Genomic DNA, 72089 nt, shown 5'->3' with positions numbered 1-72089 from the left:
AAGAACAGAAGCTGTTTCGATGATTACAGCTGTGGCAGGTACTACGAAATTGATCCGCACAGACATTGTAACCATCAACGACGTATCCGTGCCTCGGCGGGCTACAATGACGATTGAATATTTCTCCCTACCCGCGCGGGAATCATGAAATGTGCGGGAGTTCATGACACGTGGAATTTTAGGTCAGTCCCGAGGGCATGCTCGGGTAGCCGAAGTGCTTAAGGCGACCACTCGCGATAAGCAGGAAATCCGAGTTCGAGCCCCGTTCGGCACAGATTTTCATTTTACTCAAACAGCTGACGTCAAAGCGTATTCGCGAAATCCAAGTCAATTTCGTTGTTTCAGGGAATAACTTTCCTGGTACAATTAGGAACTGTGGAGGGTAAAAAGTGAGGGCAGAGATTGGAATACATCCAACAAATGTAGGTTGCAAGTGCTACTCTGAGACGAAGAGGTTGGTACAGGAGAGGAATTCGTTGTAGGACGCATCAAACCAGTCAGAAGACAGAAGGCTCGAAAGAAAAGAAAAGTTAAAATAATGGGTAAAAAATTTCAAGACACCGAAATTGGTTAGTGACGGAGTGTTAAAATCAGTTCTATGAGCGAGTTTAGCTTCGAAACTGCCTGATAGATTGAAAATGGGTACCGGACGGAGGCTCTAACTTGGGCCCAGAGGAGAGATCCTGGTGATAGTAAAACTGTGAGGGTGAACCGTGACTCCTGCCTAGATAGTGTAGCACCTATATCGATTGGAAGTAGGTTTATTCTGTGTAACTGAGTGTCTGTGTTTAAAAAGTGTTTGATCTTTGTTAGTTAAGGTCATAGGTTTGTGACAGGAAATTAAATTTGTAAAGTATGTATTGAAAAAGTTCAATGATATTTAAAAAATAACATTTAAAAATATTTATGTTTATAAAGAAAACATTGTATATTTGAAGCTGGTTCATGCTTAGGACACTTGTATAACATGAAAGATATAGGGAAATCCCTCGGCAGCGGAAGTGGCTTGGAGCGATGTAAAAGGTGGCTTTGGTGGTCAAACTGGGCTCCTCCTTGGTGGGAACGGGACGCAGTCTGTGGCTAGCCGCATCACACAACACATCGAGGGTGCCAAGGGAGGCATCTGGAAGCCGTTTTGCAAGGAATATTGCTTCGGATGTGGAACTGACTGTTGCATGGTACTCTCGGCAATAAAGAATAGCTCTAACACGTTAACAATCCGTCGCCAAGAAAAAACTGTAAGGAGTAATCAGACATCAAGAGCCGTGATTACCGTTAGCCGCCACGGCGCTTGTCACCACTACTTCGCCACTGCTCCATCAACTTCATGCATACGGATATGTATCAGGGCATGGACCAGTTAATTTGTGTTATAAACCTGTGTTTAGAACCATAACTTTTATCCTAATCATCAACCTATGCAGAATCCCCTCCTAAGTGTTCAGAAAACCAAGTATCCTGTTTCTAACAAATTAGTGATTCACTTCTGTGTATTAAATGTGTTAGAATTCAGTGCCAGACTGTGTAAATGTTACTGTCTAGAATACCTACTTCACAGGTGATGAAAAAGGCACACAAGTTAAACTTGTTTGAAACATAATTTAGCCTTGATTGCTATCATGAACGATTTTTTTGAAGTTAATCGACTTCAGTGTTGACTAATTTGCTTTGAAGTATGAAAACATAAACGATTCCAAGTGGGACTAAGAATTAAATTTAGTTGAATTGAATCTTACTACTGTAATAACCATATAGTTTCACTAGTGATACAGTATCAGTTTATGGGTCCCCACCCTATTATTTTCATATTAGAAAGATAATTGGAATATTATAGCAACTAAATAAATCTGATGTTGTTGTTGTGGTCTTCAGTCCTGAGACCGGTTTGATGCAGCTCTCCATGCTACTGTGTCCTGTGCAAGCTTCTTCATCTCCCAGTACCTACTGCAACCTACATCCTTTTGAATCTGCTTAGTGTATTGATCTCTTGGTCTCCCTCTACGATTTTTACCCTCCACGCCTCCCTCAAATACTAAATTCGTGTCTACCGCTGGGGCCGAGCGGTTCTAGGCGCTTCAGTCCGGAACCACGCTGCTGCTATGGTCGCAGGTTCGAATCCGGCCTCGGGCATGGATATGTGTGACGGTTATGTTTAAGTAGTTCTAAGTCTAGGAGACTGATGACCTCAGATTTTGAGTCCCATAGCGCTTAGAGCCATTTGAACCATTTGAACTAAATTGGTGATCCCTTGGTGCCCCAGAACATGTCCCACCAATCGATCCCTTCTTCCAGTCAAGTTGTGCCACAAATTTCACTTCAATCTAATCCCATTCAATAACTTCTCATTAGTTAAAGCTTCTATTCTCTTCTTGTCTAAACTACTTATTTTCCACGTTTCACTTCCATACATGGCTACACTCCATACAAACACTTTCAGAAACGACTTCCTGACACTTAAATCTATACTCGATGTTAACAAATTTATCTCCTTTAGAAACGCTTTCGTTGCCATTGCCAGTCTAAGAAATCTGATACATTTCCAAAAATGGGAGTATAAACAGTGTAATTATAGCATTATTTAATTTTATTTGTCATATTTATATGTCAGTTAAGTCAGACACTTTCCATGTCCAACTTTACTTCAGCGCTTCCTGCAGTACTATCTCAGTACTGAGTCACGTAATGATCGTGATTGTAATTGTTATTATTATGAGTGGAGTACAAATTTGCTTTGTATGTTTATGGTTTGTGCATTAATGGTAACTACTGCTACGCAAAACTTAGACTGCCCTGTATTCGTGTGTATGTAGTGCGCTATTCAAAGTGAGTCTTAATGAAAGTCACAACAACAACTAATATTCAATTTTCTTGAGCATAATTTTTCAAATTAATGAGCCTAATCCGGTTGGCGACCATTCGATTTTTCATTTGTATATTAGCTTTACTACTTTCATTATCCCCAAAGTAAAAGCTTGTTTAATTTTTCTATTAATTACAATGTATTCAAAATTACTGTCCGATACCCTCATTTATTACACACACGCACGGTCAAAGAATCAAAATCCTCCCAGAGGGTAACACTAGTCTGTATCACGACAGCCGAGTATTATAATAGCTCAGTCCTCGTCTCGTCCGTGAAAGGCAAAGCTTACATGTTTGGTTCACTGTCGACCACAGAGTTTTAATTTTCCAGGAAGTTCCAAATCAGGGCACGCTTCACCTCTGAGTGACAATTCAGCCAAAAGACAGTACATCACCCAGAGGCCTGATTAGAGCACTACTTGTGTTTTTGTGCTGTTGTGCAGCACTGCTTAACTCCTGCATCCCGTTTGTAGGTGCTGTAACTTAAGAAGGGTATATGGCGCTGTAACTGAAGAAGGGTGTATGGCGCTATAACTGAAGAAGGGTATATGGGAAGAGTTGGTCTTTGTGCTCAGTACTTGCACAGGCTGACCCTGCTTGGACATACACTAGCATATAACAGAAGGTAGAATGAGAAGCCATGAAAACAGTATCAGTTTATACGTGGTGTCTTGAGGACTCTCATTCTTATCCAGCAGTAAACAGAAATTGGCTGGGGTCATCTAAAGAACCTGAAGTGCCTATTAACGTCGTCCTTGTACAACGCCAGAGTGTGGTGGGGCCCGGGTTATCTTGGTTCTTAAATCGAGAAACACCTTACTTCAATGATAGTTCAGGATGACTGCCTGATTCAACAATGAGTGCGTCACCGTTCTGGATGTGGCTGTACTGCAAACTTTTATATGAAAGAAACATTCAGTAAGGGATTTTTTTGAAATTCAAAAGACAAGCGGTATCATTTAGAGATACGTCCTTTGACACCAGCAGTGGGTGCTCTAGGTACATCTCCCAAACTGTATACAGTACTTCGCAATACTCTGTTTTAGATTTCGAGCAGGAAAGAAGAATAAGAGCAATCCGGAAGGAATAAAGGTGTCCCCCCAGCAAGAGGTATGAGAATGTCGGTGTTAATGTTTACACGAACTGTCTAATGTCGACAACAGCGAGGCTACGGCGCTGCTCCTTATTCAGAGGCTGTTCAGCTGTGCTGTACAAACGAGTTTGGAGGAGTGTACATTTTAGGTTTTACTTCAGAGAAACGTTTGCGCATCTGCTTTCACAGTTCACATTGCTTACTTCACCCACTAAAATTGATAAAGAAGGGGAACGTTTTGTGTGTGGATAAGTTGCTCACATACATGGGGGTCTTATTCTGTAACCAACGACGTGTTTATCACATTTAAGGAGCTCAAAAAACAAAGTCTCTAAACCACTGAGTATCCTGAAGTGCCTTAGACAGCCATCGGAAGCTATAAGTTTAATCCTCCCGGTGGCCATTTACGGTTGATGCCATGTGGTCTGCCACGCATCAGACTACAGAGTTGGAGAAAAATATGAAAACACGGCTTGTAAGGCGTACTTGATCATAGAGACAGATGCTAACCAAGCCTGCAGGTTGCCCTGTTGTTTTGAGCACAAACGACACATTAGCAATGCTGTCAACACTTTCTAATTGCCTGTGTTGGTTAGCGTAGTTGTTAGTGCCTTACGTCGAGGCTAAGTGAATTCGAAAGTGGACAAATTGTTGCTACTCCTATGAAGGCTGCAACTGTAACTGAGGTAGCCGAAGAGGCATCATATCGCAGATGTACACTGCAGACAGGGAAAGCAGGAGTGATGAAAAATAAGAAAGGTGATATTATCACTGTAGAACTGAATGTCGCACTTGCGAACACTCTCAGCGCCAAAGCAACGAAGGTTGAATTCCAAAGCCACGCATCAGTGATGTAAATGATTGTGACGAGAAAACGTGGTGGCGAATCCATCTAACTTACACAGTGGAGCAATGGAAGAAAGGCGATTGGTTGGATGAGTCTTGTTTCACACGGTTTTCAACTTCTGGACGAGTTTATGTCCCAAGGTAGGGGCTCGGTGATGATTGGGACAGTCATATCGAGCTGTTCCATGAGCCTCATGGTTATTCAGCAAGGATTATGTGGCTAATTAGGTCCATTCCATGATACACTGTTTGTTCCCCAGTGGTGATGCTGTGTTTAAGACGACAGGGCTCCTACTCATACAGCTCGCAACGCCCATGACTGGTTTTGCAACCTGGAGGGTGAATTATTGCGTATCCACTGTCCACAACATTTGCCAGATTATTATTGAGCCTTTATGATCTACGAGGTGCATTCAAGTTCTAAGGCCTCCGATTTTTTTTCTCCGGACTGGAAAGAGATAGAAACATGCGCATTGTTTTAAAATGAGGCCGCGTTCATTGTCAATACGTCCCAGAGATGGCAGCACCGTACGGCAGATGGAATTTTACCGCCAGCTGCGAGAATGAGAACTGTTTTAAATACTTAAAATGGCGACGTTTACCTTACTTGAACAGCGTGCAATCATTCGTTTTCTGAATTTGCGTGGAGTGAAACCTATTGAAATTCATCGACAGTTGAAGGAGACATGTGATGATGGAGTTACAGATGTGTCGAAAGTGCGTTCGTGGGTGTGACAGTTTAATAAAGGCAGAACATCGATGACAACAAACCGAAACAACCTCGGGCTCGCACAAGCCAGTCTGACGACATGATCGAGAAAGTGGAGAGAATTGTTTTGGGGGATCGCCGAATGACTGTTGAAAAGATCGCCTCCAGAGTTGGCATTTCTGTGGGTTCTGTGCACACAATCCTGCATGATGACCTGAAAATGCGAAAAGTGTCATCCAGGTGGGTGCCACGAATGCTGACGGACGACCACACGGCTGCCCGTGTGGCATGTTGCCAAGCAATGTTGACACGCAACGACAGCATGAATGGGACTATCTTTTCGTCGGTTGTGACAATGGATGAGACGTGGATGCCATTTTTCAATCCAGAAACAAAGCGCCATTCAGCTCAATGGAAGCACACAGATTCACCGCCACCAAAAAAATTTCGGGTAACCGCCAGTGCTGAAGAAATGATGGTGTCCATGTTCTGGGACAGCGAGGGCGTAATCCTTACCCATTGCGTTCCAAAGGGCACTACGTTAACAGGTGCATCCTACGAAAATGTTTTGAAGAACAAATTCCTTCTTGCACTGCAACAAAAACGTCCGGGAAGGGCTGCGCATGTGCTGTTTCACCAAGACAACGCATCAGCACATCGAGCGAACGTTACGCAACGGTTTCTTCGTGATAACAACTTTGAAGTGATTCCTCATGCTCCCTACTCACCTGACCTGGCTCCTAGTGACTTTTGGCTTTTTCCAACAATGAAAGACACTCTCTGTGGCCGCACATTCACCAGCCATGCTACTATTGCCTCAGCGATTTTCCAGTGGTCAAAACAGACTCCTAAAGAAGCCATCGCCGCTGCCATGGAATCATGGTGTCAGCATTGTGAAAAATGTGTACGTCTACAGGGCGATTACGTCGAGAAGTAACGCCAGTTTCATCGATTTCGGGTGAGTAGTTAATTAGAAAAAAAATCGGAGGCCTTATAACTTGAATGCACCTCGTACTTTGGAGAGAAGGGTGCGTGATCAGTATCCACCTCCCTCATTGCTACCTCAATTTGCTACTATTTTGCAGGGGAAATGGTATGAAAGCACTCCGTCTTCAGGCTACAAGTGGCCCATCGGGACCATCCGACCGCCGTGTCATCCTCAGTTGAGAATACGGATAGGAGGGGCGCGTGGCCAGCACACCGCTCTCCTGGTCGTTATGATCGTTTCCTGTGACCGGAGCCGCTACTATTCGGCCGAGTAGCTCCTCAATCGGCATCACGAGGCTGAGTGCACCCCGAAAAATGGCAACAGCGCATGGCGGCTGGATGGTCACCCATGCAAGTGCCGACCACGCCCGACAGCGCTTAACTTCGGTGATTTCACGGGAACCGATGTATCCACTGCGGCAAGGCCGTTGCCACAGAAATGGTATAAGGTTCCCTTTAAAACCGTACTGGACCTGTGTTTATCCTATCTGATACTAATGGAAGCTGTTTTGAATGTCATTGGTTCTCCTGCACCGTATTAGACGTGATAATGTGTTGTGTTTTTGGTATTTCTATATTTTTTCCACCCCCTGTAAATGTCTGTTTATCATCTGAAATTTTTATTTTATTTCAATTCAAGCTTGCTTCGCTCTTAATGGGGTACTTTGTTTTGTAGGACACAATATTTCTACGTTGGAGAAATTGTTTCTTGCAACAGGCAGACATCAGAGAGGAAAGCTTGCATCGACACGTGTCCGCACGTCCTAGCACTGGACACTGGAGCCCCCACACAATGGCGACGGGACACAGCCAGCCCCGGAGGGTGACTCGGGCCTCGTTTCCCAGGACAACAATGCACTCTGGTCTCTCCTGCGCTGCGCAGCATAGCCTTTGTCCCTAGGAGAACAATGGCGCAGCTGTGCCGGCTTGTCTTTCTCGTTCCGCAATTTCTTCTGCTGCGCAGACCAAGCTGAAAACTGGTGCACTCTAGAGCTATCTCGGGTCCAACGACGTTAAACAACAATCTTTTGGATTTCTTCGAAACTATCAGCAAGAACTGTCAAAATTGTTCTATTTGTCACTTGCTATAAAACTATAAGTCATACTCTGTAGGTTTTCGAATAGCCAATATACAGCGTATCAGGCTAAAAGTGCAGGTATCATGATCGTCGGTACCTTTATATGTATCCACTTCACTGTTTTAGTTGTTTTTTCTCTGCTTATAACAGTCTACCCACAAACACATCACATAATTTTGTACCTAATGATTTCTGCAGGGTCGTAAATTTATCGCTCAGATGGATTACTGCTGTCAGTAAAGACGGACCGTTTTGCGTCCATGTGTCCACACTTCGACATCTGTACTACTGCCCAGGGGACAATAGGCATTAATAGTTTTTTCTTGCTACACGTAGTTGGAGGTACTACTCAAACTAAAAACATACTAGTCATAATAGTAGTCTGCAAATGAGGTAAATGGTGTAATGTTACTCAGCACACTGTCCTAAGTCACCAATAAAAATATCTGCACTTATACCACACTGATTTTTCGCTTCAACTTTGGTTGCCTAGCCGTCCTCAGTTGAGTAAAATATTATGTTGATGATTTTTAAGTTACGTCTGTCTATGTACAACGGATTAAAACCAGATTCATAACACCATACATGCTACAACTCTATGTTTTGAAAGGCCTCATCAATAGCAAGTGTTGAAGATGCTGTTTTCCATGTGTGTTTAGTTTGCTGGATATCAAGCTGATCTTCCGGTTCCAGTCTTTCTAATATTCTCTAACACAGCATTGGAAATAGAAACACATATTTTATTAGAGTTCCGGTTTGTTTTCAGTGATCCTGGTGGTCTTTTGGCTAGAGCACAGACTGCATCCTTGGACGTTCTGGGTTCAGTACCAGATAGGGATGCGGCTATATTTCATCGTCCCAGTCTTTCCAGGACAGCCTAAAGTCGTCTCAGATTGCTAAAAAATGAGTACTGGGGACCTTTCATAGCGTAAAAGCCTTACCATGCGCCCCTGCTAGTCTCACAGTGAAGAAATTCTGTACTGCAGCTACTGTCACGCCAATATCTCGGTCACCAGATTTTACCACAGACTTTGCATCTGACCTGTTCTATTCTCAAAACAGACATCTAGGCAGCCGAACATGTTTTTCGAGATGGAAACCAGTGAGAGAGACAAACCTTTTAGCAAAATCAATGCGTCATCATCTGCGCATGTATATAGAGGCTATAGACATAGTTAAAGGTGTTAAGTTAGATAAAATATGGATGTCGAGTTCGCCAACTATGAGAATCGAGAACTGTAAGGCAAGCCAGTGACAGTCACGCGATCAGCATCACAACTGACGAAAGTTGGTGCCCTCTTTGCAGCTCTGTAAATGCGAGTGCCGCTCGAGCCCTTGATCCAGTCGCCGAAGATGTCTCGCACAGCCAGAGTCGAATCGTTCTATACATTTCAACCAAGGCCGCCCCTCAGTTAGGACGTATTAACTCAAGTATACACCGGTGTTGAATTTATACACTGTATAAGTGCAGCAAGTTTTCAATTTTTTATCTCTGGATGTATCCATCGATGGCATATTTTGAAGAAGTTTGTACCTATAGTGCGTTTAAAATTAGTTGCGACATTTCAAAGTCCAGTGACAATATTGTCAGGTCCACCTGACATGCCAGCTTGACTGCGCTAAATGCAAGATCTGCAATCTTCCCCAAACGATTTTAAAGAAACTATTCACTAATACTCTGATTCCCGCATATATCATACCTTAATTCGTGAGCTTAATGATCTGCCTGTCATTTCGTTAATGATCGTAGCTATTGTGATATTACGATATTTAGAAGGCTACTGCTAGAAATTCTTAAAGTTTGCAGTGAAAAGTAGGGGTCGCTATGATTTTGCTTTTGGTGTGTGTTAGAACATATGTTGCTGCGCATAAAATGTAGTCTAGAGAAAATGGAATGTATGTAAACCGTTCCATCACAAATTCACGCGCCATCGAAAAATCTAGAATGAAATATTCATAAATTCCTCGAATCTAATAAACGGTTTGACATATCGAAACAAAATTTTGGCAAATGATAGCACACAAAGGGTAGGGTATTCTGCCATATGATTAATAAGCACTACTTCCATACCTACGAGCAACTACAGATTATTTTTCAGTGAAATAATGTATCTATTGTTGGTGAAACTAGAATTGCTGTGGATTTTGAAACAATATAACTGAAGTTACACATTTATTTTTATTCTCATAATGGTATTTTTTCATGAACTATTGACCTTTCTTGTCTTCAGTTGCTAATATAATACTATATTGTTTCAGTACTTTGTCTCAATTTTAACTGCATTAGAATGCTAGTGAGATGAATATTTGTAAACTCTGCTATGTTCTGGTGAAAGAAGCACCTTTTAATATGGCAACATGAGGAGTTATGTATTACTCAAATCTCATCAGAGTCCTTCATGAATACGTGCCTCTCCAATTACCTTCTTGGTATGGCTGGCAACTCGAGACCTTTGGTTTAATATTTCCAGTGGCTTCTATTGTCAGCATTTCAGCCTCAGTGAGCGAACACTTCTTCTTGTTTTTAGCCTTACTACTTTTCACCTAGGTCCCTATAATTCTCGGTCGGATTTAAATGAGCGTAATTCGGAGGAAGCCCGATTTAAACCATGTCCTTTAGCTCAGTCAGTTTGTCCACCTGGTAGCGTGGAGTTTTTGGCTTGTACAGCACTACAACTTCGATTAACTTCACCTCATTTATACCTGTGAGCTTCAGCCTTATAAATGCAACATTTCTTTGTACCCAGAGCAAAATATCTTGTTTCCTCCACTGCACTGTTATAGTTTGATACATGACAGCAGAGAAATATGGCGCATTGTCAATTAACGTTATCGAATGTGGAGCAGAACATTATCTTCACAGCCGGCGAACGCGTTCCTGGATTACTTTTATCGTGACTCTTGTGTTCACAAGATCTGCACTGTTAGTATTAATGCAGCGCCAGAAATAAACTGTTCTTCACACTACCTGATGACTGCAGACCAATTCACCGCCAGTATATACAACTTTACGACGAGAACTGAACGTGGACGCGTCTAATACACGACACCACATGGTACTGTTTATCTCCGGCGTGGCAACAGGGGCGCTTGATTAACCGAACTGCTGGTGGCGTGGTAGGGAAAGCCTGCTGGCCACTTGTGTTACCTTGGCAAAGGTGTCGCATCCTCTCCGGTGAGCCAAACGTGGGAAGTAGCAACTAATTTTAAGCGCGCTATGAACTGACTATAAAACCACTCAGCGTTAATTGTTAGCAAAAGTAAGTATTTGCAATGGAGCCTCTTAAATACTACAGCGAAAAAGTGTTGGATGCTCTTTATTAAGTTAGCGAAGATTCTGAATTAGAGGCGTTTAAAGAAACAAGGTTTCAGATTTCCTTGTTTTACAGATTCCTGGTATGAAATAATGTTTAGGATCAACCAGATCAGCAAAGACCTAAGAGTTACTGTAAACCTATAGAGTACTGTGGAACTAGCTGTAAATGCTGGCAGTTTCTAGAAGAAGATGAGATCAGGTAAGGGCTTCAATAGCGTTATAACGGATGTATATGTACTTGCTGACAAACTTGCACCTCATCCAGACTTCGAAAAAGAAAAGAAAAATCATCTAAGGAAAGTTACGAAGCAATTGAGTCTAACCATGAATTTATTGAGCACTCTTTTAAGACAAATCTTTTCTATATTATCGTTGATACATCTACATGCTCTCCAAAAAACAGATTTGGTCTTGTGCACCAACATTACAAGAGCTTCAGCTATCTGTGATAAGTATCTGTACTCTAACTGAATGCGAAATGTTAGCATGATAAATCTCAATCATAGAAAGAAAGTTCTGACTCTGCAGTCAGCGTCTCCAACTGAAATTGCTGGCATCTGTTACGTCTTCTCTAAACCAGATGAAAGCTGTATTACGTGAAGAACTTCTGTCTCCGGACTGTGATTGCGTGGAATATCTGTTACGGCAAGTGTTTCACCCATATAAAATTGTAGAATAAGAGACAGTGGGAAGGCAACAAACTCGTAACAAGAAATGGTAAATCAGTGCAATAGTTATACATTGTGTTACGGGTATAAGTGAAGATATTTTTATTGGTAACTTATGACAGTGTGCTGAACAAGATTACATCAGTATTTACTTCATTTACAGACCCCCATTGCGAGTAGTAAGTTTTAAGTTTGATTAGTACCTCCAAGTACATGTGGAAGAGCAAGCCATTAATGTTTATTTTCCCTTCGGCAACAGGACGGGTGTTGAAGCGTGGACACATGGACTGACAGTCGTAATCAACTTGGAAGATACAGTTATGGCAACGCAGAAATCATTAGGTAATAGATTATGTGCTGTGTTTGTGGGAAGACTGTTATAAGCAGAGAAAAAGCAACTGACAGTCCATGTGTATATTGGGTATTTAAAAACCCACAGAGTGTGACTTAGAGTTTTATGACAAGGGAAAACGCCTATAGAGAATCTTGGGTTACTTGTCGTATATGGGGATTAGAAGTTACTAGGAACAATCAGTCTAGAAGAAATTTTCTGTCAGATCGTGGGTGGTCCTAACTAGTAAAATGTGAGAAACCATTCTAAGAAAATGATGAGGGACATTGTTGCTGACCATAAGCGATATCCGATTCGAATACAAAGAGCGGAGAGTGCGGCAACAATAGTCTTTCCTAACAGCTTAACGGCGCTGTTGCGAACCTGCGGCAAATTGGATTCTGTCAAAAGCTGCATCTGAGTGGAGCGTGGATGGCTGGTTCCTGCGGTTTTGTTGTCCAGGAGGAGACTAACTAAGGTACCTGCTTCGCAAAAAGAAGAAGAAGAAAATTAAAAAATGTAAATTTGTGGTAAGATATTATGGGACCAAACTGCTTAAGTCATCAGTCCTTAAGCCTACACACTATTTAATCTAACTTAAGCTAACTTACGCTATGGACAACACACACACCTATGCCCGAGGGAGGACTCGAACGTCCGACGGGGGAAGCCGCGAGGCCCGTGACAAGATGCCTTAGACCGAAGGCCGAAGAAGGTATTAAAAAAAGAAAGAAAAAAAGAAATGAAATAAAATCAAAAATTAAAAAAAAATAGTTCCTAGATCGAGCCTGAGGCCCCAGTAGAGAGACAGAGCTGATGATGCTTCCCGCTGTTTTGTCTGAAGAATTTGTGAAGACTCCCTAGCACTTAGAATGATAGTTCTGTGATGGTACGGGTCGGCACCTCCATAAAAGAAAGGCCTCTCTCTGCAGGAGGGTCGTCACATACCCTCTACTCTCATTGTTCAGTGAGCAGTTGCCCCACTTTGTGTTCAACTGCTCTCCATCGATAGATGTTTGACAGCCACATACAAAAACTGTAAGATGAATAACACTTCAAAAAAAATTTACACAAACATTTGGCTAGTGATGAAAACAGAAATTAATTTCTTAATCATGACGACAAAAATATGATATAATTTCATGATGTGAAACTTTGATGTTAATCCAACAACAGTGAATAATAGAGTCTCTGAATGACCAGCATATATATATATATATATATATATATATATATATATATATATATATATATATATATATATATAGTGGAGAACAATTGTGTCACGAACGTTTAACCGTGGATAGCTGATGCCAGTAGGAGCCAAAATTACTAACATTGTGTAGGTCGACAATGAACAATTTTGAAACTACGGAAACTTTGCACCACGCGCTCCGATTGGCCGCGGGATTGCCCTGTTGCCGGATGCTCTGGACAACTCACGACCGCGAATGCTTTGCCTGCCGGAGATCGCGATGTATCCAAGGCTGCCAGCACGCTCGATGATAGTGTGCCAACCTTCCACTCTCGGAGCCTGGGGGCGATTCCACCGGGGTCCCGACACGTCCATTGTAGTTTCATGATAAGACGTACCGGGAACAAACCCGTTAACAGCTGTTAGTTCGCGTACAGAAAATCCTTTACAAATTGTGTCGGCACTGAAATTAACCGTTTTTGTAGCTAGGAAATTGTTTATTTAAAGCCCGCCCTCGAACTGGTGACCCTCTCACGCGACGCAAGCTTCGTAACTTCGAACGGTGTGTTGCCGAACTCTTTCAAAGATTCCTGGTATTGCCCTGATGTGACTGGCGGCGTGTTGAATGCGATCCCTTAATTCCTCTTCGTTTGCAGATCGTTCGGGTCCGGGTGGGTGAGGTGTGGTGATCGCGGGGGCCATGTCCTACGAGCAGCTCTGGCAATTACCCGGCCGTCGAAGAGTTCATTTAAATGTCCGCGCACAGCACGTGTGTTATGTGCGGGCGCCCCATCATGCTCCAACCACATGCGTAGCCGTATGTCCAGGGGAATATCTTCCGGAAGACAGGGTAGGTTCTTCCATAAAGTGAAGGTAATTTTCCCCGATAAGTCGAGGAAGTAGACGGAGCGGCCCAGTCAGACGTTCACCCACAGCGCCTGCCCAAATATTGAGCGAAAATCCTTCCTGGTTTCCGTGGACGCACATGACGTGAGGATTTCCCCTTGCCCAGTAATGAACGTTTCGAGTGCTGTAAAGGCCATCCCGATGGAAGGTGCACTCGTCGGTAAACAACACAATGGCGGGGAAGTCGGGGTCACGTGCAACACTTCGCAGAAACTACCGGCAACGCCTTAGCCTTTGTTCATAGTCCGCCACAGGATTTAAGTCTTGGGCAGAGTGGAAACTAAATGGATGCTGGCCGTCATCCCTCAAAACCTCCCAGACTAACCGATGAGTGTCGAGCCGCTCGAGTACTTGTTGTAGGTGCTTCTTCAAAGCGCTCGAGAACAGTCTCTTCAAATGCAGCATCCCGTCGTGTTCGAGGTCTTCCAGCATCACCATGATATCGGGCTAGCGAGCCAAGTCACCGGTGAATCGCCGTAAATGTTTGCGGGTGTGGGTGGCGTCTTGCTGGATACCGTTCGTCAAATAACCGTCGAGCTTTATGCGCATTCCCGTCGGCTAGTCCATAAACAAAAACCATATATCATCGTTCTTCAAACGAATTCTGTGCCGCCATGCTTACTGTATGACAAATCGTAGGTGACTTGTGTGTGCTCCGAAGCGAAGCTTACGGTCGAGACAAACAGGAAGAACTATTCGACACTTGTGCTTATCACGTTGGCGCAGTGACGGGGCGACGGACGTTTGTGTCATATGTGTGAACCGACAACCATAGCGCTGCCGTCAATAGACGAACGGCAACGGGGTAATCCCAGGGACAATCGGAGCGCGTGGGTTCGTGGCGCCATGTTTCCGTAGTTTAAAAACGTTGCGTTGTCGACCTACACAACATTAGTATGGCTCTGAGCACTATGGGACTTAACATCTATGGTCATCAGTCCACAACATTAGTAATTTTGTTTCCTACTGGCATCAGCTATCCAGCGTTAAAATTTGGTGACACAATTTTTCTCCACCCTGTATGTGTTTGAGTGTGTGTGTGAAGGGAGGAGGGGGGAGGGGCGGCCTCGTTACTACTAGTCAAACATCCCCCAACGCCTGAAGGTCCAGCAATATAGCACGGAGCTGATGTCAGCTGAAGAGTCGAAGCAGATGGTAGGTCACGCTGGTGACCAAAAACCTTCCACTTTCCGGAAGATCCAGCCGTATAGTCCGAAGTAGGTGTTGGTTGAACAACGTAGGTAGCAGCAGGTCGTGGGTTCGCACTACTGACTAGAAGCCATGTGGACTGCCTACAGTTCACCAGTAGAGTGCAAAGAAGTTGCTGGCTGAAGTAGACATGGGGTCATGCCGCTGGCCAATACCCTATGGACTCCCCCAAGTCACAATACAGTGTCAAGTAGGTGCAAGCTAAACGAAGTAGGTATGGAGATAAACTGTTACCCAAAACGTTCTAGACTCTTGAAAGCCCCAAAATAATCATTAACTGAATGCAGATATTTACTTCTTCTTAATCATGATGTATCTTCGTGAGTTGTTAGTTTGTAGTATCAAGCTATTAAGTAACTTAATAATAGGTAACGACCAAAACTTTAGATATAACTTAAACAAGATAAAATTTGTACAAATGAAACGAATTATGCTGTCATTTAATTACGTTTCGACAGCTGCATTCCGAGTCCTATTATTTTTATTGCTTACAGATGCTGAAGTTAAGTTCGTTGTTTATAATTAATAAATGTAATTAACATGAATTAGCTTATTTAGGTGAATGGTATGGTGAATGCATGGACTTATCAAAAGTTGCTCAAAATGTACTTAAACGTATCGCTTCAAATGTGAATAATCGCACAAGAAGCCATTATAAAAATTGGCAAGTCTTCGAATGTCTGACAACTAGAGCAAGAGTGGCAGGCATTCTGATAATCATAAAATCGGATTCTGTAATTACTGTACCTGGTCTTGTTAAATATGTGAACAGTTTTCATTGTAATAAAACAAATCATTGCCAGTATTGTGACTGAAATGTACTGTAATTTACTGTAACGCAAATACCTACTAAGCAATAATTCGTAATTTAAATTTTCGCCATCGCTGTTTCAAACATAACGAAAAAATTTCAAGAATACGGATGCAAAGCTGTTAACGCCCAACAAAGATCATGATTCTCATTTCATATTCTTTTTCTAAATTGTTTTCTTACATTCCACGTTTTATGCAATATCCGATGTTTTACATACCTTTTATTGTGGCACTTTCGGAAAACTCTGTGACGAGGTGCATCCCATACCATTTCTGGTGGAAATTTTCATCTATTTAATGTAGTTTTCTTATCTATACAATTATACACATACATAGGTAACTGATTTTGACGACGGCGAGCCAGTAGTAAGAAGTTGCGCATTACTTGGGGTTGCACTTAGTACCACACTTTAACCATCATGTGGAACTAGTCTTTGCCGTAAAGAGCATTTTAATTGTGCACTGTAATGTTTCTGATTGTAGGATGGCTGATTATGGTACTTGATGCTGAAACGGGTAGTAATTTTGAGAAAATTAAAGTGCGAGTTCTGGCTAAAGCATTTTCACTTTTTCTGGTAACCATAATATACATTCGTCCCCTGCTTTTTTTTTTTTTTTTTTTGGCGTTTTCCCTATGCAGTCAAAGTTTCATCATCAGGGCACCAGTCATTGTCTATGTTCCCTCAGCGTAAAGTCAAGATGGAATTTTGTTGATTTCATTTGTATTGTAATTTGACTGGAATACGTTAATAAGACTGACGTTTTCTTATCTTTTTGTCCGTTCGGTACAAATTTTGCAATTACTTTTAAAGTAACTCCACAATGAGTCATACACTTGAAATTGTAAACGTAGCTCAAAACAAGCTGGCATGGTTTCTTGCAAGGGTAAGGGGTGGGTGTGAAGAAGGTTAGTAGTATCTGACATCTCGGCTGCCCCTAAGGACCAGCAAGTAACGTAGGTAGTGTCAGAATGTGTTCATGTGGTACACGAGCAAATGGGGACACCTGAGGATAGAGAGGGGGGATAAGAGATGGATACTGGTTTCTTGTCTGTCTTTCTTACTTTTCTTTGTTTCTTTCACTGGTGCTGTGTCCCGCGCTGACGCAGGGTCGGCATTGTTAGGAACGGATTTGGCAAGGTTAGTGGAAAGGGGTGGCTGGATGCCCTTCCTGCCGCCACCCCGAAACCCCCGGGAAGGAATTAGTGTACCCCAGCTGTCTGCATCTAGTGTAAGTCATGGAATAGTGCGAACGAATTCAGATGTCTGCGAGTCGTGGAACTGAGGCGGAACGTGGGGACCAGCCCGGTATTCACCTAGTGGGATGTGGAAAACCGCCTAAAAACCACATCCAGGCTGGCCGGCACACCGGCGGACACGATCCGGGGCCAAGGCACCTACCCGAGTCCAGGAAGCAGCGCGTTAGCGCGCTCGGCTACCCTGGCGGGTTGGTTTCTTGTCTGTCTGTTCAGTACAAATTTTTGAATTTACTTTAAACTAACTTCCCGATGAGGTAGAGACTTGAAATTTTAAATATAGCTAAGAACTAGGCGATAATGCATTATTAACACGCTTTTTTGTGTGGTGTGTGCCGGAGGGTACTGTCCTTACCTCTGTTATTGCCTGATGAGCTAAAGACTTGAAACTTTCAACACAGTTTAGAACTGGATGACAACGCAATACCAATTCACTTTCCTATCTGGTGTGTGGCGGAGAGTACCGCTGTTCAAAATGGTTCAAATGGCTCTGAGCACTATGGGACTTAACTGCTGAGGTCATCAGTCCCGTAGAACTTAAACCTAACTAACCTAAGGACATCACACACATCCATGCCCGAGGCAGGATGCAAACCTGCGACTGTAGCTGTCGCGCGGTTCCAGACTGTAGCGCCTAGAACCCCTCGGCCACTCCGGCCAGCAGTAACGGTGTACCGCAGGCATTTGCACCTTTGCAATTGCAAATGGTTCTTGGGATGAGCGATTGCTGGTAAGCCTCCACCTTCAGTCTTTTTATGAGGTGTAAACAGGAGGAGATAATGTATTGGTTGATTGGTTGACTCAGGCGAGGAGAAACAGAAATAACTCTGAATTGTACCGCATGTCTTCGTTGTAATCTCGTCACACAGTCTGAAATCGATTGAAAAATTTGACGCGCCAAGACTAAAAAACAGAGAATAATTATTTAAATGAAAATGAATATTTAACACACGACGTTTTTGAAATGGACTAAAAAGTGTAAAATAATTTCTCTTAGCTCCATACAGATTCCTGAACCCATTTAAATAGTCCGGAAAATTTGTGTGAGAGCGTTTTCAATAGCTATAAAAATACTTCTAAGATTTAAGAAGAAAAACGTGAGGCACGTAGAATGTGAAACTGATGTATGAAAGCTCCGCTCCTTACTATTACATTACTCATTAACTGATACATGAATAGATCACCTCCTTACGACTGCATACTGCATACATCCAGCGTTTTTCATTATAAATCTCACAAGCGTTTCCATAAGTACTAAAAATTCACAGCTACATAATTTCATGACTATCTATGTGAGGTTAGGAATCTGTACGGATTACAACCATAAATTAATTGTAAGAAACCGCAGATGTTCTGATTATGTGCAAAACAAGCAACCAAAGAAAGAAGGAAAACAAAGTGAAGCGGTCGGCTTTCAGTTTCTCTCTTACACACTCATTCATGTTTCTTTCCCTACCAATTATACCAATACTACCGTCAACAGACACATGCGCGAGATATGTAGTATAGGTGAGCGTGCTGTCCGTGTGTAGAATTGGGAAGGTGCGCTAATTATCTGAGACTGACCGACGGCAGATTGTGATGGCCCGGACGCCAGTCACTAGCATTTCTAAAACTGCACAACTTGTCGGGTGTTCGAAGAGTGCTATGGTGAGTGTCTTCAACACATGGCGAAACCAATGTCCAGACGTAGTCGAGTTCGGCAGCCATCCCTCATTATAGATGCCGGACGTTGTAGGCTGGGCAGACTGGTAAGATTCTCTGCCTCGTGATGACTGGGTGTTGTGTGCTGTCCTTAGGTTAGTTAGGTTTAAGTAGTTCTAAGTTCTAGGGGACTGATGACCATAGATGTTAAGTCCCATAGTGCTCAGAGCCATTTGGACCAGACTGGTAAGACGAGATAGACGGCGAACTGTGACAGAACTAACATCAGACTTTAATGCTGGGCAGAGTAAGAGTGTATCTGAACTGCACTAAACACTCCTATTGATGGGCCTCTGGTACAGACTACCCATGAATGTGCCAATATTAACACCACAACAGCGACAACCACGACTGTAATGGGCACGTGACAAGCGGCACTGAACGTTGGCGTAGTGGCAGAGCATTGTACGGTCTGATAAATTGTGGTACCTTCTCTCATGCCGATGTGAGCGCTCGATTTCGTCGTCTCCCAGGTGAGCAGCTCCCTGACGCCTGTACTGCGGGATGTAGTCAAGGTAGCGGTGGCTTCATTATTCTCTGGAGAACATTGAGCTTGGCATCCGTGGGTCGAGACAATGACAGCCAAGGAGTATACACTGGCAGCAGACCACGTACTTCCCTTCATGGCGATCATGTTTCCCAACGCAGTGCCATTTTTCAACAAGATAATGCGCCATGTCACAAGTCCAGGAGTGTGATGGAGTGGTTCGATGAACACAATGGTGAAGTGACGTGCTGGTTCCCCAGCTCGACAGATCTGAACCCAACTGAACATATCTGGGAAGGATTTGAACGTGGCGCCACAGCTCCTGCCCCCTCTACACCCCCTGATTTTACGGGAATTAGGTGACTTGTGTGTGCAGAAGTGATGCCAGTTCTCTCCAACGACCTGTCACAAGTCACCGTCGCCGCTGTTATCCGTGCCATAGGTGGACGTACCGGCAACTAGGTAGATGGTCATAGTGTTGTGGCTGATCAGCGACCAGTGGCAGTGACAACAGCGCGACAGCACTCCAGCGCCGACTGGCAGCGAGCACCACGTGGCCGCCGCCCGCCGCAGCGCGCCTACGCACTGGACACGTCTCTACACGGCCAGGCCGGCCGCTCAAACAACGGAGCAGCGACCGGCGGCGAACGAGCGTCCGCGCTGCCGCGGCCGTAAAGCGGCTGAGTTGTGCAGCAGTAAACACTATTTGTATGAAAATGTCGCCCCGGCCCGGCGACCCTCGCAGTCGTATTCCGGCGGCGGCGGCAGTTGGGCGCGACAACTTCATTAGGAGCGGAGGCAGCCGGCAGCGGGCAGCGGGCAGCGGGCAGCGAGCAGCCCGACGCCACCGCCCGCTCGTAAATCAGCCGCGGCGTCGCCCGCGTCTGCGCCGCATTGTCCGGCCGCGCTAACAGGCCGCCGCCGGCAGTCGTTAGCTCGCCTACCTCTCTGGCTCCGCGCCCAGCGGGGTGATAACCGCACCTCTGGGCCTCACCACAAGCCCGCGTTCTCCGTACGCGAGCTTAGCGATAAAGCTATCGGCCGCCGCGTCGCCCGTTCAGCGAGGAGCGCACTGTGTTTCTGCCGTCATAGCGTGGGAAAAGCACGTTAGGGAGCCTCTCCGATCGTCCAGAGCAATACCTAGCATCTCAGGTACTCTGAACATGCCTTTAAAAGTAGACCAGTGACAGAGAAGAAAGCTACCTATGTCAAATGGCGCCATCTCTCTACAGCAGAGATTCGCGAGACGGCATATTGGCTCTCAAAGAATGGTTCAAATGGCTCTAAGCAGTATGGGACTTAACATCTGCGGTCATAAGTCCCCTAGACATAGAACTACTTAAACCTAACTAACCTAAGGACATCATACACGTCCATGCCCGAGGCAGGATTCGAACCTGCGACAGTAGCAGCAGCGTGGTTACGGACTGAAGCGCCTAGAACCGCTCGGTCACAGCGACCGGCTATTGGTTTTCAGTTGAAGCTGATATCTACACTGAAGAGCTAAAGAAACTGGAATATATGCATAATATCGTGTAGGGCCTCCGTGAGTTCGCACAAGTGCCACAACACGACGGGGCATTGACTTGAATAATGTCTGAAGGAGTGTTGGAGGAAACTAACACCATCAATCCTGCTGGACTGTCCATAAACCGGTAAGAGTACAAGGGGGAGATGTCTTCTGAACTGTACGTTGCAAGGCATTCCAGATATGGTCAATAACGTTTATGTTGGGGAAGTTTAGTGGCCAGCGGAAGTGTCTAAACTAAGAAGAATGTTGTTGATTGGCGACTCCATGGCGTGTTGTGTGCACCACGACCAAATAGTCGATAGAATTGGAAGGAAAATCAGCATTGGCCGTATTTCGTTGTTTTATTGTCAGCAAAATCGATTTTCGGTCACTTAGTGACCATCCTCAGTGCTGTAATATACAATTAAAATTGATAGGCACTGGTATCAAGCTATAACCACAAGCTTAGAGCGATCACATAAGTTTATGTGATCGCTCTAAGCTTGTGTTTATAGCTTCCATTTCTATCAAAGAATTTTCCTGGACCCACTCCGTAGCAATTCTGGAGGTTTGGGGTGTCGCATTGTCCTAGTGAAATTGACCAAGTCCGTCCGAATGCACAATGGACATGAATGTATGCAGGTGATCAGACAGCATGCTAACGTGCGTGTCACCTGTCAGAGTCGTACCTAGTATCAGGGGTTCCACATCATTCAACTTGCACGCGCCTCACTCACACCATTACAGAGCCTCCACCAGCTTGAACACAGCCCTGCTGACCTGCAGGATCCATGGGTTCATGAGGTAGTCTCCATATCCGTACACGTCCATCTGCTCGGTACAATTTGAAACGAGACTCGTCCGTCTAGGCAACATGTTTCCAATCATCAAGAGTCCAATGCCGACACTGACGGACCCAGGCGAGGCGTAAAGCTTTCTGTCCTGTAGTCATCAAGAGTACGCGATTGGGCCTTTAGCTACCAAAGCCCATATCGATGATGTTTCGTTCAATGTTCGCATGCTAACGCATTTTGATGGCCCAGGATTGAAAGTATTCAAATGTGTGTGAAATCTTATGGGACTTAACTGCTAAGGTCATCAGTCCCTAAGCTTACACACTACTTAATCTAAATTATCCTAGGGACAAACACGCACACCCATGCCCGAGGGAGGACTCGAACCTCCGCCGTGACCAGCCACACAGTCCGTGAGTGTAGCGCCCCAGACCTCTCGGCTAATCCCGCGCAGCCTAGGATTGAAATCTGCAGCTATCTGCGGAAGGTTTGCACTTCTGTCACGTTGAACAATTCTCTGCAGTTGTTGTTGATCCCGTTCTTGCAGGATCTTTTTCCGGCCGCATGGATGTCGGAGATTTGATGTTTTACCTGATTCCTGATATTCACAGTACACTCGTGAAATGATCGTACTGCTAGTGCGCCGACTATATCACCCCGTTCAAACTCACTTAAATCCTGATAACGTGCCATTGTAGCAGCTGTAATCGGTCTAACAACTGCGCTAGACACTTGTCTTATACAGGTGATGTCGACTGCAGCGCCGTACTCTGCCTGTTCATATATCTCTTTATTTGAATACGCCTGCCTATACCAGTTTCTTTGGCGTTTCGGTGTATATATGCCGTTTCTGTTAAGCATCAGCAAATAGACTATCTTTCGAAAAACCGTCGTTAATTGTATGAGTTGTTGTAACAAAATTTCAGCGAACGTCATATTGATGGTCAAAGAATTATGTACGATTAAAGCTTTCAGGAGATAGTAAGATGTAAAAATTGTTCAAAACCTATTTGTGGTCGTTGGAGCGTGATGAATACCGGTACGGTAGCTCAGCCTGTTAGTTCACAGGGCTGCCTGCCTTCTGTGATAAGAGAAAACTGAGCGAAGTATTCGACAGTTTACTTGAAGGGGTGTCATGTCCGCCCAGACCAAATACCGAGAGCCATGACAGAAGAAATGAAGGAAACAAAAAAGTGTTGCAGAATTGTACAATAACAGCTGGTCTGTTGCTGGTTCGCATACCACTAAATCCAAATAATGTTTTTACTAACCTTCCCATTTTTCACCGATCTGGATGTTTTCTTAGTAGTTTAACTTTGAAAGTTGCGAGCTCTATCTTCTTATCCCGTGTTTTCTACTGAAAATCTCGTGCTTGTACTCTTGTTAACTTTACTATTACAGAGATCGCCAAAACTTATTACTTTTTTTATTGGTCCTGTGCGCAACAAATAACTAGCTTGGTCTTTCTGCTGCCACTGCTTGATCTGCTGCATTCCATTATTTAACAAAAACATAAAAAAACCTATTATTCATGGTGAGTGCAATGCATGTTCTGTATGGCGGCTCCTGCTGTTGCTGCGGCTGCTGCTGCTTACTACAACTATATATATTTCAAGAGAAAGGGTTTGGTCATATCCAAACTCGATAAATGATAACCCAAACAAAAAACTATATTCTGAAAGCGATTCTTTCTAATTCAATTAACAAAACGCTAGAAGCTCTTTGAACAATCGCTTCGTTTGTAAATCTGCCTCCAGTGGCATTAAAGCAATATTACAAATTAATCAAACTCTCGAGACAGACTGAAATACTTCTCAACTGAATACATAGTGAAACAATTCCCTGACAATTACAAAAGAAATCAATGACAAAAATCAATACCTAATCTAACAATGGTTTTCCTTAAGAATTCAACTCCTATCGTTATCAAAATTACCGTCTGCTCCTAAGCACATACACAAAGCCATTTATTTAAATTAATAAACGCGCTGCAAATTATAAAAATGTCAACTAAATACCAAATCCTGTGTTGCTGCTGGCGGACACGGCAGTACGTCAGCTCGGCGACGACCCCTCGCCCAACACACGTGCGCACCACAGCAGGCGGGCTCCTACACTGGCTTCAAAACTGCCACTAGTTAATCCGTGCGCTGCTAATCGCGACAACAATATCTTAGATTCCGGAGCTTGTGTATGCGCGCTGTAGCCGACCTTTACAGCCTAAGAGAGTATTGCCAACTCTCATAACCCCCAACCTCATTTTTGAAAATTTTGCGGGGTAATTCTTGCCTAACATATTGGTAAGGAGCAAACAGTAAAATTGTTTTACAAAACGATGAAAAATTTAGGCAAAGAGAAAAAATGTTACAATTTATATCCAATGACTAAAAGTATTTCTTGCTTAGCATCTAAGTAATTTTTTTTTTTTTAGAAAAGGATGATAATTTTCTTGGATGACATATAGGCAAGAGAAAAATGTTAAAATTTTATACAATAATGGCAGAAATGTTGCTTGCCTAATTGACTGGAAAGGAGAAAACATGGCTCCTCTTACAAAAATAATATGAAAATGTTGCTAGCCTAGTATGTATGTAATAAGAAAACATCAAAGGAAGTATAACAAGTTTCTTACATAAGTAGATAAAAAAGATCATATAATTTTTAACAGATGTGTAACAGTAACTACTTAAGCATGGAATAGTCTTCAATAAGCTAATATAGCCTAATAACCAGTAAAAAATAATATTTTATTTTCTGCATTTGAGCACTTACGTTTCCATGACATTAATCAGTAGTGGTCTAACTACATGATACTGTATGTTTTTATGCTCGCAGTTCCCTCTGGTCAATAGAAACCAGGTCTACATGTTTTAAGTGCAGTAGACTCAGGGACTTCATATCCACTGACAATCACACCTGAAGTCAAATTTTCCTCTGGTGACACAGTTTGACAAAGTAGGCAGACTCAGTGAGCTTGTGTCCACTTACAACCGTACGTAACGTCCATTCTCCCAGGATGACACAGTTTGACAGTGTTGGCAGACGCAGGGACCTCGTGTCCACTCACAACCACACGTCACTGCGTTATTGGTTAAGTACCTCCTCAAACATATGTAGTATAAGTCTCGGTCGAGTATTTCTGTATACTGGAAACGTCATATTTTATAGAAAATAGATTATCCCTTTAAAATACGATATCTCTAACCTAATTACAGAAATTAAGCAAGGAATAATATTATATCATATAAACAGGCATGTGAGTCAGAGCTCATTTAAATGCTTTCTTTAAATCTATTGCCACAGCAATTACAGATTTGTGGCATATATCTCAAGTCATGAATAGTGTGAGGCTCATCACACGGTGGGAAAGTCAATTTTCTTTAAATTTCTCGCCACAGCAATCACATATTTGTGGCATGTATTTTTCAATTCAGTCATAATATGAGCCTCACCACATGGTGGCAAGTTAATTTTCTTACGATTAGTTTGGCCAGAAACAGTGGCAAAGTTTTGATTGTGACCACGAATCATTACAAATGGGGCACCACACAAAAAATATTATTTTAATTTCTAGGCATAAATCTTATGCCATCGAACTCTAATTACCTACTATTTTTACATTACTAGTGATGCTGAAAAAGAATGTTACAATATTTGTTACAATAATTGTTAAGTACATTTTGGTTATAAAATATTTAAATAATCCTACAAATAGAGAAGTAATTCCATAGTGATGCTATTATATATAATAAAAGTTACAGAATCATTTAGAAAAAGTGTAGCCAATGGCTCGCCAAATCAGTTCATGAATATGTTACAAAATTTAGTGAATAATTACGTGACTTTGCGTCAGAATTTTCACACTCTAATTATTACGTTATACCAAATTTATAATTATTAGACTGTAATGACTGTCAATATTTCTGATGTCAAACGTCAATGTCTGTGATATAGCGTCTCAATCGTTTTTATATGGAGTCCTCATTGTCTCTGTTTGGAGGCCCCCCTAGTCTTTGTATAAATCTGAGTGGCCATACCTTGGATGGTCACAAAGAACAAGAAAAAGAAACAACCTGCCAAGTACATAATAAAAAAGTATATTATTCACAAAATACAACACACAAAAACCCTCCATCTCTCCAGTAGAAACTGAAAGAAATGGTTTATTCATCACGGTGACAAGAAATAAATTTATGACATGACAAGAGAAAAATCATCACCTTCCAATTAACCTCGTGCTGGAATCGGCACTGCATCACTAAATGGCAATCATGAAATAGAAAAACACAAGATAAATATTAAATTGACTCATTTTACACTACTACTTACACATTCAAAAAATATGGCAGATGCTCTCGCCTCTTGGCGTAAGAGTCATTTCGCTCTGGGAAGAGAAAAGAAATCGTTTAATGCACGACATAATTACCTAGGTCATAGCTCAGTGTTTTTTTTTTTTTTTTTTTTTTCTCATGGCCGACTGTTTCTGGAACGTCTTCCTCCTCGCGACCCTTAACGGTAAGTGTGCTACGCTCCGATCTGAAAATATCGTCTACTACACAAAATTACGTCACGTTAAGTGCTTTCGTTTCTGCAATGGAGAAACCTTCCGTTGCGCTGATGTTTCCTGAAAGAAATGCAATATAGTCAACCTTAACAACAATAAGAAGAGAAACAACACTAAATTCTTACCATTCCACAATTTCACATAGCAAAAAAAATATTCTTGGCACTTAATCATCACATAATTCAACACTTTGCTGTGTATTTGTAACAGAACTCCTTTCGTGACTATGTCTTAACTTTCCTGTGACTTAGATTTTAAGTAAGTGTGTACTCTACCGTAACATTAGTGTCACTTACATTTTACGCAAATGTATATAGGCTATATCTTCCTTCATAGAATGCCGTTGTGGGTTTCTTCGTTTAGAAGTGTATCTTTCTTACCTTCTCTTGTTCTATAAATGGCTGCAAAGTGCTTCCTCATTGTGTCACACTATTCATGAGTGGTCCATAAATCCTAATACGCCTTACCTGGCAAACTAATAAACACGAAAAATCCATAAATCATCACTCTTCAAACTACCTCATAAATCAGAACAAGTATCAGTTCGAAGGTTTCCTAATTTTACTATTGCTCATCAAATATACCTTCTCAATTCAGAGCCACTTATGCACTATATTTTACCTGAAGATAATGTCAACAGTTTTTGTTATTTCATGTTACTTCTCCCTAAAAAACGTACTTAGTTATTTCTTGCATTTTCCTTCAAATAAGTCACGAAAATTTCATTGTTTCAGTGAACAATCGCAAGATGTCAACAGCTGGTATAATCCTCTCGTCAGACATTAATGTCCCTTTGCAAGGTTCTCATTCTCTCAAAAAATACAAATCATTCATAATCATTCATTCTTGGTCATTGATACAGGACAGATTGATAGTAAAAGATTAATAGATAAACAGGTTAGTCAAAGATTATGAAACAGTACTGAAAACTAAAATCGGAAGAATGTACTGTAACGGCTGGGGCATCTATACTTGCCAAACATATATTTACTAAAGATCAGTAAACCCCCTAGGGCCTTATTCCTTGAAAATTTTAATGTGTGATAAGTGATGATGATGTCGCGATTTATGTGTTCGTATCGTCTCAAGTTCCACAGCGTTTGTGTGTGCAATGCTTCGTATACGGAAGGGTCCTTCATACACCAAGAAAAGCTTCCTACTCAAATATTTTCCCTTGTGAGATAGTCGATGTGATCTAAGCAATACTTTCTGACCTACCTGTAAATTCTTGACGTTGACTCGTGGATTATGCAGCTTCTTTCTTCTGTCTGCAGCTTTCTTGATGTTCTGTAATGCTATGCTTACCACTTCATGGTGTTTTTGCAATAGTTCATCTAGAGTCTGTGGTCTATCGGTTTCAGGTTGGATTACTGTGTTAATTTGTCTGGAATCAAGAACCAGTCTAATGGAATTATCCCTTTTCTTAACCACGTGTAAAGGGCTGTTATATGAACTCACAGCAGGTCCGATGATTCCCTGCTCTAACATGGATTGTATTTCCTGTTTGACTTTGTCTCTGTGTGTCAATGGGATGATGTATGGTGGTACAAAAAATTTATTATGTTCCTTGACCTTGAATTCATAAAGAAATTTACGTATTGTTCCTGTCTTGTGAGAAAAAACTTCACAATTTGTTTCTAATATTTCAAATAACTCATAAGTGCCTGCATTAGGATCTACTTCGTCTCGGTAAACTTTCCTTTTAATTAATTGTTCTGTACTAACTGGTTGTTCTGTTTCACAGTAAAACGTAGTGATGTTATCTGTGCAACTATTAGACAAATTCAGTGATTGTTGTGCCTCAAGTGGAAAGAGAAAACGCAGATAATTCACTTCCTCATCCTCCTTTGTTAGCCATCCGTGAAATTTAAGCCTAACTAGCATTTGATTTACTCGTAACATGACTTCAGCATTACAATAGTTTAACATTGCTTTATATTCACGTAGGAATTTCACACCCAAAATCATTTCTGTTGATAAAAGAGGGACTACTAAGAAATTTGCAGAAAACTCGTGTCCTTGACACCTGAAAACTAAAGAAGTCTTATTGCGTACGTCTACACTCTCCTTGAAAGACTCCCTTTAATTTGGTCTTTAATAATGACAATTGGACGAACAGATGTCTGTTCACACTTCTTAAACATTGTCTCGCTAATTACATTCACAGGGCTGCCAGAATCAAGTACAGCTGAAAGTAGAATATTTCCTACCGAGATTTTTATAATTGGATGAGCATACATAATTTCGCTGTTATCATTTTCTTGTAATAATGTGTCTCTAATGTCCTCCAGTCCAACAAAGTTAACATAATTTGTGTGTCGGCTTTCCGCCGCTACAAACGGTTCGTTTGTAGTCCTTGTAGCTAGTAATTGTTGTGCCAGCTCGTATTGCCGCGAATTATTGCTTCGGTTGGGTGGTCTGATTTCTACATTGTCGCCACGCTCTACATTGGAATTTCTGTGATTCTGCCAATTTTGATTTGTCCCCTCATCATAACTGTTTTGGTTCTCATAATTGTTATGACCATAATTATCACGTGGGCTCGATGCTCTGTATTCTGCATGAGCACCGCGTTCCGAATTGTAATTTGCATGTCGGCGCCAATTTCGGTTGGCCCTACCGCGACCATTCCTTCTAAAATAATTTTCATTTCCATAACGCCTTTCCTCTCGCGGTCCGCGATCTCTATTACTGTACTGAGAGTTCCTATGATCATAAAAATCATTTCTCTGGCTCGTATGATCTGTGTCATACGGTTGATGCCGCATATCGCGCCTATCTTCTTCCGCCCTGTACGCGTGAGGTTCGTCCGAGTTCCATACGCGTTTACGGTCACGCCGCGGATTATTATTTTCCCAATACTGATTACTATTATCTCTTTGTGTGTTTTCATAGTTGTCAAATTCTAATTCTTGCAAAAGAGCTTGGAATGCCTCCAAGTCATCTTTGCACCTACCTGCCAAAATTATGTGGCGTAATCTGATCGGCAGTTTTGTCAAACAGATACGAATTAATTCCGACTGACTGTACGGATTCGTTAAAATATCTGTTCATGCGCATCATGTTTTCAAAATATTTCACTGGAGTTGAAAATTATGACTCCTCATAACTTTGCATCATAATGATGTAATGTTTTACGCGATCTTGTGTAGTCTCTGACCAGTAAGCAGACAAGAATGCGTGATAAAAATCACCATATGTGTGACATTCACGTACTATTGAGCGCATTCTTGTTGCAGGTTCTCCTTCAAGATAACTGCAAATGAATTCCAGTATGTGGCCAACTGGCCATGTTGGTGGTAAAGAATAGTCAGATTGTTGTAACCATTGTCGAGGGTGGATTTCGTGACTAGCATTCCGAAAAATTTTAAATTTTCTAATTGTGAGAAAATGCTTATAGTCAAACTCGTCATTTTTCTTAGCGGATGAGTTTTCTTTTACAACATGACTCACGTTTCCTTCATTTCGTCCCGCAAAGGTGTCATATTCACGAGAAAAGTGGTCAGCATTTCCATAATTAACGCGCTCATTGTTGTTACCAATTTGGTAATTATCGGATCTACCCGTGTTACTGCTACGAAGGACCTTTTCTTCGATGCTGGCAAGCTGTTCCTGTATATTTTTTACGTCACGTTTGTTTTGCTGATTAATTGTCATCTGCCCTTGTTTAAAACGTTGCAGAGACTGTAATTCTTCGGTATCCACGATCGGTACCGCTGAGAGTCATCTGACCTCGTCTCTAACCCGCTACTCAGTTCCGTCACTTTCATGGATAATTCATCTACCTGTTTAGCTACAATCGTTAATTGAGTTTCTATCTTTGAAACTTCGTTGGGGGTCTGTAATTGCAGTTCTTGTTGTGACGTCTGTCGTTTCACTTCTACAATATCAACATTTCGTACGTGATCAAGTCGGGATACAAGATTATTAATATCTGATTTGAATTCTTCACGTAGCTGACTTTTCAACTGACTGGTCATTTCTTCAAATTTACTATTTAAATTGTCATTCACCTCACCCTGAAACAATGTGAGATTATCGTTAGTTTCGTTCTCAAGCGCTTTGAAATTCTTTGCATTATTGTCATTAAATTCAGTGAGTTTACTCTTAAATTCAGTGAGTTTACTCTCCTGTCTGTTATTAAATTCAGTGAGTTTACTCTCCTGACTCTCATTAAATTCAGTGAGTTTACTCTTAAATTCAGTGAGTTTACTCTCCTGTCTGTCATTAAATTCAGTGAGTTTACTCAGTAATAATTGTAAAACATCATTACTGGGGGCAGGGAGTACAACGTTACTCTTCTCTGTTAAAGCAGAAGCAGTACCTGCATTTCCACTAACAGAAGGAAAGGTAAAATTACTCCGCTCTATCGGAGTGACAACCAGACCTGAAATTCCACCGAAGGTGGGGAAAACAAAATTACTCTGCACTTTTGAGGCGGAACTAACGCTGGAGTTTCTCATAATGCGTTCTGTTTGCGTCACTGTATTGTCATGTCCTAAGTTGCGTGCAGCACAGAGTTGTTCATCACGCATTGTTGGCAAATGATCGCCTACATTCCGATTCTCCGCAGTATTGTTCGAAAATTCCCGGATCTCAATATTCTCAAAAGAATTTTCTACTCTCTGTTCCGAATTTTCGAAAACTGCGTCTGAAACCGCTCCTACATTCATGTTCGCAACCGTATCTACGTTTGCGTTTGCAGTAGCATCTGCATTATTTTCCATTTTCTTTTGTGCTCGCGTCCTCATTGTCGCAATACGAACGAAAACATGTCACTAAAATACACCGCTATCCTAAAAATTCCACTGTTCAATTAACTATTACACGATGCACCAACAAACTCAAGGACAAAACTGCTGAAATAAAATTTTGTGTTAATACAAAGCAGTGCGCAAGCGATCAAAATGCTGTGCCTCCACTAATGATTACTGTCGCGTAAGCTTGCAGTTGGCAGTAGAAAGACGAAGCATATCTAACTACGACTCATCCAAAAACAACGTATCCTGGCAGGCATGTCGACAGAAGTCGCGAGCTCTGTCTCCTTATCTCGTGTTTTCTACTGAAAATCTCGTGCTTGTACTCTTGTTAACTTTACTATTACAGAGATCACCAAAACTTATTTTTTTATTGGTCCTGTGCGCAACAAATAACTTACTTGGTCTTTCTGCTGCCACTGCTTGATCTGCTGCATTCTATTATTTAACAAAAACATAAAAAACCTATTATTCATGCTGAGTGCAATGCATGTTCTGTATGGCGGCTCCTGCTGTTGCTGCGGCTGCTGCTGCTTACTACAACTATATATATTTCAAGAGAAAGGGTTTGGTCAAATCTTAACTCGATAAATGATAACCCAAACAAAAAACTACACTCCTGGAAATTGAAATAAGAACACCGTGAATTCATTGTCCCAGGAAGGGGAAACTTTATTGACACATTCCTGGGGTCAGATACATCACATGATCACACTGACAGAACCACAGGCACATAGACACAGGCAACAGAGCATGCACAATGTCGGCACTAGTACAGTGTATATCCACCTTTCGCAGCAATGCAGGCTGCTATTCTCCCATGGAGACGATCGTAGAGATGCTGGATGTAGTCCTGTGGAACGGCTTGCCATGCCATTTCCACCTGGCGCCTCAGTTGGACCAGCGCCGGCCGAAGTGGCCGCGCGGTTCTGGCGCTGCAGTCTGGAACCGCGAGACCGCTACGGTCGCAGGTTCGAATCCTGCCTCGGGCATGGATGTGTGTGATATCCTTAGGTTAGTTAGGTTTAACTAGTTCTAAGTTCTAGGGGACTAATGACCTCAGCAGTTGAGTCCCATAGTGCTCAGAGCCATTTGAACCATTTTTTTTTTTGGACCAGCGTTCGTGCTGGACGTGCAGACCGCGTGAGACGACGCTTCATCCAGTCCCAAACATGCTCAATGGGGGACAGATCCGGAGATCTTGCTGGCCAGGGTAGTTGACTTACACCTTCTAGAGCACGTTGGGTGGCACGGGATACATGCGGACGTGCATTGTCCTGTTGGAACAGCAAGTTCCCTTGCCGGTCTAGGAATGGTAGAACGATGGGTTCGATGACGGTTTGGATGTACCGTGCACTATTCAGTGTCCCCTCGACGATCACCAGTGGTGTACGGCCAGTGTAGGAGATCGCTCCCCACACCATGATGCCGGGTGTTGGCCCTGTGTGCCTCGGTCGTATGCAGTCCTGATTGTGGCGCTCACCTGCACGGCGCCAAACACGCATACGACCATCATTGGTACCAAGGCAGAAACGACTCTCATCGCTGAAGACGACACGTCTCCATTCGTCCCTCCATTCATGCCTGTCGCGACACCACTGGAGGCGGGCTGCACGATGTTGGGGCGTGAGCGGAAGACGGCCTAACGGTGTGCGGGACCTTAGCCCAGCTTCATGGAGACGGTTGCGAATGGTCCTCGCCGATACCCCAGGAGCAACAGTGTCCTTAATTTGCTGGGAAGTGGCGGTGCGGTCCCCTACGGCACTGCGTAGGATCCTACGGTCTTGGCGTGCATCCGTGCGTCGCTGCGGTCCAGTCCCAGGTCGACGGGCACGTGCACCTTCCGCCGACCACTGGCGACAACATCGATGTACTGTGGAGACCTCACGCCCCACGTGTTGAGCAATTCGGCGGTACGTCCACCCGGCCTCCCGCATGTCCACTATACGCCCTCGCTCAAAGTCCGTCAACTGCACATACGGTTCACGTCCACGCTGTCGCGGCATGCTACCAGTGTTAAAGACTGCGATGGAGCTCCGTATGCCACGGCAAACTGGCTGACACTGACGGCGGCGGTGCACAAATGCTGCGCAGCTAGCGCCATTCGACGGCCAACACTGCGGTTCCTGGTGTGTCCGCTGTGCCGTGCGTGTGATCATTGCTTGTAAGCCCTCTCGCAGTGTCCGGAGCAAGTATGGTGGGTCTGACACACCGGTGTCAATGTGTTCTTTTTTCCATTTCCAGGAGTGTATATTCTGAAAGCGATTCTTTCTCATTCAGTTAACAAAACGCTAGAAGCTCTTTGAACAATCGCTTCGTTTGTAAATCTGCCTCCAGTGGCATTAAAGCAATATTACAAATTAATCAAACTCTTGAGATAGACTGAAATACTTCTCAACTGAATACATAGTGAAACAATTCCCTGACAATTACAAAAGAAATCAATGACAAAAATCAATACCTAATCTAACAGTGGTTTCCCTTAAGAATTCAACTCCTATCGTTATCAAAATTACCGTCTGCTGCTAAGCACATACACAAAGCCTTTTCTTTAAATTAATAAGCGCGCTGCAAATTATAAAAATGTCAACTAAATACCAAATCCTGTGTTGCTGCTGGCGGACACGGCAGTACGTCAGCTCGGCGACGACCCCTCGCCCAACACACGTGCGCACCACAGCAGGCGGGCTCCTACACTGGCTTCCAAACTGCCACTAGTTAATCCGTGCGCTACGAGGCGCGACAACAATATCTTAGATTTCAGAGCTTGTGTATGCGCGCTGTAGCCAACCTTTACATCCTAAGAGAGTATTGCCAACTCTCAACTTGACTATATTCTATAAAATTCTATTTTATGTAAATATAAGTTCCTTCTTTTTGAAGAGTGACTTTTTCGATTGGCTTTATGTACAACACAGCTTGCACTACATGCAGTAAGATATTCTGCGCTTTCTTGTTTCAAGTTTTGAATTTTACGTATTATAGGCTATTCTGCTACTGAATATGAACACTGACCAAGTAAAATTAATTTTGAGGGTTTACTAAAAAGTGAAAATGACGAAATAATTTTATCTTATGTAGAAAACTATTGTAAATTTGTAACGTATTATTTGTAATGGAACTTTTATAAGCTGATGTTCATATTGACTGTACATAGTAATTTCCGCTTTGCCTTTCAATATGCCCATGATATTGAAGTTTTTGTTTGTGTATACTACAGACAGAACAACACGACTTGCATATAGACAAGGAAGGAAAAGTGCGTTTTGATAGAGCCCACGTAGAAATTTCGTAGTGTGATTTGCGAGCCAGATACAGCGACGACTGCCACTGCAGCACACTGCTACCACGTTGAGGTACACGTACCGTGTGCACAAGTCGCAGCGTTCAGCGGAATGTTAAAATCGGCACGCTCGGTGTTGACGTTCGACAGCGTGGTCCGTGTGCCGACGGCTCAACGCCGCCTCCAGCATGACCACGTGACCTGCATATGTCGGCTGCACTGTGTTTCGCCACTTGTCGGCCATAGGGCTGTGGTCTCGCGTACCGGCACTGTTTCCCTACACCAATTTTTTCCCCGTTTTTGGCTTCGGTGTTATCTGCTTGGTGCATTCAGGACGTAACGGCCATTTGGATTTAGTCAGCTTGTTGGTCTACTTTTATAGCGGAGGAGAGAGGGAGGATCTCTCCTTGATTGGGATGGGTGTTCGGTTTACAGCAGGTTGACAGTTTTCGTGGAGCTGGCAGGACTGATCTGCTGAAGTAGCAAGTTAGCTTTGTTACTTTTAGTCAGTTCGCTTATTGTTCTAACCAACAGACTTGTTCATTGAGGTGTCAGTCAAGAACCCCTTAAGAGAAAGTCAGGTACTTTTAATAATCGCTAGAAAGGATCTTTATTACAGATGAGTGTTTTCACTGCCACGCGGTCTGCTAACTACTGGCCCTCAATCATAAATCATCAAATTCACTTTCAATCAAGGGCCATTTGCTCTATAGTACAAGAGAGAAGTCCAATCAGTAATTTGTTCCTGCAGTTCAATCAAATTCTCCAACATTAATTATTTGAGATGAAGACCTGCAGTCTCTGTTCAACTCTATTACAATGAATACTGAAAATTGCTACTTAGCTTGCAGCTGCCGTGTCTGCACCAGTCTATCACCGTCTCCTTGTAGGTGAAGTATCTATTGCTCCATCAGTTGGTGTTGAGGAGCGTCAAGGCACTCCGACTGCTAGGACTAATCGCTGAATCTTTACCCCCTCTAATCTGCCACTCTCTGTGCTTTTTTTTCCGTTTCATATTCATTCTGCGTGCACACAACCCTCTGAAATATCGGTCAGGAATATTCCCTTGGCAGTTTGCCTCGACATGTGATCGTCTTAATATTTGACTATCATTCTATCTTTCACTATAAATTCCTCCAGTAAGTGCATCGGAAAGTTACAACTGTCGGCTGTGACCTCAACCACCTTTCTCTCACCCCGTTTATCACCTGTTTGTTCTATGCGCCGGAAAGCCTGTGAACACTTCTAGTTATGATCAAAACTTAATTAAAATAGTTAACGTTTTCTGATCTGTCATGTAATTAAAATTATTAACATTTTCTGCAGTCATAGAGCTGCGTATCGTACGTATTAGTTACTGAGTAATGAATATTCCATACGATTTGAAGTACCTTTTCGTTACTGACTGAGACATTTTGCTACTCAGTGTTTTCCTCCTCTATCACAGTTCGCACCCGACTCAGAACGAATCGGTAATTTTCATAATATTCCAATTAGTTATCCCCAGTAAATAAGGAAAAGGTTTGTTACTTATATTCTTCATTGCACAATTCGTGCAGACTCAATCGTTTTGCTTTCCTCCGATTTCTCAATAGAGCAAGTCGTGCTGAAATGGTGTATAGAATATACACTTTCCAAACAGAATTGTATGGACACCTACTGGAAGACATTAATATTGGGTGTTTCCACCCTTCGGATTTATGAAGCCTTGAACTCTGCTGTGGACACTTTCAGTGAGGCGTCTGTCTGTGGAGGAATCACATTACATTTTTCCTCAAGAGTCGGAACAGTAAGAGAGTGACGAAGGATGCTGACGTGTGGTGCGAAGTTGAGGATCTGTGTCATACCCAATTTGTTCCTTTAGGTTAATCTCAGGATCGTAGGTAAGCCAGTCCATTTGTGGAATGTTATTGTTAAGAAACCATGACCACTTTATTGCTTGCTTTATGACAGAGTGCATACTCATGCTGATACAATCATCAGTTCTGCACTCACAAGGGGAGGCCGCCAACTGTGAAATTCAGATTTGATTCATACTGCGCATAATAAAAGCTCATGGCCAGAGGTGTAATGTGGCAAAGCACCAAGATGCACTTCTCAGCCGTTGTCGAGAAAATCGACAGTTAAAAGAAACCGTTGCCGTGAAATACTCTCTACGATCAATAATTTTTTACAGCGTCGTGCCGCAGCGGTACGCTCTCGGGTTCGTAATCCGAAGCTCGCCGGATCGAATCTCGCGCCATGCAACATTTTTTTATTATTAGTTTATAGTAATATAAACATAAACTATTAATGAATTGCTTATGCAAGTTGGTGAATGCGGATCGCTCTCCAATTGTACCGCCTCCATTTTTCCGTTTGTTTAACAGGGTGTACTAAAGCTCTCACGTCCGCACTGTTCGACGATGTTATAAGTTGCGCTAGGGATCGCATCTACCTTCTTTCGAAGTTAGCAGGCAACTACGCTGTTATGCGGCGGCTCGTTTCGGCCCATTCAACGTCTGTCCAAGTATAACGAGCGAGTAACGGAGTTTATATTTGATACCTGCCACAGCAAATTTGTGTTCGTGGGGTTTCTATTCTAATTCGAACGTTTGACTTACGCTATACGTATTCGTTTCGGAATATCGTTTCTACGTCTTCGGTTAACTATACGTGGTTAACATTATGAAGACAATTAATAACATTTGTGAAATACAACTTTGTTTGCGGAAAACATAATGATGTTCGAAGTCGCCAGTTTTTCCACGACAAACGACTTTCAACCACTTATTATATGCATAATTATTGCAACTGATTGCCGGGAATTATATATATATATAATATATATATATATATATATATATATATATATATATGTGTGTGTGTGTGTGTGTGTGTGTGTGTGTGTGTGTGTGTGTATACACACACATTTGAATTACAAAAAACAAATACTAAAAAAAAAGGTTGCATGGCGCGAGACTCGATCCGGCGACCTTCGGATTACGAACCCGAGTGCTTACGGATGTGCCACGACGGTGTGGAAAATTATTAATCGTAGAGAGTATTTCACCGCAGCGGTTTCTTTTAACGGCTGAGAAGTGCATCTTGGTGCTTTGCCACATTACACCTCTGGCCATGAGCTTTCATTATGCGCAGTATGAATCGAATCTGAATTTCACAATTGGCAGCCTCCCCTTGTCAGTACAGAATCCTGTAAAATGTGTTTATACATGTCGTATCACGTATCAATAGCACCTCACGGGCGTCAAAGCTGGCAACGCAATTGCAAGTTTCCGTCAGGCACCGACAGCAATCACGCGGGATCCGGTGCACCGAATTGTGATCGCACACTGAGCCACGCCTCCAGTGGCCCTGTACCACGAGTGCCCTCTGGCGCAAGGGTACAGAACGCCTGGCGGCAGCGACACAGCCCACTTATACTTGGATCCATTCCAGTATGCGGTTCCAACACAATTGTTCATGCTTAGTGGTTCAAATGGCTCTGAGCACTATGGGACTCAACTGCTGTGGTCATTAGTCCCCTAGAACTTAGAACTACTTAAACCTAACTAACCTAAGGACATCACACACATCCATGCCCGAGGCAGGATTCGAACCTGCGACCGTAGCAGTCGCACGGTTCCTGACTGCGCGCCTAGAACCGCGAGACCACCGCGGCCGACTTCATGCTTAGTTCAGAGAGCCTCATCCTTGTTGAGGCTGAGAGCTGCATTCTATTTCTTGCAGCATTATTTGTAATGAGTCTTCGTACACTTGGAAAATACAAGTTAAGTAAATCTTCTGTTTACTGTGTTAACTTGTTTGCTCTGCGCTTCTGCTTCCGTCCAGATTTCCTGTGACGACAGCTGTCGCAGCACTTTGTACCCCACGTCGGCTTACCGCTGTGTACGAAGTTGTAAACAACAATACACTTTCACATTTAGCGTTTTCTTAAGCGCAATAAGAGCACCACATCCTAACCACAATAACTACTCACATTACATGACGCCACCTCCTACATACCTCACTGTTATCATTGCATCGTGATGACAGGTAACATTCTACAGGCCTTCGCCAAAGCCCGGCCCTTCATTGGATTCCTACAGGCTATAGACTATTTCATCACTCCTAATTAAACGTTTTCTGTCAAGCGTCGCTTAGAATTAGAGGAGCTGCTGGATGATGGACCGTACACTGTGCTTCAAACACAACTTGCAAGTAGGCTGTTTAGGTTTTTATGTTGGTAACGTCACGTAGCGCTCTGTATGAAAATCACTGGCTGTGCTGTGTGCAGTCTGTGGCTGGTTTGCATTGTTGGAATTTGCTATTGTAGTGTTGGGCAGTTGGATGTTAACAGAGCGTAGCGTTGGGGAGTGCGCTGGATTGAAGGACTGGATATTCAGTTGTAAAGACAAACTCAAGTTTCTTGTGTGCTAATATATATATAATGACTTTTGAACACTATTAAAGTAAATACATTGTTTGTTCTCTATCAAAATCTCTCATTTGCTAACTATGCCTATCAGTAGTTAGAATCCTTTATTTAGCTGGCAGTATTGGCGCTCGCTGTATTGCAGTAGTTCGAGTAACGAAGATTTTTGTGAGGTAAAGTGATTCATGAAAGGTATAGGTTATTGTTAGCCAGGGCCATTATTTTATAGGGATTATTGAAAGTTAGATTGCGTTGCGCTAAAAATATTGTGTCAGTTTAGTGATGATCAGAAGAAGTAAAGAGAGAAATGTCTGAGTACGTTCAGTTTTGCTCAGCTGTTTGAAAATCAAATAAGGTAAGGGGTTTACCAGCACAGTAATTCACTAATTTTTCTGAGAGGACATACGTTTCAACCTTCTTAACTTAACTCAGAAGTTGAGGACTCGAAAGAACATCCTCCGTAATCTATGCGGAACTACCTGTGGATCTACAGCAACCACTCTGCGATCTTCAGCTCTGGGCTTGGTATACTCAAGTGCTGAGTATTGTACACCTGTTTGGATGAAAAGTCATCATACAAGGCTTGTTGACACCCAGCTAAATACGACAATGCGCATAACATCTTGCGCAATCAGATCTACTCCAGTTTATTGGCTTCCACTGTTAACCGGGATAATGCCTCCTGATCTATGCAGATGTACTGCCCTTATGAGAGAATTCCACAAGATCTCCAGGAATTCTAACCTACCCGTACATAGTGATCTGCCACTTTTAAACTGTAAGAGACTGAAATCACGCCATCAAACTCTGTGCGATGCTGCTGAGATGGTTGCTAAGGATTTCCAGCCCTTTGAAGAATGGAAAGGTTAGTGGGAAGCAGGGACAGACGTGCGCCTGCATAACATCTTCCCAGGTGCTAAACTTTCAAGTGGATTCGACCTACCACGCAAGACCTGGACTACTCTCAACAGAATCCGTACCGGCCATGGCAAGTGTAGGGATGCTCTCTTTTAAGTGGAAGAAGCTACCTAATCCAACCTGTGACTGCGGGGTCCCATACCAGACTGTTCACCACATTGTCACAGAATGCAGGATTCCAACCTATGACAGTACCGAAGAGGACTTCCTGCTAGCAACTCCAGATGCAGTGCGCTGGATTGAAGGACTGGATATTCAGTTGTAAAGACAAACTCAAGTTTCTTGTGTGCTAATATGTACATGTGCATATGTAATTTTATTTTATGATATGTCGGTATTAGTCATACGCTGAATAAAATAATAAATAATAATAAGAGTAGCTGTTGGACCTCTGTACCCTTTCAACTCCGTACACACAGTCATTCTGCTAGATGAATTGCTGGTTGCACTTTTGGAACTCACAACTGCTTCCTTCCTCTGGTTTCACGCGGCTATTTACAACCACACTCCGCAATGCTCGACTGTCTCTGTCTATCAGTAAATAAGGTGTGTCTGGTGTTGTTTAGCTATGTTGTTCCTTCACATTTCATAATCACATCACCAACAATCGATCTGGGCACTCTAGAAAAGTAGAAATGTCGGTGAGTTGCTGGGGTAACATCCAGTGGCTGCTAGTCCACCCTAGAAGCCACAGAGCTTTTCAGATTCTCCCACTCTCTTATTACTGCTTCTCTACTTTTATGCTGGTGGGCCACCTCGCATGACACTTGGTGGTAAATTCCACATTACATACAGGCGTCAAAGTTTTTTACCTGATGTTTTAGTGTCAGTCACCATGTTTTCTTTCTTGCGTGGACTTAGTGCTAGGCGCAATATAGTCGGTAGTATGCGTAGTCTTGCGATTCCTTACTCGCAAGAACATCTCGAACGAGCAATAGATGGAGTGAGTGACTTTTACGGGAACTGTAAGTCTCCAACATCGTATACCATGATGCAAAACGTAAAGACGGGAGTGACTTTTGTATGATTTGTCACTGACAAATTGCAGACCTCTATTAAACTTGAGCAATACATAGTAATAACTGGTACAATATACTACACAAAGTAATTGAAAGAAATACATAAGGAGACTAACAGAAATAACACTTTGGTTCAAATGTAATAATTACTCCCAAGTTCATAAATGGTTCAAAAATGGTTCTAATGGCTCTCAGCACTATGGGACTTAACATCTGACGTCATCAGCCTCCCAGAACTTAGAACTACTTAAACCTAACTAACCTAAGAACATCACACACATCCATGCCCGAGGCAGGATTCGAACCTGCGACCGTAGCGATCACGCGATTCCAGATTGAAGGGCCTAGAACTCCTCGGTCACAGCGGCCGGCTACTCCCAAGTCGCAGCCATTTTAATGGTTCCCTGGGCATTACAAAAGACAGCACATAGTTCTTATTAGAGAGTGTGATCCCCATGGCCGGCAGTTCATACACAGCAACATGCTCACCTGTTGACGTAAGGTTGGTAAAGATTCTTATGGTAGGTCGTTCCATTCCTCCAGCAGCGCAGTTGATAAGTGCTGCATGGCCTTTGGTGCATTTGGACGTGATGCAATATATCTCACCAACGCATCCCACAGGTGCTAGATTGGATTTAAGTCGAGGGGGGGAGGGGGAGGGGGTACAGGCAGGCCTGTCATTTACTGAGCTCCGCCATTAGCGCTGTTCGATGCTTTTTGGACCAAATGCACCTCTCAAAAGACGCGGATGAGGAAGGAGTACTGACACGTGGGACACAAGCTCAAGGATGCTTCAACTCAATAAACACAAGGCTACAGTTACTAATCAAACACAAACTCTGGATTGTAATTTCCAACAGATTTTATTTAACAGTTGCATGACAACAGCAAACTGCTGCTACCCCAGAATAATATACATAATTGCCCAAGAATGTATATGGGCGCCAAAGCCACCCCAAACAATAAATAATTTTAAAACCTTGTTCTTCTTCTCTTCTCCTCGGCGATCACAGGCTCTGTAGACTACACGCTGCATCAGCTATCTGCTTCCACAGCCTTCTATCTCTCGCAGCCTCTCTCGACTCTGCGGAAATTCCTAATGCTGCGATGCCCTTCTCTGTGTCGTCTTTCCACCTTCTACAAGGTCGGCCCAATGGTCTTGTTGCCTGGACAGTTCCTTCAAATGCTTTTTTGGTGATTCTTAAGACCCATACGAACAATAAATAGTTTATTGAGAAAAACTCCCGCATAAACAGGACACCTTTTAAGATATAAGAACAGAACAATGAAAGGCATCTTTCAGGTATTACAAAATTTCAGTGACAAGTAGTGGCACGTCAGGGGTGTGCGGGAACTACAATTCAGATCGATCCTGAATGAAACCTGAGAGAAACGGTGAAGAAGGAAAGACTGACGCCTTGGCGTCACCAGCAAAATGTTCAAATGTGTGTGAAATCTTATGGGACTTAACTGCTAAGGTCATCAGTCCCTAAGCTTACACACTGTTTAACCTAAATTATCCTAAGAACAAACACACACATCCATGCCCGAGGGAGGACTCGTACCTCCGCCGGGACGTCACCAGCAACAAATAATAAAATACTCAAATTCGCAGAAGAACTGGAGTCTGATGCACACAGCGACCACGCTATCGGTTACAATTCAAAATGGCGGCCGCCAAGTCGTCGTCCCCCTATTAAACGACCACTGTTTAACCTAAATTAGCCTAAGAACAAACACACACATCCATGCCCGAGGGAGGACTCGTACCTCCGCCGGGACGTCACCAGCAACAAATAATAAAATACTCAAATTCGCAGAAGAACTGGAGTCTGATGCACACAGCGACCACGCTATCGGTTAGAATTCAAAATGGCGGCCGCCAAGGCGTCGTCCCCCTATTAAACGACCAGCTACAATGGACGATGCGCACCGCTGATTATACCGCTGAAACAACAACATAAAACCTCACAGCAACTGGTCAATATCCAGAATGACGCAATCCTTAAAACATTTGAAAAATTTCAAACCAGGAACACGGCCACAAGGTTTCCACAAGCCATCCACATTCGGAAATGACCACTTTAAATATCTCCGTTTGGCTTTGTACCGTATCCGGATGAAGGCTGACACATTCCAAAGCCACTTTTACATGTTCACACCATTTAGCAGCACAGACGAGACCACCGCCCTCACTAGACGCAGTACGCGCTCGCCGACCGCACGCACGTCTCGATCCGCAGCCCCACTGACCACGTGACAGAAAGAGGCAGAGCATGCGCAGAGAGCGACCGCCGACAACCAGACCGCACACCGGATCGCCAACCAACCGACCTAATACCAGCCCTCTTCCCACAGCGGCGTGCGCTTAAATAGCCGAAAAGCGATGTAGAATTGATCGCAGAAATCTTAAATGAATACAGAGAAGCGACTGGCGCCAACAGCGCCACATATCAAGTTAAGTGTTACAGTAACATTGATCGGCGAGTGTCCCATTGAAAGATTTGGAGGTCAGCACCCACATGCAACATTGTGTCTCCCCACCCCATAACAGCTAGATCATCAAACCGATCGCATTGGACAATGGTTCCTGGGCTCATTACGTATTCCCAGCTCTCGAAATATGCAGGTGCGTCTTGAATTGTGTTGAAAATTATCGTTTGTGAAATGCTGTACCTTGCAAGGAGCTGGGAGTGCTAGGCTTCTAGGTTAGAAAAAATATTTGAACCAGAAAAGATAATTTATTTATAAATATGGTACTGCAAATATTTACGTATTTCCTTAGGACATCTCTAGTAAATCTGAAAACTTCAATAAATGGTAACAAATCAACAGAAAATTTTACGATTAGAATTTTAAAAATTTAACTGAAGGTAGAACACTATTAAGCTTCAACTCACCTCAGTGGTTCTGTTTCAGCATAGATTAACAAGCACAGTATTAGCTAATACAGAGAAAAGAACATTTCCATTAGCAGATGTTGCATACTAACAAACTAACATGCATGGACATTTACTTTTCAGCTCAGAGTAGGTATTAAACCACTGTTAAGGACCTCTACAAAACATATAGGCAACGAAAAAAGGTGTACAAATAAATTAAAAAACACTGTGTCCAGCTGTCAGCAACTACCCAAAATACACACATCAAAAAAAGTTTTGCATCACCCCGGTTCCCAGAACTCCTGAAGATAGAAGTTGACTGTGGATATTGTATCACAGACACAGTCCGTTTGATTGTTCGGATATGTCACTAAACCTGCCCAAAGATGTAATCAACCATGCATGACCCGCGCCTATTAGACGGAGGGGGTCCGACAGCCGATCCGTTTCAGTCATTCCACCAGGAAGGAGGTATACAGCTCGTGTTGTCTGTAGCTCGACATTGCCTAGACGCTCAATACCGCGGTTCGATCGCGTCCGCATTGTTACTTTATGCCAGGAAGGGCTCTCAACAAGGGAAGTATCCAGGCGTCTCGGAGTGAACCAAAGTGATGTTGTTCGAACAAGGAGGAGATAGATAGAGACTGGAACTGTCAATGACATGCCTCGCTCAGGCCGCCCAATGCTACTACTGCAGTGGATGACCGCTACCCACGGATTATGCCTCGGAGGAATCCTGACAGAAACGCCCGATGTTGAATAATACTTTTCGTGCAGTCACAGGACGCCGTGTTACGATTCGAACTGTGTGCAATAGGCTGCATGATGCTCAACTTCATTCCCGACGTCCACGGTGAGGTCCGTCGTTGCAACCACGACACCATACAGCGTGGTACAGATGGGCTCAACAACATGCCGAATGGACCGCTCAGGACTGGCATCACATTATCTTCAACAATTAGGGTTGCATATTCCTTCAACCAGACAATCGTCGGAGACGTGTTTTGAGGCAATCCGGTCAGGCTGAACGCCTTAGACACACTGTGTTAGTGAGTGGATAGTATGCCACGACGAATACAGGCATGCATCAGTGCAAGAGGACGTTCTGCTGGTATTAGAAGTATCAGTGTGCACAGCAATCTGGACCACTACCTTCTGAAGGTTTCACTGTATGGTAGTACAACATGCAATGTGTGGTTTTCATGAGCAATAAAAAGTGCGGAAATGATGTTTATGTAGATCTCTGTTCGAATTTTCTGTACAGGTTCCGGAACTCTCGGAACCGAGATGATGTGTGTATGTTAAGCCTATGTACCCAAGACAGCACAAACAAAATTCTCAAATTACAAATCTGACTCGAACCCAATAAAAAGGAATACTTTTAACATGACCAGACAGATCCTCAGCAATGTAAATAGTTTTCATTTTTAAAATGTCTATAAAAATGTAGAAATATAAATTGAACCAGAATCCTTACCTCGCTTCAATTACGACAAGAAATCTGAACTTGCCTTTATGTTGAGTACACATTACAGGTCTAGCGCGTAGCATCCCTGAATCATCTATAGAGCAGAAAAGCAACAGATAGAAATAAGCGAATGTAAGTAGTGGTACAAGCCTCTTAGCAAAACTGGGGGTTAATTGAAGCATAAAACATGTTGTGTATGACTTCGTACGCAACAGCAAGGAGAAGTGGGGTACAGAGTGGTGTGGCAACAGTGGTCATAGGAAAGCTGGACAGGAGGTGAAATGATTAGCGGACAAGTTAACACGGTAAACAGAAGATTTACTTAACTTGTACTTCTCCAAGTGTACGAAGACTCATTACAAATAACCAAGCAAGAAACAGAATCCAGCTATATAATCTGAGCAAGGGTGACGCTACCTGCACAACAGCACAAACGACGGTCTCAGAGTCTCGACTAGTTTGTATCTGCATAGCATCACGTAGCGCAGACGTCCAGAGTGAGCCGGGAGCGCCTCGTGCTCATCCCGTTTATTGTTGTCCTCTTCTCTTGCCGTACTGCCACCTCGTTTTCTTATTCAATTTACTGGCGTCACTAACTTCCTGCCTTACCTGGCAGCATCAGCGCTTATCGATAAGTGCACTGTCGTACTGTCTCTGGAGAGACCGATAGTATTTCCGGGTCGTTGTCTGTCGGAAGTCAGTCGGGACGCAGCAGCAGTGAAGTCTGGGACGGAGCGCCAGTGAGGCGCGGACAGCCAGTACTAGCCGACCGCTGGCGACGCACATGAACTGTCCGACGGAGGGAGATTGGAGCGGGGACAACCTGGGTATTGGGTCGTCGACCGCGTATGGAAACTCTGTGTGTGTGTGACTTGTCCTTTCTTCTTGTTGTTCCACGGTGATTGGTTTTAAGACTGTCAGAGTTCTTGGTGCAAGTGTTTACGTGGAACTGTGTGTAGCTTCTGTGATTTCCCCTGAGCAGATGAATGCTGTCTGCGTAGTGGAGTAGCCAGGTCGGTCGGTTGCGAGAGAGGGGAATTGTTGGTTGGTTCGTCAGCGGTCCTTAGGTCGTGCTGCCACCCGATTATTTAGTGTTAAGCTTGGCTGTCTGTCTCACCTAAACTGTTTCCTCCCCAGACCGACCCTTGGAGCACTTCTCAGCACCACGGTTCTGTTGTTTGTGATTGTGATTTTCATTCGTCGCAGGTACTGTGCCGGGCCTTCAGCCGTGTATTAATATTGTCTGTTTTATGTTTAGCATATGGCCTTCAGCCGAATTTCATAACAACTTTAAGATTAGGCCTTCAGCCGTGTTTCATTTACACAAAAAAAAAAAAAAAAAAAAAAAAAATTGGTTCAAATGGCTCTGAGCGCTATGGGACTTAACTGCTGTGGTTATCAGTCCCCTAGAACTTAGAACTACTTAAACCTAACTAACCTAAGGACATCACACACATCCATGCCCGATGCAGGGTTCGAATCTGCGACCGTAGCGATCACGCGGTTCCAGACTGTAGCGCCTAGAAACGCACGGCCACTCCGGCCGGCGTTTCATTTACAGTTCTTGTTGCTCTGTATTTAGGCCTTTAGCCGAGTTTGTTTCAGAATCTTTGGCTTTAATATGCAAATCCTTGTCTGTAAGGTTTCTCTTTAATTATTTTCAATTCTTGAAACAGCCTTAAGCCGTGTTCTGTAAATGTTTATCTTAAGATTGTCTTTAATTATTCTTGAGTTATGAAGTCTCTCTTTTATTATAGAAAGAAAAATTTTTTAATTTGGCTTTCAGCCGAAGAATTACCTTGAATTTTCCTTAATATGGCCTTTGGCCGGAATTTGTAAATTCTTGGCTTTTGAAGAATTTCCTTAGTTGATCTGAAATATTATTATCTCGGCCTTTGGCCGACAAGATAATTTAATTTTACTTAAGTAAGGGCTTCAGCCGTTACTCTAAATCCTGGAGTTTTAAAGGCAATCATTTAAACTTATTCTGGAGAAGTTACTTGAGCCCTCAGCCGTGAATTGTTCTTTCTTGTTTTAAAGAGAAGACTGTGCATTGGTTTGAGGAATAAAGTAGTGTGTGTTCTTGTATAACTAACAGTAATTTACCTTGGCCCGTTTCCACAACCTGAGCAGCTCTGTTTTGCGAAAGCAGATTTCAAGAGTACTTGTGGGATACGTGACTGCTTCTGGCCATCCTATACCACGGCGGCAGAGAACGCTCGTGGTAAGGAGCCGCTGTAGGTGTGGCCCATTGGGCGTGCTCCCTTGGGTCTACTAAATCCCGTACGTGGTGCCGCAAATCACACAGCCTAAGAACCCCACTCTACAGCTGATAACTCGAAACAGCTTCTCGTAACACGTTAAGATTCTCACTAAGGAAGTCAGTATGGGTCAGCCTTTCCATCTGGCCTGGTATTTCCGTAGATATCAAACAGCAGATTTAATACCAAGGCCATCTTCCACCACATTCGAACATTGTTTCTGAAGCACGTAGAATGGCTGATTGGCACTGCAGCTCAAAGCACTACACAATTCCGAGAGCTGCTCGCAGCCTCCCTACAACCAGCCATTGCTATTGGATGATCGTCCTCCTGTTATCGATCCGTTACAGCTGAGGTCGAGCTGAATCGGGGAGCAAAGAGGATAGTTTGTGCTTTCGCTTACGTATCGAAAGTGCGCAAGGCTCAGTTTTGGTGGTCCAGGTGTTGGGGGGGGGGGGGGGGGGCGGCACAACGTTGCACGGGCGTACTGACCTCAGAATGTCACATCTCAGTGTTATTGTGAAATGTACTCCTTCCCCATGTTCATATTTTCAAGGGTGCATTCGACCCTGACTTCATTTCCATGGAAGACGATTGAAACGTCCCCTTTTGAAAAATTTTACACGACTGTCCTTAAACTGACACACAATATTTTGTTAGCGCAACGCAATCTGACTTTCAAAAATCCCTACAAAAGAATGGCCCTGACTAACATTAAACTATACCTTTCACAAATCACTAAATCACTTACCTCACAATAATCTTCGTTTCTCCCACTACTGCAATACAGCAAGCGCCACTACTGCCAGCTAAATAAAAGATTCAAACTATGGAAGGCACTAACTACTGATAGGGATAGTTAGCAAATGAAAGATATTAATAGAGAACAAACAATGTATTTACCTTGATATCATCATATATAAATATAGCAGTTCATGACAAATTTCAAAACTCCGCCATCTCTCTCCCCACATCCACCACTGCTGGCGGATCACCTCCAACTGTGCAACGCTACGCGCTGTTCACAGCCAGCTGCCTAACACTACAATGGCGAGTATTACAACAATGCAAAGCAGCCACAGACTGCACACAGCACAGCCAGTGATTTTCATACAGAGGTGGCGTTACCAATAAAAAACCTAAACAGCCGACTTACATAGCCCCCATGGTCCCCATAAAAAATTTTACAAATTGGTTTGGGCAGTGGCCAATACAGATTTAAAAAAATTTTTCATAATTACAATAACAAAGAAATCAAATGCACACACTTATTGATACAATGTTGGTCAAAAGCTAAACTTTCTCACAGTCCATAAAGACAGTCCTAATCGTTCATCGTAAAACTGCCGTTTATTTTCTCAAAGTCTGAGCAGTAAAAGAAAATGCACACGGAAGTAGTGGATTTCCATGCAGTCTTGAAGAAGTAGTGCTGTCCTTCCAACGGAAAGACAGTGCTGACTCTTGACATGCAGACAGGTAATGGGCCACAACAGAGCAAACCCACAGCAGAGTCAGTCGAAGTTTTGAAGAATATTGGTAGATAGGTTATCACAGAGTAGACCCATTGTAGTTCTGGTAGAGATTACGGTATTGGTGGGCCACCAGAGGTGCAGACCCACTGTAGTCCTTGTAGAGATAATGGTATTGGTGGGCCATCAAAGATGCAGACCTACTATAGTCCTTGTAGAGATAATAGTACTGGTGGGTCATCAAAGATGCAGACCCACTGTAGTCCTTGTAGAGATGGCCAGCAGCCATCTGTTGTGACTATGCAGGTGCACAATCACCATTGAAGAGTCTTGTGGATAATATAGCAAGTCCATAACCACCACTTCTGCACTCACAAAGTTTTTGGAATTGTCCTTAGAACCAGCAATGCTGTTATCCAGTCCCTTGCTGAATTATTAACACACGTACAAACACTAACAGTCCCTACTTCTCACATATTGTCCATATACTATGACCAACAGAAACGTGTGCAGTGAAATGTAACTTACAAGTAATTTGATGAACTGGTGTCAATTACAATTTTATAACATAAGAATACAATTACAAAGGTACAAAATACATCATTAAAGAACATAACAATACAGATAACATTTGTAGTAATATGGGCTTTACAAAAGAATAAAAATATGTACATCAGTGTTACAGAAATAATGACATAAGTAAATACATTAAACATCAGAATAAATTTTGAAACATCAACTTTACACATGAGCATTAAAACAAAACAGAATAAATAATGTCTAAGCATCTTTACAAAGTAAATAACATAGTATTAGAAAAATTCTACAACATAACAACATCAGCTAAACACATAAAGACAGGAAAAACACAAATACACAAGAGTACACAAACACATAGCATAATAATACAAAAGGAAAGGACAGGGTTTGTTTTACTGCAATATTTTGCAAACAAAACTTTCTTTACTTCTTGGAGATCTCCCTTCATTCATCATTATTCCCAAAAAGTCCTATCTATACCTGCTTTCTGTATTCTATTCATATTTCTTTCAAAATAATTATTTCTCAGTGCACAATACTCATTTTTGCCAAATCTGTTTCATGTAACCTCTCAATGCATTCTTTCCCTATTCTTCTTAGTCAGTTTCTTATATAGTCTACCCCCTCTTAAGATAACTTATATCTACTGAGCTCAGATACTAAACTAAGGGACGAGGCAATGCAGCAGCACAAAAGAATTAACACAAACATCAATGACAAAAAAAATGGAAAATTGCAAAGCAAGGTACAGGAAATCTAAATTACCAAGCAATGCAACGTTACAACTAATATGAGCCAATGTGCAGCAACAAGAAAAATAAATCAGTAGTAAAACTAGCTTAACAGAGTAATACAAAGTTAAATTCAGTAACACTATGCCTGGCAATCAGCAGATGCAAGGGTAATAAATTATATCTAAACATGACATAGCTCAAGCAGAAAAAAAATATTACACTAAAAATGGCCATGTCTAATACTTATGTCACATCTTAACACTAGAGTGATGCATCACGAGAACTTACACTAGCAGATAAGTTACCAAATCGTAAAGAAATTATTTATGCAATTCCTGTGGAGGGAAATGTCTATTTGTGCTATCTCATTTTTTTTTGAAGTGTATCACAAAACTATTATTTACTGGATCTGTAGACAGAAAATATTTATATTAGTACATCTATAAAATTTTATTTGAACCAATGCTGCAGTGCAGCTAGAAACTAGATATCAAATGAAATAAGCAACTATGTACAAAGTAAAGCATAAAAATATCATTCAGTAGTCATGAGGCATTTCATAAGTTAGTAGAAAAATCTCTCAACTAGAGAGACAGTAATCATAATCAGGTGTATAGACATAAAAATATTTCTCGTCATTTCATTAGGCATTTCAGTAAATATCATAAATTAAGAGCTCCACAGTGTAATCATATGTTTTCAAGTTCGACCGTGTCGTTTTTGCGATGCTTTCTACAAAGGAATGTCAGAAGCGAGGTTAATGGCCTCTTTTTTTTTCACCTAATGGCTTTTTCTCCAGGCGGCTGGCACACCTGGCTGCTCGCAATGCATTATGTCACGGTCACTTACCTTTCTTACTGAAATATTTACGACAGCAATTTCCGCTACAGTGGCAGTCTCATATAAAAAATATTCACAGGTTGAGAATTTGGTTACAAATGTGTAGATACAAAATCCTACGAATATAACAGTGTTCAAAACGTTTTCGTTGGCATTGTGATACATTCATGCATTTACACACATTTCATAACTCTTAAAGTACGATTCTTGGTTTCCAACATACTTCTTATTCCTCATATACGGTAGCATCATCTTATTGATCATAAACATATCTCAACAGCATAGTACACATCGTCGTCGTAATAATATCATAACATCTCAGTCAATTCTCAAAATCGTCGTAGCTTCCTCCAATAATTTCAAAACCTAAAAAAAATTCTCTGCTCATTTCAATAGTGTCATCTACCTCAAACGTACTTTAAAAATCATGATCCTATACCAAATATATCATTCAAAGCTCTCATAGTATCACAATGGTTCCGAAAAAATATGAGCATTTCATAAAGTACAGACAAAATACAATTTCATAAGTGTGAAGTTACCCAACTGTGAAATTGCGTAAACATCTGTCACTGATGTAGTAAAAAAGTTTGTCTCTCTCAGTTAAATGATCAGATAGCTGTGTATTTTGTGTTGGAGAAATATGGTACCGATGTGTAAAGTTGTGTAAGCAAATACCATATTAGCTAGGGCTCCTTGTGCTTGCCAAACACATGGTACACAAAGTAAGTGTTTACCCCCTGAGGATTAATGTAATTATACCCTCAGGTGTTACAAATTACAGCAATGGAATGAAATGTATCACGGAAAACTTTCTTTGTAATTCAAAAATCTTTAAAAATAAGTGTTTTAAGTATAAGATTAATCACTCAAATGCGTGTACTGTAGCGCTAAACTGTGCGTCTTGTTGCAACATAATCTCTGTGGAAGTGTCGTAGTTATCGTCCTCCGAAAGCGAAGTTCTGCAGAAGTCAATGTACTTACCTCAAGATACACCAAATTTCAAGTAAACCAAAATGTTGCATTAAAATCTCATTAGCAGTACCAGTATGTGTCCTAAGTATGTAAGCCTGATAGTCATTATGTAATAGTGCAATTAACAAGCAAGAATGTACAAATACAACACTGTGTAGTCTGTTCACTATAACAATGCATTCGTAATTTCTGCTTAAAAATGTTCCCTAGGTTCTAGGCAGGATATTTAACTTCAAACATTGTTCCATATTAACAGTTTCTTAAGTCTGACAAAGCATACTAGAAATGTGAAGTGAAAAGTTTTATGGCAAAGACAAAGTTAAAAAGCAGATTATCTTTCAATAAACGGTTTTACATGTGAAATGTGGTGTAAACCTTTACTCTTCCTAGTACGCAGAGTTTCAACTTCAACGCAATTATCATGCAGTATACATCGGTAAAGAACACTGGAATTTTTCTCAAGGTTAGCGTCTATGTTATTTTTCCTCGAGCCAGCCGGCGCACGCGGCTGCCTGTGGTGCGAGTCATTGTCTGTTTCTTTGTTGGCGCGCGCCGTTATTGGGATTAGGAGACCTAACTTCTACAAATTCACTCTGACGAGAAGGCCCTGCCCTGTTTGATGCTCGACAGTTCTGATAGAATTCAGGTCTGTCGTTTTGTCGGTAGTTTACACAGTTTCTTTCTTGTCGGTCACGTGGTGGAGAATTACTCGCTGAATCGTAACTGTGCGCTGAACTGTTGCGTCTGAAATTATTCTGTCTCCCTTGATAATAATAGTTCTGATTACCATATTGTCTGTTTCTATGATTGTCTCTGTCATATTCATTACTATGGAAGTGCGATCTTTCTCTGTACCTATTATTCTGCCAACGGTTGTCATATGGGTGGTGTCTTTTTTGGTCACGATTTGTGTTGTGAGAATAGCCTTGTCATGTCCAGTTATTATTTCTTTCATCGCGGAATTGCGACGGATGCGACCTGTAATTGTTGTGTTCTTGTTTTCGCGTTCCGCGACTATCAGTGTCAATTTCTACTTCTTGTAACAGTCCCTGAAAAGCTTCAATGTCGTCTTTGCAACGTCCTGCTAAAATAGTATGCCATAAATGTTGAGGTAATTTGATTAAGCAAATGCGGATAAGTTCTGAGGGGCTGTATGGGTTTGAAAGATACTGATTCTTATGCAACATGTCTTCAAAATATTTCACAAGACTGGAGAATTCAGATTGTTCGAAATGTTTCATCATTATGATGCCATGTTTTACTCGGTCTTGTGTGGCTTGAGGCCAATATGCTGAGAGGAAGGCATGGTAAAATTCTCCTTCACTGTGGCAATCGTGAATGACCGATTGCATTCTTACAGCTGGTTCATTCTCCAAGTAGCCACACATAAATTCTAACCTGTGCTCCAATGACCAGTTGGGAGGAAAACAATGAGAGAATTGATGGAGCCACGCTTGTGGATGAATGTCGTTGGCAGAATTCTTAAACGTTTTGAATTTACGTGTAGTAATGAACAGCTTATAGTCAAAATCATCGTGTCGGCGAGTAGCATATCGGTCATTGTTACGTCGTGTCGGCGGTTCCATCTCAAAATCCAATGCGCCCTGCCAATTTCTTTCATAATTTCTGAAATGTCCTGTGTTATTATTTTGTGGTTGTTCCGTATTTCTATGTCCCTCTTCCCGTACTGGAGCGCGAGTGTCCTCTGAAATATGTAATTCTTGTATTACCTGCGTCAACTGATCTTGTACTTCCCGGATTTCTCTTTTGTACTGTGTATTGATTTGATTTTGATTTTGTTTGAATTTTCTAATTTGTTCATACTCTTCTGTGTCAGTGAAGGCTACAGGTCTTGTGTCATTCAGATCATCATCTACCTTTGTAGATAAGTTAGTGACCTGATCCGAAAGTTCGGCTACTTTCTCCGATAGTGAACACATTTCCTCAGTGTGTTTTTCTGAACCAAGTTTCAGAGTGTTCATTTGTGTTGAATTCGAATCTACTGTGTCCTTCAAGTTTTCCTGTGTTTTTGCAAGTTGCATAACCGAATCGGTAGATGCAACTGAGTCAATTTTAGCCCACAAGATCTCATGATTTTCATGAACAATGGTTTGCAGTTATTTTATGGCTGCTTCGTGATTCTGTAATGCATTTTCATGCCGCGAAAAAATAGGTTGAAAATGCTCACAAATTTGTGTTTTTACGTCATTACAGACTTTTTGACATTTCGATTCAATGTTATGTAACTCAGTAGTTAAATCTTCACGTGTTTGTTCAAGTGTGGTGTCTAACTTTTTAAGATTTTGTTCCACTGTGTCTAACTTTTGAAGATTTTGCTGTGTTTGTCTCTGATTTTGTTCCATTTTGTCTAACTGTTGCTGTGTTTGTCTCTGATTTTGTTCCATTTGTTGTATTAATTGCAATAATAATGTATTAGTGTCTGGAATCTGTTTCTCTATGCTTTTTGGCAGTGCATTTTCACCGGCAACATTCACATTTTGACAAGCAGAAAATGTGTCTTGACTCATTTGAGAAAACGGTGAGGACCCAAAACCTAAGTCTACAGTATTTGCAATATCGTGTTCTGTCATTTCGGATTCCTGAGGCGAGCTGTTGCCGACCGATCGATCGATAATGCTTCCCTCTTCACTAATTGTTTCACTGTCTACACCATTGTTTGCCGCCCGCTCCATTTCCCTATGCACAATTACCAAATTACTACTTTGAACATTAGTTAATTCATTACTCTGCGGCGCTAACACACTGCTTTCGTCTTCACTGTCATTTCTCAGTTTACTTTGGAGCCTAGTATTACAATTTTCACACGCCATTATTGTCACAATATTTCACACGACAACACAGAAAAGCACAATTTGAAGAGCAAAAATAAGAGAACACATTAACATAACACTGAAAATAATATCTAGTTAATTGCAGCAGCGAAATACTTGGTGCAAATCTACATGCATGCCACAACTGTTTTACTGTACAACAATGAAAGACTGCAACTACAAAGGAGATTTTCTCTACAATTATGCGCTATCAATAAACAAAATCTACACTAATTACACAAACTACAAGAAAAAATCAGAAGATTCCAGTGAGGTATCCTGGCAGGGTCGCCATATGAAACGTCCCCTTTTGAAAAATTTTACACGACTGTCCTTAAACTGACACTCAATATTTTGTTAGCGCAACGCAATCTGACTTTCAAAAATCCCTACAAAAGAATGGCCCTGACTAACATTAGACTATACCTTTCACAAATCACTAATTCACTTACCTCACAATAATCTTCGTTTCTCCCACTACTGCAATACAGCATGCGCCACTACTGCCAGCTAAATAAAAGATTCAAACTATGGAAGGCACTAACTACTGATAGGGATAGTTAGCAAATGAAAGATATTAATAGAGAACAAACAATGTATTTACCTTGATATCATCATATATAAATATAGCAGTTCATGACAAATTTCAAAACTCCGCCATCTCTCTCCCCACATCCACCACTGCTGGCGGATCATCTCCAACTGCGCAACGCTACGCGCTGTTCACAGCCAGCTGCCTAACACTACAATGGCGAGTATTACAACAATGTAAAGCAGCCACAGACTGCACACAGCACATCCAGTGATTTTCATACAGAGGTGGCGTTACCAATAAAAAAACCTAAACAGTCTACTTACACGATGTGCGACCAAATCTAACAGCGTAGGTGGGGTAGCTCTTGGAAAGAGGTAATATTCGGCGAATGTACTGCCCTGACCGTTCCCCCGGCTTAAATGCCATGTATTGGATGCATTGGGGAGACGCTGCGCAGCATTTCCACATGTACCGACAACCACACAAAAGTTGTAAATCGCCCTTGTTGAGGAATGGAACGCCCTTCCACAACAACGTCTTACCAACCAGAATGGGGCACGTAACAGAGCATGCTTTTCCGTTCGTGGTGATCACACATCTCAATAAGAACCATTTCCCACCTTGTGTAATGTCCAAGGAACCTCCATAAAACGCGGTGACTTCCGGAAAATTATTGTCTTCGAATAAAAGCGGTATTTCTGTTCGTCTCATTGTGTATTTCTTTTAGTTACCTTCTGCACTGTAGTTTAGTTGTTCTTTCCATCTATGGTGCAAGCTACATTGAGGTATGTTACTTCTCTGTGAGACAACAAGTGGAAATTAGTTCGTCATTAAGTTTTGCACAACAGTGTACTTCGGCCGACATACGTATTTTAACAAAGTGTTGGTTATAAATTTAAATTGTGATTTTTGGTGCATGAAAAAATTACTTCACTTTTGCAACGACTCGTTATACTGTTCGTATGAGTTCACATTAACGCTAAGTTAAGTACATTAGTACATTTTCACACTGAAAAGTGCGGCCGGCCGGGGTAGCCGAGCGGTTGTAGGCGCTACAGTCTGGAGTGCGCTACCGCTTCGGTCGCAGGCTCGAATCCTGCCTTGGGCATGATTCAAATGGCTCTGAGCACTATGGGACTTAACTGCTGAGGTCATCAGTCCCCTAGAACTTAGAACTACTTAAACCTAACTAACCTAAGGACAACACACACATCCATGCCCGAGGCAGGATTCGAACCTGCGACCGTAGCGGTCGCGCGGCTCCAGACTGTAGCGCCTAGAAACGGTCGGTCACTTCGGCCGGCTCCTCGGGCATGGATGTGTGTCATGTCCTTAGGTTAGTTAGGTTTACGTAGCTCTAAGTTCTAGGGGACTGATGACCTCAGCAGTTAAGTCCCATAGTGCTCAGAACAATTTTTTTTTTAAAGTGCGATCGTTATGGAGTGGAAGAAAAGCAAACTGTAGATTTTCTCATAGATGAGCCAATAAGCAAAGCTAACTATTTTCTATGTCGGCAATGATATTGAGTCAGAGGAAGGCACACAACAAATTGAAAAACGGTAAAAAAACTGCTAACAAAACATCGATCTATGTATATTTCCCGCAGACTTGCAAGATCTACCAAAGGTTTCTACTCTACTACTTGCCTCGTCATTGAGTCAACAGTACAAAGGTACTCAGGAAAGTGACTACGTGCATACAGACTGAAGTGACAAATGAAAATTTGTACCAAGGCTGGGATTCGAACCTCATTCACTCTTGAGATGCACCACCCATTACACCCCCTGTCACAATGGGCTGTACACAGTTGCATGGACTACCCTACCACTGTTCTCCCCATTGTAAAAATTCCCATTCACGTCTCTCCAATCCATTTGGTGAGCGTCTGCAATGCTGTTCGTGTTTAGGGGAATACCATGTGGGCTCATGTGTGAATATGAATTTGCATTGAGAAGGGAGGTGTGCTAAAATAGTCCATGCAGTTGTGACGTGCCACTGTGCCAGAGTGGCGTAGTGATTAGCGCATCTGCATAGTGAATAGGAAAACCCCGTTAGAATCCCGGCGTCAGAACAAATTTTCATTTGTCACTTCAGTCCGCATATACATACTGAGAGCACAACGGTCATGGGATAATTCCTAATATAGTGTCACACCTCCTTTTGCCCTGAGTAGTGCAGAACCTGACGCGGCATGGACTTGACATTTCGTTGGAAGTCTCCTGGAGAAATATTTAGCTATTGCTGCCTCTATAGCCGTCCTGAATTGCGGAACTGTTGCCAGTGCACTATGCTGTGCACGAAATGAGTTCTCGATCGTGTCCCATAAACGCTCTATGGGATTCATGTTTAGCATCTGAGTGACGAAATCATTCGCTCGAACTATCCAGAACGTTATTCAAACCAATCGCGAACAACTGTGGCTCGGTGACATGACATCGTTGTCTGGGAACGTGAAGTCCATGTGTGGCTGCAAATAGTCTCCAAACAGCCTAACATATTCGTTTCCAGTCAACGATCAGCTAAGATGGGCCAGAGGACCGAATTCATTCCATGTAAACACAGCCCACACCATTATCGAGCCGCCACCAGCTGGTACAGTGCCTTGTTGACAATTATTTCTCTTAACAACTGAAATCGGAACTCATCTGACCAGGCTATGGTTATCCAGTCCCCTCCCCCCACCCCCCCACCCTGCCCGCCGACGATATGATCGCGAGCCCAGGATAGGCGATGTCGTGCTGTCGGAAAGGCACTCGCGTCAGTCGCTGTATCTCCCACACAGATATGTGTGGTTTCTTCAAGCATGTTGCCTCTGTGTTAAGAGACCAACTACCCCACAATGACACATTCAGACTGTTGAGACAACGCGACACCTTTCAGATTATCAACGAACTGGCTAAGCGGTATCACAGAAAGTCTTAAGGGACTACCTGCGAGAACCAAACTAGCACCTTACAAAGACCCTTTAAACACCGATGAAGTCTAGTACCCTATTCCCAAACCGCCTGAGCGCGGAAAGGCCGACTTCTCGAGTCTAGAATCCGCCGCGCTTCGGGACTAGGGGGAGTGGGGTCCAGTTATACACCGATTTAGACAACGCACCCAATCTTGACCTTAGGATAAGTTTAGTTGTAGGACCTAGTTTATAGATCTTATTCATAGGAACCTGCAGCGACTAACACCATGGCCTGCCCAGTGTCAGGGGCACGCTCATTGGGGTTAGCTCAATGAGCAAGGCCTTATAGTAGGTTTATATTTTCAGCTGACACATTTGTAACGCTGCAGGCTTTAGTGCCTAGTCCATATTTAGTTAGGTTACCACTTAGCAATTAATAACATATTACTTTGCCCATTGTAGTTCCCATATAGTGCTCTTACTAACTAGTTACTAAATCATACGTAGAATAGCTGCAATAAAATGTATAAATGTAGAAGTATTACGGCCCACTAATCACATAAGGTAGTGGGCTACATTGTATAATTAACAAGCTTTTGAAAAATAAAGATTTTTTTTTAAAAAAAAGCATTTTGCTTGTCTGTTGGCCCTAACAACTCCACGCAAATACCGCTGCTGTCGGTTGTTAAATGAAGAAATGTAGGCAGTCAGCCAGCGTACACAGTCCGTGGTGAGAGGTAATGTCTGAAGTTTGGTATTTTCGGCTTACTCTTGGCACTGTGGATCTCGGAATATTGAATTCCCTAACGATTTCCGAAATGTAATGTCCCATGGGTCTAGCTCCAACTAACATTCCGCGTTCAGTGTGTTCCGTTGTGTGGCCAGAATGACAACGGAAATCTTTTAACACGAATCACCTGAGTGCGAATGACAGCTCCGCCAATGCCCTGACTTTTTATACCTTGTGTACACGATACAACCGCCATCTATATATGGGCATATCCCTGCTTCACGACTTTTGTCATCTTAGTGTACATCACAGAAATTTGAGACTTGAAAGGGTCTCTGGAACCATATAGTTCTAGCTGATTAAAGTGATTACAGTACATGTACTAGGTAATCTGAATACTCTTCTATGAAAAACTCAAGGCAGACAGACCTCTCTGGTTTTGTAAAAGTATCTAGTCATCAGTGTGACAGCGATTCACTTCTCTTTGCTGCTACATATAGCACGTAACTGTCTCGATTTTTGCTTTAGTATCAGAACCTACTTGTGTCTTTATACGTCAAGCAACACATAATTTTTTTAAAGTAGTAATCTCATTTCGCGATCCAAATCACACTTTTCTAAACTCAACTACACTCCTCACTGCTCTCAGAGTCGTGAACTGAGACGACACGGGAAACCGTCCTACTTGGCCCGTCGACTAACGACTGAACTCTTCGGCTAGAACCACTTCGCTAGCCGGTCATTTGGCTCGAAGCCGATGACACGCCAAGTGTTTCTGCTCCTTCTAGTTACTCAAATGTTTTTTATAAGTTGATGATAAAATGATGTTTCTATCATTTAGTGACAGATCAGCATTAAGATTATTATAAAAAATCTGAATACCACCTTAGTGGTAACTGATAAACGAATTTATTTGTTTTGGCACAAAAAGCAGAGGGTAATCTCCCGATGTTGTATTATAACCGGCAGTCGACTCAGCTGGCACAGTTTCCCACGGTTGCTATAAGTGGGTAATAGCATCTGTCGTTCCTGCCTCACTCCACCTTATGACATCACGCATCAGTTAATGCATCTTCGCTCAGCTGAGAGACGTTAAAGGATGTGTTCAATAAACATAATCCTGCCAGGCGCCACTAAATAGAAGATGCGTGTTTATTAATCAATTTAACTTCAGGCTCCCATCATTTCAAAGAGGAGTCGAGTGGCCAAGTCTTCCTTTTATTATCTTCCACTACAAGTGGAATGAAGAGCGCAAGCTTCAGTAACTTTTCATATGAACCTCAATGAAATATTCTTTGAAATTATGCAACGAATAATGCATTTGTTTCGCTACGACCATACAGTGACGACTAATGTAAGCCAGCCGCTGTGGCCAAGCGGTTCTAGGAGCTTTAGTCCGGAACCACGCGGCTGCTACGGCCGCAGGTTTGAATCCTGCCTTTGGCATGGATGTGTGTGATGTCCTTAGGTTAATTAAGTTTACGTAGTTCTAAGTCTAGGGAACTGATAACCTCAGGTGTTAAGTCCGATAGTGCTAAGAGCCATTTGAACCATTTTTTTGACTAATGTGACACTAATCATATTGGCACACAAGTAATTGTATTCTTTTAAGAAATGTGCCTGAGAAACAGTTTTGAGATTTAAATATTCCGAGAGGTGGCCTAATGGGGTATAAAAGGAAAGTCCGCATGTGCATAGGCGATAGCAAACAGGAGATCACACATAAATAAGGTGACTATTTATTATCATTAATATCTAGCTGCCACTTCACAAGACCATGCAAATGTTTCACAAAACCATCAAGCACGATCGGTGCCTCCATATAGGTAGGGGAGGGGCAGGTATAGATCAACGTTCTTTAATAGAAATGTCAACAGGGTCCCGTCACAAGAGGACTGGAGTGTAGAGTTCTGGAGTCTCCTAAGTACATGATCATTCTGCATTATAGCTCGTTTAAATACCCACACAAGGGAAGCAATGGGCCTTACAACATAATTAAACTACTCCAAAAACCTTTTAATTTAACGGCGGGGGTTTCAAGAAAAAACTCAAGCACTGCTAGGCAAGTTACGGTGAAATTAATAAATACTGAAACTTCCTGGCAGATTAAAACTGTGTGCCCGACCGAGACTCGAACTCGGGACCTTTGCCTTTCGCGGGCAAGTGCTCTACCAACTGAGCTACCGAAGCACGACTCATGCCCGGTACTCACAGCTTTACTTCTGCCAGTACCTCGTCTCCTACCTTCCCAACTTTACAGAAGCTCTCCTGCGAACACTCCGCTGCAGAGTGAAAATCTCATTCTGGTAATAAATACTGGTTCATGAAAATTACTCCACACACACAGGGGTTCGTTGTATCGAAGTTCTCTACACTATGAAATGCAGCTGATCGCCACTATCATGCTACTGATTTGACTACACATGACAGCATATTCACACAAAAGAATGGCCATATCATAAGAATGAGCTGGAAGACTGCAATACGACCCAAGGCAGCAAGCGCCAAGAGCAGATAACGATCGTGTTGGAGTCGCCTGATTGCCATCGTTGGTCGAAAGAGAAGCTGGCAAAAAGTGAGACTGGACCGATTATGCTCCAGGGTTTTATCAACGCGGAGCGTCCACTATCCGTACCAACTGTTGGGAGAAGAAGTGGCCAAGAACTCCTTGCCGGGTCTTAGAAAACAGACGTTTTTTGTCCACAGATGTTTCACATCATGCCTCGAAATGTAGTCATCTTTGTACCACTCCGTTTCCTTGAGGAAGAAGAAAGGAGTGGTTTGACCTTTTATTTGAATTTAATGGTTTCTGTTATCCTCGTAGATGATTAAATCCTCTCAAAATGACTGCATCAGAAATCAGATACCGGAAAAGAGTTTCTCACTAGGCGAGGAATTGGTGTGCTATAGTATCCCTCCCCTTAAGTTTCAGTTAAAGCTTAGAAACCTCAAAATAAAATTCAGAACTCAATAAGGAATTAACAAGCAAGCCCGTCATTGAAATGGGACCAGAAATTTCTGTGAGATGCATGGAAAATTAATTGCCGTGGTCTCTTCTTTATTCAGAGGCGTCGTGCGAACGCACATGCACTCGTACATGTCCCTACACCTGGTTAGCCTGGCTAGGTTTCTTAAGGTACTTGGTTTAACATATCACTTTTTCTTGACTAATAAATTTTACGGCATCCGGACTGCCTTACCATGTAGATAATAACATGAAGTACGAAGTGCAGTATCGGTACAGACCTGGCTTAAGATACGGGGTTCTCATTCACCGAACTGGAGTGTACCGTGAATATCAGGAATCGGGTAAAAAAACAAATCTCCGACATCGCTGCCGCCGGTAAAATATCCTGCAAAAAACGAGACCAACGGCGACTGAAGGGAATCGTTCTACGCGACAGAAGTGCAACCCTCCCGCAAATTTCCGCAGATTTCAGTGCTGGGCCGTCAACAAGCGTCAGCGTGCGAACAATTCAACGAAAATCATTGATATGGGCTTTTGGAGCCGAAGGCCCACTCGTGTACCCGTGATGACCGCACGACACAAAGCTTTACGCCTCGCCAGTGCTCGTCAACACGACAATGGACTGTTGATGACTGGAAAAATGTTACCTGATAGGACGAGTCTCGTTTCATATTTTATCGAGCAGATGGATGTGTACGCGTATGGAGACAACATCATGAATTATGGACTCCGCCTGTCAACAGGGCACTGTGCAAGCTGGTGGAGGCTACGTAATTGTGCGGAGCGTGTGCAGTTGGTGTTATTTTGGACCCATGATACCTCTAGATACGACTCTGACAGGTGATACGCACGTAGGCATCCTGTCTGATCACCTGCATCCATTCATGTCCATTCTACATTCCGACGGACTTGGTCAGTTCCACCAGGACACTGCGACACACCACACGTCCACAATTGCTGCAGAGTGGCTCCAGGAACACTTTCTGAGTTTAAACACTTCTGATAGCCACCAAACTGTCCAGACATGAACATTATTGAGCGTATCTGGGATGCCTTGCAAAGGGCTGTTCAGAAGAGATCTCCCTCGTACTCATATGGATTTATGGACTGCCCTGCAGGATTCATGGTGTCCAGCACTACCTTAGACGTTAGTGGAGCCCATGTCACGTCATATTGCAGCACTTCTCGTTGCTTGCGGGCCCTACACGATATTATGCAGGTGTGCCATTTTTTTGGCTATTCAATGTATGATGGTGAATATACTGTCGTGGGAAGCATTCACTAGTTCATCCAGTGTTATTAAGGGTTACAGTGACTACTGATGTAATCACTATAAGCTTCTCACCACGGAATACAGATAAGTAGTAGTAGCTTTTCTCAGAAATCAGAGCACTATCCTCCATACCGTACCTGGGAAACTGTTTTTCCGTTGATTTCAAAGCATCACATCCGGCTACATATCTCACTCAACACTTGTAAACTTTGATAGTACAGGGTGTTTCAGGACGGATCTACTCTCCACAACACAATTTTTTTTTCGAAACGCCACAATTACCCCTCACTACGACGCGTAAATTGGAAGATTTCTTCAAAAGAGAAACCGCAGCGAAGAGTGTTGAAGGGGTTGCCTAACCCTCAGGAGCTAGGGCAGCCGTGAGGCAGAACTGTTGTCGAAATTTCTGATAGGAACATTTATAACGTGCCCATCAAAGTTAGGTACGTGGCACCGAGTGTGTTGCCAAACTGGAAGTTTTAGAGGGATACATTGCCGTTTTATTCACGGGTATGGCAATGCTGCGCTTTCGCTTGATCACGCCACACGAGGACGGAAAACAGGAGGGTTGCAAAGCGTAAGTGCCCTTTATTGCTTCGAAACACGTTCAGATTTCGTCGAATGGTTTCGAACGATCCCTTGTAGATTCAACGAGTACACGAGAGCGAAAATAGCCTCTGCGCTGAACTCCAAAGGGGTGTGATCACGTTCAATGGAGATACAATCTCACAATGCCCTTAGAGAAGGGTTGAAACGTCAGAGGGTGTCAGCAGTGACAAAGGATGTCAAGAACTAGTTCCTGTTGCTTATCGCACTGCGCACTGTCAGCTGCGAAATGTATGCGAATCATTGCACAGGAAACAGGCGATTTCATTGACGCCCTTTATGCCACCCCATGAGGTCCTTTCGTGTAGACTCTGAGCAGAGGTGTGTCTGAAATGTTTTCCTCGAGCATCTGCTGTGTTGGCAGAAGAGCCAACACCGTATTGCTAGAGGAGGCCGAAATGCACGCGTTTAATTACACGCAGACTGGCGTGAGGTCTGGAACAGGTCAGAGAAATGAGAACTTAGAAAAACGGACGCAGTTGCTGTAATACTTAACTTTAATCCATAATTGTAGAACATCGCTCTTGATGATACATGCTTCACAATATAAATATCAATTGAATACGGCGCCTTGCTAGGTCGTAGCAAATGACGTAGCTGAAGGCTATGCTAACTATCGTCTCGGCAAATGAGAGCGTATTTGTCAGAGTAGCATCGCTAGCAAAGTCGGCTGTACAACTGGGGCGAGTGCCAGGACGTCTCTCTAGACCTGCCGTGTGGTGGCGCTCGGCCTGCAATCACTGACAGTGGCGACACGTGTGTCCGACGAATACTACTGGACCGCGGCCGATTTAAAGGCTACCACCTAGCAAGTGTGGTGTCTGGCAGTGACACCACAGCATCCACAAGAAAAGTGCGTGATTTCACTGCTGGGTGTCGCGTCTCCGACCTCCTGCAAAGAGACGTCAAAAGAAAGGGTGAAATATGGGAAAGAGGGTTGTGACAATCTCATCATTCGACACGTCCGTGGTGGCATTGGGCAGAATTGTGGTGAAATCTGGTGCCAATGTGACATCACTAACCCACCTTACCTGAACTGAGTTGCATCCCCTTTTTTCTGCCTCTCTCAACACTTTGCTGTTTGAAGCGCCGCTGAGATCGAGGGTGACGTAGCAGGACGCCACGCTTTTGATGATGATGATGATGATTCTGGTTTGCGGGTTTCTCAACGGCGTGGTTGTCATTACCCGTACAAATTCCCAATCTTTTCTCTTTCCAGTCACGCAATTTTCCTGAATGGTGATGAAATGATGAGGACAACACAAAAACTCAGTCCCCGGGCGAAAAAAATCGACTCGGTCGGGAATCGAACCCGAGACCTCGTGATCCAGAGACAGTAATTCCAAGATTTGCACCATAGCAGAGGACGGTTGCAGGCACCTATGAGCAAAATGTCAAACTTATACGTTGGAAAAGTAGACAACTGCGGGGTTTCGAAAAAGTTATCCTTTAAATTTGTTGTGCAGTTAATATTAACAAGTGACTGTCCTAGAACGCGGAAGACGGTAGCATTTGCAGGTTGCCTATTTAATGGCTTTGATTTTCAGGTTTATGGGCCGAATTTAAAAATTTTGTATGATATCATAATTTACTCATTGAGAGATACAATCTCACGATAAAAGTTTAACGCCATATGACAACTGTTGCAGTTAGGAGCTGTGTGTCTGTCTTGAGACATCTTAACTGACGGCTTGCAAATATACGGACTATATTCGTCAAATGTTTGAGAATGACAGCACTTAGCGAGTCCCAACAAACTCTGCACACAATTTCAAAATTTTACGAAACTTTTTACGTTTTAATTTATTATTTCTTTACTACCGACCTTATTCGCAACGCAATTTTCAGGCGGTATCCACATATACCATCGAATGCAGCATAAAAAAATTATATCATTGCACGATACATAATTGAAGAGATATAACGTTATAAACACTTAGGTGCGGGAAAATCTAGTTTTCCCTTAAATTAGGAGCGGAAAATACTCACACTATTTTCATGCAGTGTTTCATAATCAGAGCATTTAGCGACTTCCGGCAAAGTTCAAGCATTAATTTAAATCTTTCATAAACTTTTTCTCACTTACATGCTTAATGGCAAATATTTAACACATAATCTCATTTGTAAAATAATCAGACGTTTTAAGTCCAATACTTAACACTTTAACTCATTTGTAAAGTAATCAGGCATCTGAAGCCTTTTTACAGATGGGAGTTCGATTCTTGGTAGTGAATATTTTTCGAAGTGGTAGCGTAGTCTAAATGGAAAATGGTTTTTGTTACACAGCTGCAGCTGGTCAGAAAGATAAGTTTTCGTTTCGCCTGTTGCTACTCCAGTTCTTTCTGGTTTACCCATCGAGTGTCATTTTTGTTTTGAAAGTAAAGTTCTGAAGTTGTATTTCAATATAAATAATAGAATTTTCAACTGTGATTGGGATCAGTTGGCCAATTCTAGTGTGTCATTTTAAGAATGCCGAACGTACTTATAAATGTTAAGTATGTTGAAATGGCATTTGTGTACGAGTTTTGTACTAGAAACATTCCTCCTGTTTATAGAGAATACACCAAATGATTCCGTAATGACAGGGGACCGGATGGAGTACGTTTATTAGCTTTTTATTGAACTGTATGTGAGTGGTGAGAGCCCAGCAGGCATATTTCATCTGATCGCGCAAATGACGAGAGTCTAGACGAAGCAAAAGACATTATTTAATTGGAAGAACATAGTACTTCAACAAGCACATACAGAACTGTTACACTTATCGGTGTCATATAGAGAAGAATGCAGCGGACGTTACATATGGACCACCTCGGTCCTTATCATTTACAGATAGAGCTGTAACATCAGCGTACTCTTCATTAGACTGACATAAGTAACGTTAGACTGCGGTAGCTCTCCCAGTAGCCTTGGCCAGTGAAGATAGTAACTGCATTACCTGTGCGTTAGGGGTGTTGCATACCTTTTCGGCATTACCTCATTTCGATCTCTTTGTCTGTGTATGCAATCAGTATCTTACTAGATTCCCCTAGAAACCGGAAGAGATGAAACGTCTAGAAACTCAATGAGTATATGTAAGGGGGTCTTGTAACCTAAAGAACATTCGTCCACGAGACTCAGAGGGCCATAGACATGGGTTACCAGGTAGATGCCGTGTTTCTTGACTTCCGCAAGGCGTTTGATACAGTTCCTCACAGTCGTTTAATGAACTAAGTAAGAGCATATGGACTATCAGACCAATTGTGTGATTGGATTGAAGAGTTCCTACGTAACAGAACGCAGCGTGTCATTCTCAATGGAGAGAAGTCTGCCGAAGTAAGAGTGATTTCAGGTGTGCCGCAGAGGAGTGTCGTACGACCGTTGCTAATCACAATACACATAAATGACCTTGTGGATAACATCGGAAGTTCACTGAGGCGTTTTTCGGATGATGCTGTAGTATATCGAGAGGTTGTAACAATGGAAAACTGTACTGAAATGCAGGAGGATCTGCAACGAATTGACGCATGGTGCAGGGAATGGCAATTGAATCTCAATGTAGACAAGTGTAATGTGCTGAAAATACATAGAAAGAAAGATCGCTTATCATTTAGCTACAATATAGCAGGTCAGCAACTGGAAGCAGTTAATTCCATAAATTGTCTGGGAGTACGCATTAGGAGTGATTTAAAATGGAATGACCATATAAAATTAATGTTCGGTAAAGCAGATGCCAGACTGAGATTCATTGGAAGAAGCGTAGGGAAATGCAATCCGAAAACAAAGGAAGTAGGTTACAGTACACTTGTTCGCCCACTGCTTGAATACTACTCACCGGTGTGGGATCCGTACCAGATAGGGTTGATAGAAGAGATAGAGAAGATCCAACGGAGAGCAGCGCGCTTCGTTACAGGATCATTTACTAACCGCGACAGCGTTACAGAGATGACAGATAAACTCCAGTGGAAGACTATGCAAGAGAGACGCTCAGTAACTCGGTACGGGCTTTTGTTGAAGTTTCGAGATCATACCTTCACCGAGGAGTCAAGCAGTATATTGCTCCCTCCTACGTATATCTCACGAAGAGACCATGAGGATAAAATCAGAGATATTAGAGCCCACACAGAAGCATACCGACAATCTTTCTTTCCACGAACAATACGAGACTGGAATAGAAGGGAGAACCGATAGAGGTACTCAGGGTACACTCCGCCACACACCGTCAGGTGGCTTGCGGAGTATGGATGTAGATGTAGATGTAGATTTTTGTTCTAAGTAGTTACCTTTCTGTCTGTTACTTAAAAATAAACAATATTTAAAGCAGTATTGAAATTATCAGTGTTTAATTCAGGTTTTATTCGGATATTGTTGATATGTCACGTGAAAGAAAGGGATGTTGTACCACTAATTTAAAAAATACAGATTCATTGTATAGCGCTAGAAAACGCAAATTCATAAAAAAAAGGTAACATTAAAAAAAAAAACACACTGCAAAACAAAAACATATCAGATATCGCGTCAATACTTCGTCGATCTTATATAAAACATGTTTATATTATTCATAAACAGCTTTTGCACTTATCAATAATAAGGGGAAACTGTTGCCTTTGATCATGATGAATTACGTTCCATTGAGAACAAAATAACGACAATAATTATATAGATTTTGTATGTTTGCGCATCTTAACTGTACTTGCACCAAAAGCAGTGACTTTGGTTACATGAAAGTGGAGAATTTATGTGATCAACTAATTTTCATTACTTGTAAAGTATAATTTATATTATGTAAGGATGTAAGATGAACTAATACTGAAAGATATGCGGTTTTAATTGTGTACAAAAAAGGGAGGAACCAAAGAGAAGTCGTCGGCACTCAGTTGGTAGAGAGCAACTCTATTTATAGCAGTTCCAACTCCTTCGAGAAGGATGTGAAGGTAGAGTTTGTTATTGAATAATTCTCGTTCACTGAATAATCCCATTAATATTGTTTAGTGACGAAGTCAGTTTTTCTCGTGACAGTATCAATAACACTCGTAACTTACATCGGTGGTCCGGCCTAAACCCGCATTACTTTGTGGAGGCTTCTCTGTATACGTATGGTGTGGTATGACAGAGAATCAGTTGATTTGTCTTGTGTTACAGCATCATCTTACGCGGCCGCATTATCTAGTCTCTTGAAAACGAATTTAAACGTCATTGTAAGTATTGCCTTTGGCTATAAATATGAATATGTTCTTCTAACGTAACTAGTCATTAAACTTAACATTCCCCGGGATACGGATCGGCAGACATGGCCACGTTTCGTGTCCATCATGGCCCCCCGTCGTTATCCCTTTAGGTTTTTGGAGACGGTTGATAGGCAAAATTAATTTATATCTATAAATCTATGGGTGCAATGGCTGTTCGATGAAGACGTTTCAGTACGGATGCACAACCAACATCCGAACTCCTATGGGAATCACAAACCAGAGAGAAAGGGTTAATGGGCGGAGATCGTTGCGATGCAGTGAAGGGGTCGTTGGGAATTTGTGTCCACTGGAAAGCGTGTCCGCAAGGGAGAGCGAACCGTTCTGAAAAAGCAGAGCATTCGGGTTCGAGTCCTAGTAATTATGTTCTTCCTATTTCTTTCCCATCCCGTTTCCTTTCCATTCCTTGCAGCCCGAATATTCATGAAATCTACGAAGAAACAGTAAACACAGTCTATCATTTGAATTACAAATATTGTTGCCCCATAAAGGAATGCCAAGATGAGCTCAGAAGAAAACATGTGGTCGTGTCAGCAGATGTTAAATGTGCATTGAAGTCTTAGGTGCACTGTATGAAAGTCAGCTATGAACTTAATCATTGTTCATTACTTAACAGCTTCTGTGAGTATTTATTTGGGTTACAGTCTAAGAGCTGTATCTTTGTAATTAAAAAAAAAAAAAAATAAAAAATAAAAAAACCTTGGCCCCGTATTATGTGAAATGTTTCATTCGAATTAGTCTATACTACCACAATGTAATATATTTACTATTCCTCCTGAAACAGAGTGTAAGTTCGTGAAGACAGATGTCTTCAAAACCGTACACGCCGGCCGAAGTGGCCATGCGGTTAAAGGCGCTGCAGTCTGGAACCGCAAGACCGCTACGGTCGCAGGTTCGAATCCTGCCTCGGGCATGGATGTTTGTGATGTCCTTAGGTTAGTTAGGTTTCACTAGTTCTAAGTTCTAGGGGACTAATGACCTCAGCAGTTGAGTCCCATAGTGCTCAGAGCCATTTGAAAACCGTACACTTCAGGTGGACCAGTTCCGTTTCAGTTAGACAACTCTTTATTTTTTCTGCTATATACCGTCATTACTATCGTATGGAACAGGAAAATAATGTAATATAAGTGTAGCGAACATCATGTGAGCCATTCTTTGGAGCGAGCGTCGAGGGAGGTAGCACAGTTGTTAACGCACTGAGAGACGTGGGGACCAAATTCCGGCCCAGAGACGAAGTTTTAGGTTGGCTGGTTGGCCGATTGAGGGCGGGAGTGGGGGGTTAATGGAATAGTAAAGTTTTAGGTTTCCGTGATTTTATGCTATTTCTGAGGCAAATACTAGGATGCTTCTTTTAATAAGGTCTTGCCCGATGTCCTTCTTCATCTCGTACAGTCTGAGATTCAATTCCTCTGTAATGATCTCATCTCTGACTTGACATGAAACTATGATCTTCGACCCTTCTGATAAAACATGCATCCACCACTTACAGGCACTGAACGAGAGGGAAAAAAGTGTAATGTGCTATTGTCTTGGTCTTGTAGAGAGAGGAAACAATAGACTAAAGCAACGTTCATTCAAAATGGTTTACCTTACTGAGAAAGTACACAACTCCTGCTACGTGGCAAATGTATGGACGTCTTAAACAATGCTTTGGAGTCCCAGCGCAGACGCTTAACGTAATGGATTAGGTAGGTCCGCAAGAGGAAGATTAACGACAACGCGACCGGCTGCCTGCCTGCCTGCCCGCCTGCAGTTAACAGGGGCTCTGCGTTTACTACAGTAACCTTCACACAGTCTTGGCGTGTAGTGACGCGGCATGATGCCAACCAAGAATCTCACTTACCAGAGCATTATTCTCTGCTCTGTTGTAACTCGAATAACCACACGGTAGACAACATCAAAGAAATATACTGTATATCTGACTTTCTGATCCGTCTCTGACACTACAACCACGAAACTGCAGAATATATGAGTATAATCTTCTTTCGTGAAGGTGGTGCCCCACATGTTGTACCTATTCAAAAAACGCCATAGTTCACCTCTAAGAACTGATGATTGACCCACCTCAGTCCTCAGACTTATCATCGATTTCATTAAACTTTTAAAACAGCTTACATGGCGATATACGCTGATCAGCCAGAACATTATAACCTCTGACCTACCATCGATATAAACCTGTCCAGCCTATCGAACCATCAACTGGCGAAGAATGGCTGCTAGTCAGACACACACACGCACACTCACACGGTGCAGGTAGTATCAGTGAGCGAGCTGTCCTTGTGTAGAATGAGGAAGGCACCGCGATCTGTCTCGGTTTAACCGAGGTCAGATAGCGATGGCCAGAGGTGCGGCACGAGCATTTCGGAAACAGCACGACTTGTCGGGTGTTCTGGGAGTTCTGTGGTAAGTGTCTTCAACACCTGGCTAAACCAAGATGAAACCACGTCCAGATGTTGCGGTTGGGTGGCCTCTGCTGATTACAGACGTCGGACGTCGTAGGCTAAGCAAACTGGTATAACAGGACAGGCAGTGAAATGTGGCAGAACTAACACCAGACTTGAAGGGGACCAAATCGTGGTTCACGTCGAAAAAAATCGGTTTTCGGTTTTCATCATATTTCGATAGATTAAGGTTTTATTTAAGTACTCTGAAAAGGATTTTGCTGAAAAATAATTTTTTCGAGCATTTAAAAGGTCATTTTCCTACCACGTGTGTTTATGTGCCACGCCCACTTTCCTGTCACCCACTTTTCTGCATATATTTTAGATCTTTATATCCCCTACAATGCACGTTAGGGATTTTTTTTTACTCCCAAGTACGATGGCTATCCTTGGAATGCAACGGTCGGTATTCTTTTGTTTCTGCTATTTGTAAACAACACGCTTTCAAACACGCAGTTAGTTTTGTTCAAGTGTGATTGTGAGTAGTTGCCATAGAAAACTTGCAGGTATACTATGGGCAGGCAATTAGGAGAAATAAAGAAAATCTGGAGGCAATGAAGAGAGATGTTTGGGCCATATTCTTCCATAAGTCCTCTACTGATGATAAGCCATGTCGTGGATTGTGTCCATCAGAAGAAAATTCGTGGTGCACACACAATAGGGCTCAGGCAACTGGAGAATCTTATTCTCATCAGCATA

Source organism: Schistocerca nitens, chromosome 8, assembly GCF_023898315.1.
Source record: "Schistocerca nitens isolate TAMUIC-IGC-003100 chromosome 8, iqSchNite1.1, whole genome shotgun sequence".
Lineage (NCBI taxonomy): Eukaryota > Metazoa > Arthropoda > Insecta > Orthoptera > Acrididae > Schistocerca > Schistocerca nitens.
Note: the sequence above shows the minus strand (reverse complement) of the source record.